We start from the raw sequence: 71,491 nt of genomic DNA on the forward strand, positions 1-71,491 counted from the left end.
AAAAGTTATTACTAAGATTTTGGTTATACTGGGTGACTTGGAGTAGAAGTTGTCCCCCTGCAATGATGAGCTCACAGAGCCCTTTCTGAAACTACCATCTGCTGTTGGAAAAGACAAGAGAAGTAGGCATTCCCTTGAATGCTTTTTGGAATCACAGGCGTAGTCAGTGTAAAGTATGTGATTTCTGACATCCTAGATTGCCTCAGTTTCTTCTCCTGAGTCTCAGAAATCTTGGAATAGAACCATTAAATAGAAGGAGATGACATCGCTGGGAAAGAAGATAGTAGAAGAAACAGGATGCTTATGATAATAGCTGGAGACAGTCTCCATGAGAATACTAGCATGACTTCTTTTCTCTGAACAGCCAGTTAAAAGGTGATCCTCCTTTCTGAACCAGTAATAAATTGCTATGGCTGCATGTAATGGTGAGTTTTTGAACAATGCAGCACCCAGTTCAGTGCAGTGGAAAACTGTTTTGGAAGTGGGGGGAGAGGAGTCTGGCTAGAAAATTACTTTCCCATTAAATAATGCTACTGATGACTATTTGGTGAGCAGATACAGCTGCCAGAAAGCATTTTTCAGCTTATCTTTCCACAGGAGTGTGGATAGAAGGAGAGAAGTAAAAGGGGACAGAAAAAGAGAGAGATGGAGAAAGGATAAGAGTTTTTTGAGGCTGCTTCTGCTCTTCCAGGATATGTTCTTTGCCCTCCCTAGTGAGTGGTATATGCTGATAACTTGTAATCTTCCTTGAGCACCGTATCTCCATGGGAAGTTAGCAGGTTTATAAAGTTCCTGAGTATGTGGACAACTCCTTGAATGGATGAAAAACATTCCATTGCATTTTAAGGGATGAGATAGACACTACTCAGTGACACTCATGTACACTTGGCTATATTCAGCAAAAGGGTAAGACTGTCCTGTCAAACTATGCAAGTTCCCCTTTTGAAGCTGTGAGCAAATGGTTGTTTCCTCCAGCAGTTCCTGTAACTGCTTGTATGCAGTCAACATTCACAGCAGGTCCTGAGTAGTTACTAGATGGAGTGATGTGTGCTGCATCCCGGTTTTTTGGATATCAGCATCCCATAAATTCACATAAGACTGTGCTAGGATTTCTAATATCAGGGACTGTGTTGGCATATCCAGAAGCAGATGGTTTAGTCTGTGTTGCAATCCTGTATAAAGGACCAGAGTACAGGTCAGGTGATGTTTATATATTGTGTATTTTCAGAAAACATGTAGATAAGGAAACAGTAGCTCTGTCCCAGTACTATACCTAGCTCTAGGAATCTTTCAAGTTTCACATGGAGCATTGAGGTCTGTCTGAAGGAGTCCTGGCTGTGAGACAGCATGTCCTGTTGAATCTTCTGGGCTGGACAGAACAGGAAGGAAGGGCATCTCAGGTATTTTTCATCACCTTAGGCCTGGTTGGATTCTGCCTGTTCAGGTGTAAAAGTCTAACAGTGGTGTCAGCATCAGAAGCTTACCAGCCTCTAGACTGGAGTGAGTGAGACGGACTACTAACACCTTTAGAGCAGTGTCTATGAAGATGGACAGCAGCATTTTGGGTTTATTAGAAGCAGCTGATAACTCTTATCTCAGTGGTAGGCTTGAGTGTACAATACATAAATGATTTGGAGATTTTGGAGGGGTCTGAATATTTGATGCCATGTTTCCAGAAAGTTGAAGAGATAAGTGGATATTGCACTGCATGTTGTGTTCTCAGCAAAGCAAGCATCTCAGCAGGTCAGCGATTTCAGAAATAGTGCAGTCCTGAAAGAACATTTTTTGAACTCCTTTTTGCTGTTGAAGCTGAACACAGTTCCATCTGTCTGAAACTGTACATTGAGAGCTTCACAGAGGCACTTAAAGAAGTTATGTACTTATGCATAAGGAATAAGATGCTGAAGGAATCATATTTCATAAATCTATTAATCTTACCATAAAATGGTTACTTTCTATACACATATTCACTCTAAAAAATGTTCATGGTATACTGATCATCTGAGGAAAAGTCCATACTGATGTATCTTCACCATCTTTCTGAGCTGAACAGTGTGAGTATATGCTTTTGCTATGAAAATCTGTTTACTTGGATACGTTGCCTTGCATCTGCTAATTCCACAAAAAGTGTACAAATTTTCATGTTACCATTTTGTGGCTAAAACACTCTGTAAGTACTGACCCTGATTTAAGAATGTATAGTTTCTGGAAACAATGGAATTGTCTTCAGGGCTCACATGTCAACAGAGATCAGCCGGTTCACACGTGAAGCTTGGCGAGGAAAACGCTGCAGCGGCACCGGTGCCATCCCTGCTCCCTTCCTGCCTCTCCCAGACCGCTGCCTTTAGTCAGCCGAGGTTACCTTGCCTGTCTGCCACTGCTCCACTCTTACCACTTACACACCTGGGTCAGCCAGCCACTCATCCATGGGGAGTGGGCAAAAAGGCACTTGAAACCCTGATCACTGATAGAACAGGGACAGCAGCCTACCCAGATTACTTGATACAACGTGAGCAAATCCAGAGAGAAAGGTAAAGCAAATCAGGTTACATGAGTTGGTACTGTTTGCAGACATGCTGATTCTCATTCCTTTGAGTGAGTCTTTCTCTTCTAGAGATTATTTTAAGGAAGTATTTAAAGTGTATCTCCTGTAGATTTCAAATAAGATACCAGAGGAAAATACTGACTGCAAGTCCGCATCGAATAAGCAACTGAGAATTGTGTTAATCGGGGCTGTGCACAGGCTGGCACTGCACCCTCAGGAAGAAGGCAAATATGGCCAGGGCTTTTTTGGGCTCAAATACGCTGTGAAAACCCTGCCCGCTGTAGGGATGGAAGTGTTCAAAAGCAAGAGTGAAAATCTACATTAGCAGCAGCTCCATCAGAAGTACATGTGCCCAGGTGCCCTGTCTCCACAGATGTTTTGCTCTCATTTTGAGCTGAAAATGTAACTTTTTTTGTTGTAAAAGGTTTTCAGATCTTGTTAAAAATAGCCTAATAGTAGCTTTGGATTTGACTGACAAGCTAGTTGTAACTGTGCCATTTTCACTGTAATAGTCTAGTAATTTTGACCGAAAGAAACAATGATCTCATTCCTTGAGAGGGAGGACAGAGTGACAAAATCTGGAGGTCCCGTGACGACACTGAATCTTTGTTGTCAAAGCGAGCTATGAAATCATCTGCTTTCCTGCCAAATCCCACTGGGGAGTAAGCAGTGTCCTTCACAGAGCACACATTTTGCAGGAGAAGATGAGGGCACAGAAGAACCACGTTCCTGCCCCACGGGAAGTGTGCTGCCCCACACCCTGTGACTTCTGGAATTGATGCAAGTGTGTTTTCCCACCTCTGTCAACAGCCACAGCACTCAAGTGGGCAGAAGCTTCCTAAGGTTCTTTACATACTGTGACTGCATGGCGTAGTGTCACCAATGTGTTTCACGGTTATTTTGGGAATGGGGGAGAATGAGATCTCTGCATCTCTTTCTCAGTCAGGCTCCACTGCCAGCCAGGTAGTCTGTACTTGTTGGAATTCTCCATCCTTGTTCGTGTTTCTTAGAGGTCTTTGGTTGTGAGCTATGTGGGGGATGATAGGAAGTGAGAGGAAAATTTTAATAAAACTTTTTTCGTCATTCATTTGGAATTTTTCTGTTCCTTCAGTACTACATTGTTAAGAACAGTTCTGTCTTTGGAGAGGCCTTCCTCTGTTACCTCTAAAGAAAACTGGAGAACAAAAGGATGCTTTAAAAAAAGCTTGGTAATGTAGATATGATGGTTCCATTCAAGTTCAGCTTGCCTTACATGGAAAAGGAGTTGAACGAAAACGCTTCTTTCAACCATTTCTTCAGGTTTTCAAGTAAGTAGCTACAATGGGTATCCTAAAAACTGAAGTATTTGAAAACACATTTCTGATAGAAATCCTAGTTTTACTCATGCTTTGCAATATGACAACCAATCTGTGTGTCTTTTCCCAAAGTATACCCTAGTTTGCAAAACATCAAAATTACTAAACAGGGGTTTTGAAACTTCCTCTGCAGCTACATACTTTTTTTTCCTGGAGCACTTGTACTGGGCTGTTGTGACCCGAATGTTCTGTGGGCAAAGCTTATGTGCAAGAACTCAAAGGTGTTTCGTGTTATCCAAGTGATCTCAGTGACTGCACCTGTCTTGCGGAGTGTAATTTGAAACAGATTTGAGCTTCAATGAGGTTTGCAGAAGAAGGCATGTTTGAAGTATCAGAAGGGATGTGGCACAGCATGAACAAGAGAAAAAACATATATTGCTTCCATAAAAAATGCTACTGTCTGCAACTGATGAGTAAATTCTTTTGTATTTCTGTCATCAAGGATTGCAGAAGAAACCCACTGGAATATGCAAACCTGTACAGGCCTGAGCATATAACTGACAGAGATGAAGGAAAACCTTTACAGGAGTATGTCAAATTTTATAATTTTCTATATTTATATAATCAAGTTTTCCTCACTTGCCTTTTACTGAAGGTTCAGCTCTAGACAAGAGCAAGAAATAAAAGCATTATTTTACTTTCCTTTCAGGTCTGGTTTTCACAGAATAAACCTTCAAGTTCTGTATGTACAAGCTATCAGCTATCAGCTTCTGCACACTAGATATAAATACTAGTCATTTTTACAGTTTTCTTCTGTTCCCTATAAAAGCTTTAACTTTAAATGCAAATCAGAAAAAAAAATTCAAACCACAAACAAAAACTTTCCTTGAGACAGAAACACTAGTGTTCCTTATTATTTAGGTATTTTTGCATGGTTTCAGGTAGCAGAAGCACTGTCATCGTACATTCACCAGTGCCTCTTCATAAATGAGGCAATTTTAGAATTGGGGTCATTGTTCAGAAGGATCTTTGCCTTCCATGAAGCACCATACTTTCTCAAACAATTGCTATTCCTTGTCTGTCAGACTACAGACTCTTCCAAAACTCTATGGATAGATGTTGAGAGAGCATGATAATTAAGCAATTACTGAAATCAGCTATTTAAACTCGACTATTTTTGAGCAATGTACACCTCTCTTCACTCAAGTTTGTGTTACTACAGCAAGTGCACTGACACTGCCTTACGGGGCAGAGCAGTGGTTTTGGATTTTTCTTAGCAGCGCTGCTCCCAGCGTTGTTTGCACAAATGAAGTAAACAGCAGAGCTGATGTTGAGGGGTGTCTCTCCCGTTCGCTAGTCCTGTTCAGCAGCCTCGTGCGGTGCAAATGGCAGTACAGGAGCAGAGAGAGGAGCGGCAGGAGGGACAGGTGAGGTGTGGCTCAGCGCGCCCCTGCACCGGGATGCCCGGGACGGCGCCGGGCCACCGCTGCCGCACGCCGAGAATTTGGGGGAAGCTGCCCGACCAGTGCGGACTGCTCCTTGTCACCCGGGGCTTTATGGAGAAAGCCAGTCTCTTCCTACTCTTGCTCATACAGGTGATGAAGCCATTTCTGGAACAAAGAAAGAAAACAACCCAAAAAACCGCGAAACAACAAAACAAAACAAACGCGCCCCAACCTCGGGGAGGGGGCAGAGCCGCGCACGCCGCGGCGGCACCGGAGGGGAGCCCCGTGCCCGGGCTGGAACGGGGCAGTTGGAGCCGAGACGCGCGGGCTCGGCCCGGCTCCCCGCTGCGCTCCGCTTTCCGCGGCGGGGCGGCGCGGCCGCAGGGGCCCCCGCCGCCGCCCGGCTCCCGGCGCTCACTTTTATATTTGCGCGCCCTTTCCCTGCTCCGTGACGTGTCCCGCCGCGCGCCCAACCCGCGGCGCGCTCTGGTCAGGACAATGGGAGCGCCTGGGCCAATCGGCGCGGCGCTCGGCTTGGCGGCGGCCAATGGGCGCGGGGCTGTGCAGAGAGTAATGTTACCAGCGCCGCGAGTGTGAGGAGGCTGCGTATCGATCCCGCGCTCAGCCATTGCGGTGCACCGGGCTGCACAGCGACCCAGCCAGCGCTGGGGCCGGGCGGGCGGCCGCGGGAGCGTCTCTGGGGCTCGGGGCCGAGCGAGGGCTGCGTGCCGACTCTGTCTGACACGGGTGAGTACGCGCCGGGGGCCGCTGGGCCGGCCGGGCGCGCTCGCCCGCTCGCCCGCCCGCTCGCAGCCGGGCGGTGAGCCTGTGGTGGCCGTCGTGCCGCCGCCGCTGCATGACCGCGGAGCGCGGGGCAGCGCCGGCTCGGACGCCCGTACACAAAGGCGAGCGGGGCTGTGCCCGGGAGACCCTTTCCCGGGCGGCGAGCCCCTCGGCCGGGGCGGGGCGGGGGCGGCGGGCGACTTCGGGAGAGCGGGGCGGCGGGAGGCAGGGAGCGAGGTGGGGAGGGAGAGACGGGCGATGGGAGCCGGGCGAGCGGCCGGGGGTCGCCCGCCGCGGGGGGCGAGGGCCGCGCCGTGCCCCGCTGTAAGCCGCTTACACGGTAGCTCGCCGTAGCCATCGCCGCGGCGGCGGGGCAGGCGGCGGGGCGGCGTGTGCGCCAGGGTAGCGGCGCGCTCACACAAAGGGAAGGGAAGGGAGGAAGGAGCCATGTTCTCTGCGCGGCGGCGGCGGCAGCGGACGACGCCACAGCGGCCATTCCGCGCCGCCTGGGCTGCGCTGCCACCGCCGCCCCCGCGGGCGGGGGTTCGGCGCACAAAATGGAAGGAGGCTCGGCGGCGGGTGACCTCCTCCGCCAGGAGCCTGCGCCATGGCGGCCGCTCCCGCCGACACCGCCGCTGCGGCGGCGCGGCCGGCAGGGAGGGAGGGAGCGCAGGCCGGGCTGCCTCGCCTCATGGCGGCCGGAGCGGGCAGGGCTGGCCGCGGGGACGGGGGCGGCGGCGGGAGAACGCTTTGTCCCGCCAGGGCCGGGGGTCGCCGCCGGCGGGCAGCTGCACCCCGGTGGGTGTCCGGCTCCTGGGCATGTGCTCGCCGCTGCGAGCCCTCGCCTGAACGCGGAATAAAACTTAAACACGTTCTCCCTAATAACGGGACTAGTTTTTTGCTGTGTTGTTTTTTTTTCTTTTTTTTTTCTTTTTTTTTTTTTTCCTTCCACCCCCAGCAGAACTCTTGAGAGACTTCAGAAGTTTTCCTCTGCCCCCCTCACAGGGGAAGCGTCCAAAATGGCGGGAAGGAGGCGGCTTTTAAACGGCGGCCCCGGGGTCGCGGTGCGAGCCCTGCCCGCAGCCTCAGGCGCTGCCCCGGCCCGGCCCCATGGCGGGCAGCAGCGTCCTGCTTCTTCAGCCCTCTTGTTTACTTGGTAGAAACTTCAAACCGGACGTGTTTAGTCACAGAGCAGAAATCTGTTTCTGTCTATCCGCCAAACCGATAGGAAATACAGCTTCTGTGGCAATACGGCACCGCCTGCCCTTTTTTTTATCCCCTCACTTTTTATTTTTTATCCTTATTTTAATTCGTGCTGAAAAGCAGAGCTTGTCAGGATGCAAGTGACTTTTTTCCAGGGAGCTATGAAGAAATACTCCAAATGTCTGACTTGGGCGTCAGAGTCCCAGGAAGGTATTTTTCAGTCCCTGAAAGTGTCACATCGTGCTCTTGCTGAGCACAGGTCTGCTGGCTGTACATAAATGTTGTGCTTTGCCCTGCGTAGGTTATAACGTATTTGACCAAGTGAACTATTTCATTCCCATATTTCAAGATATACCTGCAAAGAGTAGAGTAGACTTTTGCAGTACACATAAAGATTGGTCATAACATATGGTGTAGAAAATAATAAAAAATATATTTTGTAAATGAGCACCTAGGGCCTACAGGGAAGAGGTGGAAACATGGGCTGTGAAAAGAAAGAAATCAGTAATCCAGAAGGCCACTGAGACAGGATACTTGGGTACTTGTTCCCTCCTTTCAATAGTGTTTATTCTTCGCAACATAATGATTAATACACTGGTAATAATCATGGTAGGCAGTCTCCACTGCAGTACTTGCCTTACTTCAGATTGCTTGGAAGAGCAGTTCTTGTTTGCAGGGAACCATAACTGCACATTTTGAAGGCCCTTCGAGATTTCAGGTTGCATACATCCAGGTCACCTCAGACAGGGATGACAGAAATCTTCAGCACATTTTCCAGAATGTTTTTCTCACTGTATGAGTTCAGAATACTGCTCCAGCAGGTCTTGTTTGGCGTGACCCTTGGTTGTGACTTCCTGCCTTGGTTTGTTGCAAATACAAGTTTTAAAGGTATCTCATTTGCTTCATTACAGAAAATCAGCAAAAATGGGTAAAGGTGATCCTAAGAAGCCGAGAGGTAAAATGTCTTCGTACGCCTTCTTTGTGCAAACCTGTCGGGAGGAGCACAAGAAGAAACATCCAGATGCGTCAGTGAACTTCTCAGAGTTCTCAAAAAAATGCTCAGAACGATGGAAGGTAGGAATAGCTGCTTAAAAAAAAAAGCCACAAAACCTTAAATGACTGTTGTTTTTTTTAATACCATTCAAGATTGTAAATTATTTCCTTAAAAGCTCAGGTTTTGGGTAAGTATGAAGTGTAGTTGTAAAGTGACTGTAACTATCCATTGGCCTCATCTCACCTTTAGCTCCCCCAGCTGAAATTTTGGAATGGGCTTTGGTATGTTTTTAAATCTTAAAACACTGTTTTGATCCTTATGTGTCCCTTCTAAGGTACTCTGTGATTCTAATTGCCTTCCAGACTATGTCTTCTAAGGAGAAAGGGAAGTTTGAAGATATGGCAAAGGCTGACAAGCTTCGTTATGAAAAAGAAATGAAAAACTATGTACCACCTAAGGGAGAAACAAAAAAGAAGTTCAAGGATCCAAATGCACCGAAGAGGCCTCCGTAAGTAGATTCCTAGCTTTAGGTTGTTTGGGACCATCACTCTGGTGTGTATCTATAAAATGGTAATTTTATCCAGGAGCTTCAGAAATATACATGAGTATATGGTCTTCCTCACCAGTGGTGTAAAGATAGGTTGAAATTTTAGTTCTGAGTGCTAAGCTTTTATTTTCAGGTAGATGGTCCTACTGTCAAAGTTGGAGTAATGGCAGCCTTTAAAAGTAGATGGAAAAATAGACTAGGTGTGATCCTGACTGATTTTTCTAATTTCTGTTTAGAGGGTCATTCCAGTGTAATATGGCAGTAAAGTACTGCTGGCCCTGCTCTCATCACCTGTTGGCTTGAGCAGAATTTTTGGTTGGCAGTCAATTTAAAATTGGAGACTTTTGCCCAGAACAGGTTTCAGTGTTGATCTTCCTCAAAACCAACTTGGGAAATTAAAACTTTAGCTGCAACATAATGACAACTGGCTTCAAATTCATCTACTAGACACCAGTACCTTATTGTGTGTGTATGTGTGTGTTTTAAACTAAGCTAATGCTGAAGGGGGCAAGGGAAGTTCCTTTACAAGCTGATGTTCTTGCTTGGGCTGGTGCTGTGGTCTTGAAATCCTGCTTTTCTAACAAATATTGCAGCCTCCCACCTCTAACAGTTCTGAAATAACATTTTCTGCCCTAGTATCATGGACTTAGTTTAATTTCTAAAGCTTTTCTCTCTGTCTGGTGTATAAAATCTGCCTGTCTGGGGATCCTGCCAAAAATGGGACCAGATGTGCAGCATTACTTAAGAGAAAAGGGTGCATTGAGTTTGCAAAGTGGCTTGTTCAGTTCTGATACCTTCCATTGTAATCAACGTCTGTCTTATTTTTAGGTGCTTTTTCCAAAATGCTCTTAAGGGACAGCAGCAAAGGTCCCAAAGTTGCTGCTGTAGTGAATCTAAAATTTAAAAATCTTCTCTTATTTTTCCTCTGTAGTTCGGCTTTTTTCTTGTTTTGCTCTGAGTTTCGTCCAAAAATCAAAGGAGAACATCCCGGTCTGTCCATTGGAGATGTGGCAAAGAAGCTGGGAGAGATGTGGAACAACACCGCTGCAGACGACAAACAGCCTTATGAAAAGAAGGCTGCCAAGCTGAAGGAGAAATACGAAAAGGTAACACTGACATTTAGGGACATGCTTTGGGGAGCCCAAGCCTCAGTTTAGACACTTTTTTCCTTATTGTGTACCCTGATACCCGATGTTGCAAGTTATAGTATGCTAATGACATAATTCATTAGCTTTGTTGAAAAGGGTTGTGTGCAGGGGCAGATGATTGATTGGCATAACACTAAATTGGAGTCCTTTACCTTGAACTATTTGCATTTGTCTGTAATTTTGGGCTGTCACTGCTGCTTGAATAAATACTGTGGGTTCTGTATCGTTACTAAATCCATAGGTCACAGCAGAATTTGAGTTGAGTTGGGAGCAGTAAGTAATGCTGGTAAGAAATGAATTGGTTCTCCCTGATTTTGGAGATACTGGTGAGCATCCTTGAATATTTGGATAATTGGTACACATAGCTGATTTTTAAAATATACTCCTGGGAAAATGACAAAACACAAAGGAGATGCTAGTTTTAGGCATGTGTTTTTCCTGGACCTACTTTGTGTCCATGTCCTTTCTAGTAATGAATTTGGTTAATTATGCATATGAAGCAGCTTGTCATACAATTTTTTAAATTATTAAGGCTAAGCCCTGCCATCATAATTGGAGTTGTAGAATTCTTGTGCACACAGGACTGTGCTATGCGTGGTTTATTTCTAGAGGCAGATTCCCATCCCAATGTGTGGAAGCCAAGGGAAGAGGAGGGATGCACATTGACATTCCCTGACAATGCTTCACAAGGGGTCAGCAACCACCTATAGCTGGCATACAGCACCTATGTCCATTGTGTGCTGTCACCTTCCTCTGGTATTTCCCTACTGGCAAACAAATCCAAGTTCAACATTTTTGCACTGTAGTGTGCAAGGTGGAACCTTGGAGCCCTGTTGATATGCCAGAGAGGAGTTGCAGATCTAGGAGCTTTTCCACATACAGCATCACAATAATTGCCTGTATACAGCCAAGGCAACTCAGACATTTTTTAAATGATAGAATTATTAGTCTTTATTTGCAGATATTATTTTAGTTTTCAGTAGTAATGTCTTTATTTCTTAGACTTACATGTGGGGTTTAAGGGGTAGTAATCTTCGCTATTTCACTGCTTGGCCTTTGACTTAGTGGGTATCATAACTTCTCAAAATTTCCTGCTAAGTTGAAGAGAGTCCAAGAGAACAGTAAGATCAGTGGTGTAGTGTTTATTAGGTGGGGAATATTTGAAGATTTGGACCATCTGTGTGAATGTGTGTGTCTGTAGCTGGTGTGTGTAAGCTTTGTAGATCAGTTCTCCTACCTAATAGTTTCACTGTTTTGGCATAAAGTTGGGAAATCTTAACTGCTTTTATGGCTGTGCCTTCAAGGTATGGTTTTAACTTTCCTGTAACAAGAATTGAATTTTGTGCATTTCAAATGACTGGAATAAATTTATTGCATGCAGAAGGTGGCAGTGTCTACCCTTTAATCAAGTTCTTATACCTTTTATTTTGTAAACTTCTGTTAGGCAGAGTTCAGTCTAACTGCTCTTTGCTGAGGCATAGCATTGCAGCTGTTAGGCTGGGTCATTCTGGTGTCTTCTGGGTGGCTAATCCCAGGTTTGTGCTGCAAACGAGGGTTTCCTGTGCATTTCTTTAGGCATTGTAGAAGGTAGGGCTAGAAAGGGAACTTAAGAGGTCTCCCTTCCTCATTTCCTTATGGGATAGTGGGCTCAGCTGTGCCTTTACCATCAGAGGTAGCAGTTTTTCCAGCCTGTTCCCAGAAGCCCAGCAATGGAGATTCCTTAGCAGCCATAAGCAGTGTGCAGCAGCATGCCAGTGTCATTTCTGTGTTAGAGGGTTCCCGTTTCCTTGGCTTTAGTTCACCTCAGAGCTGAAGCCACAGCTCCCTCCTGGTCCTGCCCCAGTGCAGAAAGGGCAGGTACCTGGGTGATGCTTTCACAAGTGCTCTGTGGAGGTTGCTCAGACCTCGTGGCTGGTTAAATCTTTGAGACTGTTCCTGCTTTTCTTCAAGGATATCGCTGCATACCGGGCCAAAGGGAAGGTTGATGGAGGCAAGAAAGTAGTTGCCAAGGCTGAGAAGAGCAAGAAGAAGAAGGAAGAGGAGGAGGATGAGGACGAAGATGAAGAGGATGAAGATGATGAAGAGGAGGAGGAAGAGGAGGATGAAGATGATGATGATGATGAATAAGTCTCTTTTAGAGCAATTTCTTTCTTGTCTATAAAGCATTTAACCCCCCTGTACACAACTCACTCCTTTTAAAGAAAAAAAAAATTGAAATGTAAGGCTGTGTAAGATTTGTTTTTAAACTGTACAGTGTCTCTTTTTTTGTATAGTTAACACACTACCGAATGTGTCTTTAGATAGCCCTGTCCTTAGTGGTATTTCAATGGCCACTAACCTTGCCTGGTACAGTGTGGGGGTTGTAAATTGGCATGGGAGTTATAAAGCAGGTTCTTGTTGGTGCACAGCACAAATTTAGTTCTATTTGGGGATGTAGTTCATTTCTCATCTTCAGTTGTCTCTGATGCATCATAAAAATAATTGTTGTTCTGTTAACTGAATACCACTCTGTAATTGCAAAAAGGAAGAAAAAAAGTTGCAGCTGTTTTGTTGACATTCTGAATGCTTCTAAGTAAATACAATTTTTTTTATTAGTATTGTTGTCCTTTTAATAGGTGCCCTTGAGAATCATACTTTTTCTTTTCTCTCTTTTTTTTTTTCTTTTGAGGGGAACTCATCTTTTGCTTTATTGAATGCCCGTATGGGATCACGGGAGTATTACAGTTTTCATCTTTCATATAACCAGCTGATAAACAAAGCTTTGATCTGCATACCCTGAATTATCATGATAGGGTAATAAAAGAAATATATAGGCATATGATGAAAATCTTCCATAACTGGAAACGACAAAATTCAATCTCAGCAAATGGATACTTGTTCAGATTTTTGTGAAATGTAATATTCTATTGCGTTGCATGAGTTTACCAGTCTTGGAGAGTTGAGAAGTATAGAGTTCAATTTTACAGAAACTAAATACTTTGGGGGGTGGGGAGGGAATGTTAAATTTTGTCCTAGAAGGACCCATAGGAAGAGTGTATGTCCATCCGGTGTAGAGAAATTTACACGTGTGACTCTGTTACCATGTAATGGAAGTTATATTTGTAAATCTCTGAACACCTGGGAGTGATGAGCGTACCTAAAATGTGTAAAGTTAAAAGCATGAAATGACCATATTATTTTTTGGTGACAGGTCTGGTGATGGCCACGGGCTTTATACCATGAGACTCCTGGTAGCAAAGGGCCCACAAGAAATGATTTTTCTTTCTAAGATTTCTATAAATGGTACCATTATTATTTGTTAAATCTATGTAAATTCATATTTGTATTCTTGAAATTCTAGTTTTAGCCCTTTAAACAAAGTTGTATATTGTCTCAAATTGAAAATGAGATAAGATGTATTTTTCCTGTTAGGTTTTATACCGCACTCTTGATGTTTGCCCATTTTTAAGTTAAATATAGTTGTATGGAAAAGTACATTTTATTAAATTTTGCATTAAAAAGTTAAATGTTTATGGTATACCAACAATGTCTAATTTGGTCAAATACAGTTCTCTTCCAAAACCAAAGCTAAGGGGTTTTTTGCATATTTAGTAAAACTTCAAGTGCTGGCAGCTGTAACTATTTTCACATATACCTGCTTACCAGTTTGGGGGACAATTCGGCAATTTTGTGGTTACAAAATTATGGTTCTCTTAAGTGCCAGTGTTTAAAAACAAACAAAAAAAGCATTCTTGTAATTTTACACGCTTTTGTGATGGAGTATTGTTTTGTTATACAATTTTGACTTTCAGATTCTTATTTCAATTTGCATTTATGTATAACTTCAGGAGAAATATTGAACATCTGAAATCCTGGATGATACTAATAAACTAATAATTGCAGAGGTTTTAAATACTTAGTTAAATGGCTCACTTAATACCGTAAGGATTTGGGGCTTTTTGTGTGTGTTGGTGTTCTCAGATATGTACATCCCTGCTTTCTGTTTCAAGCAGAAGAATGATGCTGTTTGCAAGGTCTCGATATGGAAAGGGTAGGACAGACAGACTTTTTTTTTGTCTCCTTAAACTGGATATTACACATTCAAATGCTCGTAACTGATGACAAATAAATTTTCTGTGCTGAAGGGTTTTTTTGTTTCCCCAGGTCATCAGAGGAAAGTAGACACATTTCTTGTTCTTGGAACAAGCATACTTAATGAGATCCCCATAATTTTGTGCCTTTGTTCTCGGTGCCTGATGTTGACAGAAGTAACCTAGAGGATTCAGCTGAACTTTAAAGATGAGTAGCGAGCGCTTCCCTGAATCCAGGCTGGGCCTTTGCCTTGCCTTTGACTTTAGCACATTGGTAACACAGAGCGTGCTCGAGGCTGGAGAGGGTAGGTAATGTCATTGTCAGTGCTGATTACTGAGGAAAAGAACCCCCTGTATCACTGCAGAGGCCAGTGCTGGGTGGGAGATGCTCCAAAGCTTGCCCAGCTCTCGAGTGGCCGTGGTTTTCTCAGAGCACTCAGCAGGTGCCTGTAATTCTGCTGAGCTGGCACATGGGTATTGGGACTGAAGCCTTTGACTGTGACTGCTTTAAAACTGTTCTGAGACAGTGGAAGTGTTCTTCGGTGAAGGGGAATGCCATAGGGAGATTAATTGCCCGTTTTAAGGAAGAGCTGCTGAGGATTGTTGCTGGATGGGACCTCTCTGTTCTGCAGCTGTGCTTCCCTGCAAGCTCCAGTGGTTAAATAATCTTGGTCAAAACTGAGCCTCTTCGCTGATAGGTCAGACTTGGCCACTCCAAGATTCCTTGGTCGGAGGTCACTTACTGCTGACTCTTCAGCCTGAACCTGCCTCCTCTTGATCTTTAGAAGCGGGTGCTTGCTGTAGAAGAGGGATAATGAGCGGTGAAATTGCAACTGTTTAGGTGGTGGCTCCCTACAGGGGAACTGACAGCATTGACATCACTATCAAAAAGGGCTTTAACCTTCATGTAAATGCTTGTTGCAGAGGTCAAGAAAAGGCTTTTCTTTTTTTAAACAACAAAAAATTGATTGGTCTGGAGAGAACTTGAATGTTAATATGTGGGAGTTCTGATAACTTGAATGCCAAATGAAGCCAGACTGGTGTTTATGGTTGTTTATCTCGAGTTGGTCCTGAAAGGAGCTGCAGTTGCAGCCACCTAGATAGGCTAGATATGCTCTGTAATTTTAAGCTGGTTTAACTAAATGTATGGACAGTGTTCATCCATCCCGCCAAGCTTTCAGTGATCACACCAGCTCTAGCAAAAAGCTGAAGTTGTTTAACAAAATGTTTCTGTCCAGGCAAACGGGCCTCTGGAAACCTTAACTAAGGAGTGTGAAGTGGCTGATTTCTGCAGCTTAATTAGAGCACTGCTGACACAGCCCCTTTACAGCTGCTTTTATCTGTGTAACCAGCCCATCCTGAAAGAAAAGGCTGAGTAACAGCTGGATCTAGGCTTGCTGGAAAGTGGGTGACTCCTCCAGAAGAGGAGTCAGGTGGACTGCAGCCACAGCATTAGGTTCTCTGGATGGGGGACAAGCCGAGCTTGGAAAAAACCTCTCCTAATTCTTGCTAGCCTAAGGGTTAGACCTGCTGGTTAGAATAAACATTCCCATTCTGCCTCCCAGCTATGCCTGACAGCAGATTAAAGGAATAAAGGCAATGTGCTGCATTGGGTTGTAATGAGTTACTCAATACAGAGTCTGTAATGGAGACCTGGCAAAATACACAGATAGTGTTTAATAGAAGAGACGATTAATTTTCACCATTTCCAGGCTGTGCCAGTGGCAGCTGACCAGCTACAGGCTTTTAGGATTCAAATGTACCAATCATTTTGTTAATAACAGTAAAATGCCAAATATTTTCAAGCATTCCTCCATTATATTCTTTAGCTTACGAGTCTGTACTTGTCTGCAGATCACATCTTTTTGGGGCGCTTTAGCAGAAAATAACTGTGTGACATTTTCCTTTGGCAGGCTGCAGCAGACATTATTTTAGCACCTGAAATACATTCAGAGACATTTTACAAACATGCTAAGTCCAATGGAGTGCCTAAATGTGGGTGTGTATCGATAAACTTTTCCCCAGACTTAGCTACTGGATTGCATTCTACATCTGAAAAGCACTTTGAGGTGGCCTTAATTTAGCCTAGAATAGATCCACTTCAAATTAACACCAGCCTTTATTTCAAAACAATGTACTTGCAGGCAAGCTGTCAGACTCTATTCTAATGTTTAAATTAAAAAAAAAAAGCAGGTAAAGTAAATCCCTGAGATTTTTATCATTTTGCTGAAGTTGTCTTGTATTTTTATTTTGTAAATGTTGTGTGTGCCCTGGCTTTTCTTTTGACAGTACTTCAAGCTGAAAAACAAAGATGGATTTTTTTTTCCCCCAGTGAATTTATTATGAAGAATGAAGGTCAGATTCCTCTTACGGCTGCTTTGTGCTGTTGAAAAATACAGTGTGGCTTCTGCTTCAAGAGCACCTAATTTTGAAATCCATCTTGCTGAAGCAATTGCTATTAGAGGTGACCCACAAGAGAGACGAGCTTCCCTTTTGCCACTCTGTGATGGAATAAAAGACTTGAGTGATAAATTAGCTTAGTCTACCTGCTTGCCACATCAGAAGCTCATCAGAAGCTCCTTCCCTGCAGCAGGAGTGCTCGAGATCAAGCTAGGCAGCAAGAGGCAGAACAGCAAGGAGGACAGACAGACAAATGCAGGGGTTTTTTTTAACTACACCTTTTAAAATTTTGCGTCTATTGTTAAAAAGTGTTTGACTTAAATGACGGCCATTTGGCACAGAGGAAGTTTATCCACGTGCTTCCAGCAGCCTTTCACCTATTAAGGCAGCAAAAGCTCAATTCATGTATTTCTGACCTCCCAAAAGTTCCTCAGCAAAAACAGGAAGGACCAAGCGCTACAGCTTGAATGCCTGGAAAGGACCCATCTCCCTGCACATCTTACAGCAGCAAGAGGTCACCATGTAAATGCTTTTTCCAAGAAGCCATTCAAAAAATCAGGCTTATGGAGGGGAAGCCGAGGACGTGTGCTGCTGTGTTTGGCAGGGGCATTTGTTACCAAGGATAAAAACAGTTTTGAAGAAATGTCTGGGATGACATTCCTGACCCCTCCTGCTCCTTCCCAAACTGAAATGTAGGAAAACAATGAAAATAATATCTTTATGTGAAAAAGTCTCCCTTGCCAAAATGCTGGGGTTAACCACACTCTTCCTCATCCCATCCCAGGGGAAAAATGCACATCCCCTGAACACTGTCCAGCAGCACTACAGATGGCGTGGGGGGCATTGATGCCAGCTGGGGGGATCAGTCCCAGCAGCTCTCTCCTTGCTGCCAGTTCAGTCTTGGTGTTGGGAAGACACTGGGTGTGAAAATTCCTGGGAAGAGCATCAGGTCATGCCAGGGCACTGGGGGGGTCAGTCCCAGCAGCTCTCTCCTTTGCTGCCAGTTCACTCTTGGTGTTGGGGAGACACTGGGTGTGAAAATTCCTGGGAAGAGCATCAGGTCATGCCAGGGCTGGGTGCCTCATGCCTGTAATTGAAACGCAGGTGCAGAGGGAGCATGGGGCAGTGGGCTGCCAGTAGGGACAGCAGGAACCAGCCCTCTGAAAACTCAGCCACACACTTAAAATCAAGGTGCTCTTTAAAACAACTCTCAAATTTGTGTGGTGGTGATTCCTAGAAGAGAGAACTTTCTTGCAAGACGTGCGCTGGTAAATGATGGAATAACAGTGACTCATATTTTATTATCAGACTTGACTGTAGCCGCGCTTACGCTCGCTTCAGATTTGTTGACACACATCTCTCCTGACGCCTGCCAATAAGGACGATGCTGTGAAGCAGCACTGTAATGTAAAACTGGTACGGGAAATGCAGGTGAGGGCTGATCACAGCCTGAGCCCCTCCGCACAAGAGCAGCTTTGGGAAGAGAGGGATTGGTTTTGCAATACCAGCCACCGATGGAAAGTGCTGGTGGGTTTCTGCTCCAGGGCGCTGAGAGGCTCGGCACCCACGTGGGTTGTCAGGGCGTTTCGCAGGACTAATCCCTCAGAACCTGCCTGAGACTGATGTCTGGTCCCAGAGTCACAGCCCGGGATGTTTAAGTGGCTCCCAGTGAGAGGCTGACGGTGAACGAGACCCCACGTTGCACCAGCCCTGCTGTATCTGAGTCTCCTTCCAACACTGTTTCCTTTGAGGTGGAAGAAGGAAGTGATCTATTTTTGGGGAGCATTCGCACCAGATGTTCGGTGATGGCAACACTGTCTCTATCACTGCATGCTCTGCTTCCGCACAGGAGCCCCCGGGCTCTGCCTGCCTCTGCCGCCGGTGACCCTGTCCCTTCCTCCTGCCCTGCCTGACCTCCACTGCTGCCAGCCCTGCTCCAGGAGGAAGGAGTGAGTTCACCTCCCCCAGCTGCTGGGGGCTGGATCTGCGTCCTCCAGGTAGGACAGGAGCGTTTTCCTGCTGCCCCACCACTGCCTGGCAATCGATGCCAGTCCTGTGGGGCCAGAGGTGCCCAGGGACACCCCCAGTTACTGGGAGCAGCACTTGTCTGCCACAGACCCCGGTGCAGAGGGATAAACCATAATGTTGCTGCTGTCACAGGGTGCAACATTCTCAGGATGTGCTGCTGCCTGGGATCGATGTCCCTGGTCTGCTGGCCTCGACACTCGTCTTTGAATCCCCTGTTCCTTCTGACGTGGGTTTTTCTTTCCATCTGAATCATTCAGTATGACTTTGGAGCACAATGGAGCTGTGATTTTTTTCGAAGCCGCCAGCCTGCAGGAAACAGAAGGTCTCTGAATAAAAGGGAGGCTCTTGTTACAACTTCCCTCTTATTTACTGTTCCCAGTAGCAGAGAAGTAAAAAGACAATGAATGAAATGGAGGATTAATCACGCGTAGCACTGAAATATAAACAAGGAGACAGAGCGTTCCAGAGCGCTGTTCCGAGCAGTGGCTCGTGCCCACAGCGTGCAGAAATCTCTCATCACTGAGATTTCATGAAAGAGGCCAAAAGGCAGAGGAGGCTCCACAGGTGGTTTTTCAAAGGCAAACTTGCAAACTGAGTCTTTTCCATGGACTTTGTTCGGTGCTCGCAAAACTTGAGTTCAAGTTGATATCCCCTGTGCTTAATCACTCACTGGTCCATGACTTTTGCAGAGGCAACTCCCTATTTTCCTATTTTTCTCTGTTCGGTGCTCACAAAACTTGAGTTCAAGTTGATATCCCCTGTGCTTAATCACTCACTGGTCCATGACTTTTGCAGAGGCAACTCCCTATTTTCCTATTTTTCTGCATTAATTTTAAAACAATAAAAGTCCAGGACAACTCTTTTGTCCCACTGAAGACTTTTAAAAACACTTCAGAGAGAACCTACTGTGCTGCACAGTGTGTAGCTCTGCTCCTATAAGGGGTGTGTCGTCTTTAGCCTTGCTCCCTTTTCCACTTGCTTTGGTTGCCAAACACCGAAGGATTACTAATCATGTTCCTTATTTATTTTTTTTAATCAGAGATTTACCTGTATTTGATTTCCAGCTATAGACTATGAGCGTTCACACCAGCCTTTGCAAAGGTGTTGAGCTCCTCAAGTTAATTGGTAATAAATTAACCTTGGGAGGTTGTTTGTGTGAAGCAGATTACGTGCATGCAGCTTTGTGGAGGTTTTTAGTGAAGCAAAACATAGGAAAGAAAGGTGGAAACAGGGATACATGACACAATTCAGATTGCCTGGAATGCCTGTAATAAACAGTTGTTTTGTGCATCTGAATATCTGCATCTGTCAGGTAAGTGCTGTTGATTTTTTTGGCATTGGGATGATGCATTTAATGTCAGGGTTGAGGCAAAGCGGAGTGCATAATTGTAAAACTGATGGGGAAGCTGCTCCCCATCCTTATTCAAAAGCTCCAACAAACCTCTTAACTGTTCATTTTACAGTTCTCTTTAGAAAACATATAAGAAAAACCTCAGGAAAGTTTATTTGGGGCACCTGCAATAATAAAATTGAAGTGGCCCAAGCCTGAAAATCACACCATGCGTCTCCAAGTGAGTATAAAAATCCGGAGCATGGGATATATTTAAGCTAAAAACCAAAACCAACCCATGCTACTTAACTAATCCTTGCTGTAACCTTCTGCCCAGACTTTGCCTGGGACTGGGAGCCTGGAGCAGGCACTGGGCAGGCAGGAGCCCTGCCAAAGGCTCCTCCTGGCCTTGTCTCCCTGTCCTCCCGGGGGCTTTCCAGCTTGCACTTTGTTTCACTTTCTCTTTCTGCTGTGCAGGGCTGTGCTGGAAGGGTTGCAACATCCTCTTTCAATTATTTACACTGTTTGCATTGAAATCGTAACAAAATATATATTCTTTTTAATATTAGGATTTTTTTTTTTTTAATATTACTAAAGCCGTGCTGGTGGTGCATTAAATTAGTTGGTGATACTCTTTTAAAAGCCCTTTCTAAATACTTTTTAAGAGGGGAATTGCATTAACTTCTCAGCTGCAGCTTCCCTGTTTACACACAGCAAAAGGCACTGCCAGCCTGAACCTGCCAGGTCAGGAGCAGAAGGGTGACCCCTGCAGCTCCCACCACCCTGATCCCCTGGCACCTGCAGCCTCCAGCTGACTTGATTTGCCAGTGGTTCCCTGCTGGGGAAGAGGAGGTGGGGAAGAGCTGCCTGGAGTCTTTGGTCATGATATGAGTGCTTCCCAGACAGGTGCTTCTTTGCTTGCCTTTGGTTGTACCTATTTTAGGGTAATTAATAATAGAGAGCTCCTGAGCAACCCAAATTTAGACACTCTGGAAATCCAGATTAAAAAATCTGGGGAGAGTTTATGGTTTTTTTCCTTTCTGCCCACTACAGCAGAGGCTGGAGGATCTCAAGTCAGAATGGGGGGTTGCCACTGTGCCCTGCTCTGGTTGCAACCTCCAGGCTTGGAAGCTCTACCACTTCCCTGGAAAACCTGTCCCAATGCTTGAAAAGATGCTAATAAATGTTTTGCTGCAGTTTTTTGTTTTTCTCTTTCCCCATAACTTTCAAGTTTCAGCACACTACCAGCAGAAACTTGATGAATCTTCACGATAAGAAGACTCCCAAAATTTATAGGGCTTTGCTGGCTTTTGGTCTTGGTTTTGACTACTTCAGCAAATCACTCGGAATTTTATAAAATTATTATTCTTCAACAGATTGAAAGAAATAGATTATATATCGTTACAAGGTTTGAGGGTCTGTCCCTGCCAGGGTTCTTGCAGGCTTTAGTCTCTCTGCCAAGGCTTGTGGGTGCAGGAGCCACGGCCAGGAGCCTTAAACCTCAACCCCCAAAGCTAAGGGGAATTTCTAAAAGGGAAGGTGTGTGCTCCGTGTCTTACCCTGCGAGGGTGAGAGGGAGCACAGGGAGAGGGGTGCAGGTCCTGCCCCCTGACCCAGAACCTTGTGCCTCACTCCTTCTGTGTCCCCCGGGGTGCTGCAAGTAAAAGGAGCTGCACGAGGTGGTGACAAGTCCCCAGCATTCCGGGTATTTGATCCGAGGAAATCACCAGTCAGCCAGGAAATGTCAAGATTACGTCACATGCATAATCTTTTAAAGCCCTGAAAAGGAGCTTGTTAAAATCTGTGTCTCTGCAGTGTGATCCCAGTTCATTTCATTTTTGCTTTGCTCTTCCACTTTACGGGAACAGGCAGGCAAATCCTCCTTTTCCCTCCCTTTGACTTGTTGGCTATGGCCTTGCCACTCACTGGGGCAGGGCGAGCAAGCCCTTACTGTGCTGGGCCCCCAAAGGGAAGATGTGGTGATGCCCAGGGCCTGTGGGGATACAGCTACAGCCCAGCCTGTCCACACTGGAAAAGGAGGGAGAGGACGTGGGAGTGGAGCTCCATCCCTTCCCCTGGTGCTTGCTCGTGTTCCGGGTGGGCGCCCTGGGCAGCCCAACAGCGCTGCAGGGAGGTGCCAAAACTTCACAGAGCAAAACTGCACCTCGTTATTCCACTGATCCTGCAAAACTATTAAGGAGCATGCAGTAGAGTATGTGACACACACATGTTTAATTTCTTTTACAGTTTCTGTTTTGATATACGCTCAATGTGTTTTTATAAAACAAAGATTTATTGGAACCTGGAATTTTATGACTTTAAGATTTGCTTGTGTCCAGATTGTGAGTTTCTCCTTTTAGAAGAGGAGGGGAAAGTTTAAAAGAGCCCATCTGCCCGTGGCACTTACGAAACCCTAGGCCAAGGATGACACCTTTTCCCTTAACTTCTACTATAATGTCAAACAAAAATTTACCATCAAATATTATGCCTTCCATATGCAATGCCCTGCTGTAGATTTAGATCACAGCAATGGTGTTTGGCTTCTCTCTTTCAAGTTTTTATCTGTGCCATAAGGAAGTCAGGACTCACTGTAGGGTCCAAGGAGGAGCAGCAAGGCAGGAAAAACCCAAACCATACATAATTAATGACAATGTGCCTTCACTTGTGCTCTTGATTTTTCTCATAAAAGCACAGCAATGCCCTTACTGCCTGCAAGGCTGAGGAAAGCAGTGTATTTTTAAAACACAGTGCCAGTGTCAGACAGCTCCAAGTGCTCTGGTAGGAAACAACCAGCATCCAAGGAAGCAGAGCCTGAGTCCAGTTCTCCGGTTACCACGACATAAGTAAACAAACAAGTTTATCACAAGTAATGAGGGCATTGTGCCAGTTTCAGTTAAAATAATGAAATAAATAAAAAAGAAATCAACCCCAAACCAACAAATCATTACAGCATGAGGAAAGTCCTGAATGAAATTGATTGTTTGTGCCAACACCAGAAATATATCTTGTCATAAACTCGGGCCTCCACATCTGCTTCAGCACCAGCGGATTCTTTATAAACAGCCTCTTTAATTTTATCTAACAGCCTGTTAGCAGACATGGAGTCCAAAAATACATCTCCTTTTCTTCCTCGCACTATCCTGAGCTTGGCAGGGCACCAAACATGAGGTTCAGCTCGTAATTCAAAAAAGCCCTTCTTTAAGCATTGACTGAGCTTGATTTAATAAAAATCCTGTCCAGCTTCCTCCGGGCAGCCCTAATGGGATGCAGAGCCTGGTGCTTCTCAGGGGCTGCTCCAGACCTGCTGTGTGTTGGCCAGTGAGATTTTTTTGTGGTGAAACAATATTGCTCTGTGGTGCAGTTGGGGAACCGGCTGGTGTTCTCCAGAATGTCTCCCCCGAGGGGTGCACAGCTTCACTTTCAGCTATGCCACCCTCTGAAAATGGAAGTGAGCAGGCAGCACCATAAAAACAGCAGAGCCACAGCAGGGGATGTCCTGGTGCCCCTGGTAGCCCCGGGGATGCTCCAGTGTTGCTGGTACGCAGCCCCCCTCCCACTGGCCCTGCCTTCCTCAGGGGAAGGAGAGAAAAGCATCAAAGACCCTAAAGTGATTTCCAAACCCCGAGTTCTCCTGGGGAGAGACCTATCCATTGTGTCTCCAGTGTGGCACTGCCAAGCACTTGTAGGTGCTCCTGAAGGAAAGATTGGGCATTCACTGAAATATAGGGGGTGTTGCACTGGGACTGGTTCCCAGAGGGCAGCCCCGACACCAGAAGCAGGACAACCACATTCACACTTCCTGACGCTGGTGTTCCCAAGAACAACACTGATTCTCTGGCTGCTGATTGCCTAGGAAAGCTGGAAGGGACATTGGCTGACTTTTAATGCCAGGACAAGAGTGGCTGACGTCACCTCAGAAGATGAAATACATTCCTGCTGCGAGGACTGCACCAAATTACAGACCCAGATTTCCCAAGAAATTAGTGTGAGAAACACTGTACAACACCACATTCACTGCAACACAGGAACTCATTAGCTGGATAGTTGAAAATGTTAATAATTATCCCATTTGACAAACCAAGGTATGTATTTCAAGCCTCAAAGTTTGCTGTGCTAAAGAAATATTAATGGCCTGCCATGTCATGATGTCCAGGGGAAAAGGATGTTTTGTAGTTTCTGCTCATGGCTCAGTTGTTTATTTAAATTACTTGGAAACTAAACCAGCAACAAACATAACCACTGCTGTTGTGAGGTGTGGTTAACAATAAGTAGATTTTATTTAGCATGACATCAAAGGATGAAATGGAGTGAAATAAAGGAAAGGAAAGTTTCTTGAGTGGTCGACGAGCCAGATCCCAATGCCAAGACATGGAGGAGGATCAACAGAAATCCTGCAGAGCCCATCCTGTCACTTGGTCATGCTGACAGATGCAAATAAATGAGCAGCACAGGTGTCAATGACAGGGAAATACTACATTTGGCAAAGGATGCTGCAGGTCTGTAGTGATGGAGGGGCTCTGTTGGCTGGCCTGGGGAATGCTGGTGGCACCCTGGGGTTTTTCATCACCTCCTGGGAGGGATTTTCTGACAGGTCCTTGTGGTTGTGCCAGGAAGGCTTGAGGGCCTTGTGCTGCTTGGCTGCCAATTCTCAGCAGCACCTGACCCAACAACAGGGAGGGATCTGGGATTTGCTGGGGGGCTTGTGGTCCCTCCAGTCAGGTGCCAAATTCAACTTTACAAAGAGCACAAGCATTCATCCAGTGATACCTTACTGATCTGAACATGGCTGATGCCTTTCAGCTGAATTTCAGCTGAATATTAAAGAGAAACAGATCAAAGGCAGACGATTGAACAGGAAAAGTGGGTTTAGCTGCCCAGCTGTGAGCTGCAGTGCCCTAATCCTTCCCCTTATGTGCTACAACAGGGTGTAATTCAATCCTAAATTACTGAAAATCTCAATGTTTTGTAAATCACATATCAGAAGGTATTTTATTTATACAAGCATCTACTCATTAGGAGTATCAAAATACTGGCAATACTGTGCACGCTCTGCAGGAGTTCTTGTCAGAACTGCATTTCACAGCTCAGATGGCCCCAGCTGAGAGGTACACATGGGTCTTCCTGGCATCTCTTTTTTTGTCCAGTCCTATCACTGGTGGGGTCAAATGGAAAAGCCACAGAGGCCTAGAGGGTTACGGTGGGCAGGGGAGCGGTACATGGGCAAGCACAGGCACTTCTACTCAAGTGGTGGCTCTGCCATCTTTAGAGACTTACCAAAGCTGGCTTGATGGATCTCTGGGAAACCCAATCCCTCTCCAAAGTCCCTTCAGCCTTGCTTGCTCTCCCTGGAGCTTGCAGGTAGTGACAGTCATGCTCCAAGCATTCTGTGCAGGCTGCTCCTAAAAGCTTCTAAAATCTTTCTCCCAGTGAAGGCTGGAGGAGCTGATGCTGCAGTAGGAAGGAAGAGAAGTAGGAGGCTTGAAAAGGTCACACCAAGGCTGCAATTTCCAAATGAGTGTGAATGAACTGGATGCCTTAACACCCTCCAACTTAAACACTCAGTCTTGGCTGTTAATGGAGTATGCTGTAAAACTGCATTTTCTTTACCTATTCAAGGAGAATTAGAGGGACACACCTCTTAATGTTAAGCAGGAGAAAGCTTTTTGGCCATGAAGGCTGTTCTTCCACACAGGAAGGTTGCTGGCAGAAAATGACAGCTTGTGGACAAACAGAGTCCGAGTGGCTGCAACAGCAAAAGAGTAGAGAAATAACCAGTCTGAGGTGTCCATAACAGAGTCAGAGTGGCTGCAACAGCAAAAGAGTAGAGGAAGGAAAATGCAGCCTCTGTAAATAGAGAAATAACCAGTCTGAGGTGTCCATATGTTTCATGGACTCACTTCCCTCCTTTTCTAGCATTTTGCTGAGCACTATAGCAATATTCAAGCCATTATTACATTAAGAAGTCTTTCAGCTTTTCTGCCTGAAAAAACAGTCATCACTTGTAAATTGAAGGCATCACTCTCTTATCTGGTCTGCAGCCAGAAGGGCTGGAAGCAATAGAAGAAGTGTGAACTTTCTCCTTCATCTCAGAGAACATTAACTTCAAAGCCAAGCCATAAACTTTCGGATGTAATGACTATTTGTCCAAAAGAGAAACACATCAGCTTGATCAATGAGTGAAAGGTATAAAACACAGAGGTTACATTTGCTAAACACTTGGGAAAAATGTGTGGTTATGCTTGGGTGTGTGGAGAGGGGAGTTGTTACTGAGTTCTTTGGGCAGGCAGGCCCAAGGGGCAGTGTGAGGATTGTTGTGGGTGGTTGTAGGTCCAGCACCGAGTGGTTTCTGTCCCAGAGGAGGCTGGGCTGCCATGTCAGGGTGTGCTCCAGGGCGCCCTTGAGTGCAGACCTTCATCACCGAGTGGGGACCTTGTCACTGTGTTGGCAGCCACACTGCTCTGCTTTTCCAATAAACCATGGCAGAGAGCATCTCTCCTTTCAGCTGCTCAAACAAAGCATTCAGGACCACCAGCACTTCCTCCTGTGTCCTTGCTCCAGCTGTGTGAATGCTGACTGGAGAAAACCCCCCTGTGGGTGCACTGCTGTCCCCTGGGCATTGCTGAGCTCCAGGGCACAGGGTCCAGCAGCACCAACACAGCCAGGCAGGTGCACTCGGAGATTTCAGACACCCTTGGTAAGGTTTCCCACATCCTTCTTCCTAGTTTTTAAACATGCTTTCCATTTTTCTGATGAAAGCTCCATGGAAATAGAGAGTAACAATGTCTTTTTGTTTCCATGGCTTTAGAGGGACAAAAAATTTATATTATGTGACTTTTTTTTCAGAGGATAACCATTACCCTTCCTGATAACATCCTTTCTCCCCTCACCCGTTAGGGCTTCCAGGTGAAGTCTGGACTCCATTCTCTCCCTGGGCAGTGGGTGTGTGATGTTTGTGCATGGTACAGGTGCTCAGAGAGGGCACTTTTAGTGCTAATCAACTCTTTGGTGAAAGTGTTTTTAGAAGGAGTAATTGTGAGGACTTGCTGCTGGGCACCGGCTTCTGCTTGTTGGGGCTCCAGGGCTGGGTAGTGAGATCCAGACCTGTGCAATTCCTGTCTGAGGATGGAGAGGAGGAAGTGCTGGAGTTTGAAGAGGGATTTTGAAAGGTCTGTAACATCTTCTGCCAACATCTTTTTTGGATCAGCCCTGCGTGAACAAGTGAGAGTCTGGAAGAACCGTGTCATCCTTGAGGACAGCTGGGCTTGCTGGGGGGCAGCTCCATTTGGGATGGGAGGCAGAGGGTTGATGCCACTGCTGGGGGGGAAAAGAGATGATGGTGGGGTTGCTGGCTCCACAGGCTTCAACAGCATCCTGCTTTCCCCCTGTGCTGTGCTTGCCTGTCCCCTAGATCCTTGTGAGGCCAAAATGTCTCTATAGGGAACCAGAGAGCAAACCTGAGCCCTTCTTGCTCACCACACATTTTTGTGTCCCCAGATCCCTGCTGGAGTGAATGGAGCTGGTGGGGTCTATTCAGGTTCCTCACCATACAGGTGGTATTGGGAGGACATGGTGGCTCAGCTCTTGAAATTTCTACCTGCCCCTAGATGTGTCCTGGCCTCCAGAAGGTGAGCTATCTTCTCCAGGCTGTCCCCTCTACTGTCCTGAATTCCAAATTCCAAACTCCCAGCATCCTGGGGAACAAGCCATGGGGATGGCCATGAAATGCTGGAGGTGGGGGTGTTGGTGGGGATTGAGATGACATTCTGGAAATGTAAAGAACAATTGCATACTGAATCCATCTGGTCACCCTCCTCCTCGTGGCATATCACCTGCCCCACCTTGGTCCCAGTGGACACTCCAGGGACAAGGGCAGGTAACAGTGGGTAGAGGTGGGGCAAGAGGACCAACAGGAGGGCAGTTAAGTCGTTTGTTTTAAGGGGCAGCTGGCTTTACCCAGGTAAAACCAGTGCAATGCCAGCAAGCTCCACACTCAGCAGATCCCCAAAGGTATTGGTGAAGCAGTGCTCAGCCTCCCTTGCAACACCTCTGCTTGAGGGAGGCAGCTGGATGCTGGGCTCCTTTTCCACTGTGGAGCTGTACCTGTGCTTTGTAGGTGTGTTGTGTATTTAGGTCTGTCTTTGCTAAGGGATCCACTGTAGCAATGCCTTTTATGTCCTGGAGTTCCATTTTCTACCTCCACTGGATGATGTCCTGGGCTTCAAAGCATACGGGGAGCAGTAACCTCTTTTATTGCACGGTCATAAAGCAATGGCCCTTCCCTGCTCCTGAATATGAATAATAAATAGAATGTATGAATAAGAAATAGTAGTGATATTGTTATATTTTTACATGGAGGCCTGCCAGATGCTCTTTTTGAGTATGAGACTCAAGATTTAGTCTGAGAAAAAGGAAGCAGAAAACAGGAATCCTGACAGTTTTGTACCTGGCTGTGCAGCTGTGCTGAGAGGTGCCCTGCAGATCAAAGGGAACCCGCTCCCGTTCTCCCCAGGTGCTGCAATGCTTCCCCTATCAGAGCAGATACTGGTTATCAGGCAGCAGTGCTATAAGCAGCACAAATGTGCACTTTGCTCTCCAGAGGTTATGGCAGCCAGAAGGATGCCAGATTAGATTTAGGAAAGCACATATGGACGTATTGCCTTCTTCAGCCTTGCACCATCCCTTAAAATCCTCCGTTGCTCTGGAGGAAGACAGAAAGCACGGCTGTGGACAATCACAGCTGTAGAAGCATAATTGCAATTGCTGTCTCAGAGCTGCTTAGTGCTTCTGATAATCTTTGGGACCTGCAGTGAGTCACTACAGGATGAAGGGAGAGCATTTTGGGGCAGGGATACAGCATAGGGACAACTCCATAGAAGTATTAAAAGAAACCACCTCCAGTTTACATTTCACTGAGGGGAAAGATGCTCTGAGGCAGCACCAGCACAAGTTCAGACTGAAGCCCAGACTTCCTGCTTTGGGATTCCAGGTATTCGGAGAGTGTCTCTGACACCAAGTCCTACACCGTGTCTTCCCCTGAAGGCTGAGATGCCAGCATAGCTCATCTCTCAACCCGGTCACTGGCCAGAACTACAGCTCCAGTCCACTGACAGCAAATCCCACCAGTTCACCTCACATGTGCACAGGGGTGTTTAGCTTCTGGGGAGGTAAACAGGAAGGTGACAGGAGTGAAGTCTCATATCAGTGTTGGGATCTCCTCCTTTCTTTAAGTGCTTCAGCAAAACCTCCCTCTAAGCCCCATACACTGCGTAACACATGGCACATCTGTTTCTATTTCCAGGGTGATCTCACTAATCACTTTTTAAGAATCCAGCATCCAGGGTTAATCAACACGAGCTGAATTACAGCAAAGGTTCCTACAGCAGTGGAAAAATCCTGTGCAACTCCCTTTCCTCAAGTTATCCTCTTGGATAGTGGGGTTTATCCTCTGCCTGAGTTCTGCCCAAATCCTCATGATCCCTGCAAAGCCAAGGCCTCTTTCCAAAAAGCTTCTGCCTCTCGGGGCCTTTGTCTATTTGACAAGGCAGATCTTCCAATAGTTGATTTTCTGTTTGGCAGTCAAACTAAAGGCTAAAAAAGCATGATACAGGTCAACCCCAAAAACCTCACGGGAATGGAAAGGGAGATTCCCAAGGAAACTGTCCTCAGCCACAAGGCTTATAAAGAGAAATTATCACCCAATCCACTGCCTACAACAGAGCCTCAGAGCACACAGGATGCAAGTTCAAACTCCTTCTGTTTCTCATATGGAAAGTATTTTTAAAAAGCTTTCCTGGAAGCAATATCACACCCAGTGTGCCAGGCAACACCAGAGGCACATGGAGATGGAGCACAAAGAGGCAGGAGTCTGGCTGTGCCTTGCTGTGCCTACACTGCTCAGCACAAAGGCCAGGGCAGAGTGGCAACCCTGGGCTCACAGGCACTGTGCCTAGAGCTTGCTTCCCAAGGAGAACATTTACCTTGGAAACAGCTACTTGGAGTGATCCACACCAAAGGCTCAGAGCTAGCAGAGAGCCCAGCAGACAATGAGCACAAATCCAGGGCTGAAGTCCATCTCTTCTTTGTTGGTGATGTAGCTATGCCTGTCAGATGTGCCTACAATGTCAGACACAGCTCTTCAGCTGACTCTGGGTCCTCATCCTTGATTGTTCCCATGGTGTTGGTCAGCACATGCCTATGCTGTTCCCTGGACCAGATCAAGGAGCTCCCTCCAGCCACCAAGCAGTGCTGCTCTGGACATGGATACTCCTGGAAAAACTTGCAAGAGCCACATGAACAAGCTCTGTCTCATTTCCCCTGGGATGTTCCTCCAGCATGGTCCCACCAGCCTTTCCATCCTCCAGCTCTTCTGAATGCTCTCATGCTTCAATCCATGCCAGGCTATACACCCCATGGAATTCAGCACTGGTGAGTACAGCATCATCTTCCTGGGCATTTTATGCTGGGATAAAAACACACCAAACTTACAAAAATACTGGTTTGCTCTTAGGTCCATAGGCTGAACACACAGGGCCAAGCTAAGCTGGAGTCAAGTCCCATGCAATGCTGCCAAATTCAGCCTCTTTTGTTGGCTGGCCCTGAGCAGCCAACACTGCTCTGGAACAACTGCTCTTGTCCACTACCTACCAGATCCCAGGCCTGCTCTTTGGGGCAGGCAGTTTAGTCCTGCTGGTATTCCTGCTCTATCTGGTCCAACAAACAGTGTAAATAATTCTACTCTGAGCAAGAGGATTAGGAAAGCCCCCTTGCAGGCTGTCCTGTGGTTTGGCCATGCTCTGAAGACACAGCATGTTGGTAAATCCTCACTCCAGCTGAGGTTTCCTTTTGAGATCAGCTTCAAAAATAAAAAGTAAAAAGAACCTCAAACCAACAAAGCAAGCCACTTTTATGTTTCTAATTTTTGGGGTTAATTCTGATGAATGGTTGCACACCAATTGGCAGATAGCTTCTGTCAACCAGGAACTGCTTTTCAGTGAGTAATCTGTTTTTCAGACATCATTGGCTCTACTTGTACCCCCTTCCCACTGCCACAGGAGAGGGAAGGGATACTGCAGGAACTGCTTCACATATGATCCTTGCTGCCCTGGCTCTCATGTAGCCACCAAATGGTCTCACCCTCTGCCTGCTCTTCTGCTTGGAGATATTAAGGACCTTCAGCAGTTACCATGTCTCACTCTGGGTAGCTTCTTCTTCCTCAGCTGCACCTCTCCCAGTGCTGTCAGAATGGCCATGGCGACTCTGTCAAGACTTGCTCACCTAATTTCCATATTGAGGATTTCTAGCTACTATAAGTGGCATTTCTATGTCCTCCTTTCAGGACACACATCTTTATGAGCCCATCAGGTTATGCCATCTGCTGTCTGTTGGAATGTAAACACCTTCTTAGGGACAGGTACATGCACAACAATGGTAATGTTTGTTACCAGGACATGGCTGTGGGGCTCCACAGGTGGCGCAGCTGACAATGGCCACAAGCCATTGTCACAGCATCATAGAATGGCTGGAGTTGGAAGGGACCTTAAAGATCATTTAGTTCCAACCCCCTATCATGGGCATAGATGCCAGCCACTAGATCAGGCTGCTCACAGACCTGGGGTATCCTCTGAGGACAAACCACTTGGCCCTGAGTTTTTGCCACCTCCATCACCATACATGCCAGCATCTCCCAGAGCCCACTGGAGCCAGGACAGGCTGGTTAAAGGGTGGCTGGGGAGCTTGCAGGGTGAGAACAGCCAGTGGGAGTGACAGCCACATGTTTGTGGGGCTTATTTTAAAGTTGATTGATTTATTTTAGTAGGACTTTCCCACAGTGTAGCTGGCAGTGGCAGCCAGCAGACATGGCAGTGTCCAGGCTCTGGTGACAGACTGACAAGGAAACTCTGGGGCTGGCAACAGGCTCCTGGTACCCTTTGGGGACCACCTGATTAGCCCTGCTTTGGGTGACCTTGCTGCAGCAGAGGATTTAGCCTAGGTGATCTCCAGAGGTGCCTTTCAACCTCAGCCTTTCAGTGAGACTTATTTAAACCTCTGAATAAAGCACAGATTGGACATTCAGGTGTATATATTCAAGTATTCCATAAATTCTCAACTCAATACAGGAAATTTGGCTTTCAAGTCCAACAGCACATTGAATCTTTACCAGGCTGTAAGGCCAGAGTTTCATGAGAGTTTTAACAACCTAACAAACCAGGGAAGTACAAAACATGCCATGCAACTCAGATGTTTCTATGCAACAACCATATGATCCAAAGTTTCTCAAACAAAACCATTTGCTGTCAAGACAGAGTGGAGCCAAATCAGTGTGATTCAAGGTTTTAGAGTCAATTTTGTAAAATGTCAGAAGGAGTTACTTAGTGCCACCCAGTGTTGGCAGCTAGAAAAAGGAAGGTTAAATATGGTTACAACTGGGTGTAGCCCAGTGAAACAGGAAAAAAAAAACAGCTCTTGCTTTCTTTATCAGGGGTGAGTAATGTCACAGAAGCCGGGTAGCACCAGCATTCAGGGATAGGTGTCCCAGAGCTGAAATGAAGTTTAGCCATCTTGTTAAAAAAACACCCCAAACCCTCTACTTTTTATATTCACTTTTCAAAGCAGGTAATCAGTTTGAGATGCAGATGGTCTTTTTTGTCACAAGACTCCCTCCCCTAGTCTGATATCTGTCTAGTGAGAAAGTTGCACTGACTTTTCTGGTCAGAGGTTCAGGAATTTAGATGAGACACAACTATATAAAATGTGTCTCTTTCCTAGAATAAAAAGAGTACAGTTAAACACGACTCTTTCCCCCCTTCCTGCCTTTGTCTCAGGTGCTGCATATGACTTGTCTTTTCCTTGAAGTCTTTAAAATTCCACAGGATCTCATGTATATCAGGCATAGAAATACTCTCCCAGTTATCATCTTCAGATGGCTGAAGAATTGCATGTCTGCTTTTGCCCTTCCATGGACTGCAGAAAATCACAGAATGGTTTGGGTTGGGAGGAGCTTTAAAGACCATCCAGTTCCAACTCTCCTGCCATGAGCAGGGTCACCTTCCACTAGACCAGATTGCTCAAAGCCCCATCCAGCCTGGCCTGCAACATCTCCATATAAAATTAGAGTATCATGGTCCCATTTAACAGATGTGGAAAGTGAGATGCAAGCAGGCATTCCCATCCTCATCACAGCCCCATCCCAGGAGAGCTGGGCCTGGCCAAGATGGGATGAAGGAGATTTGGAGGCAAGAACCCAAGTGGGCAAGAGAGGAAGGGGAAAGTAAGGCCTGAAGATGCCCCAAAACCACCAGGTGCTGGCAGGGTGAGGGCATCCCAGGGTTGTGGCTTCACTGTAGTGGCAGAGAAACCCTCCTTCTACCATTTTGGTCTCATTCACTCTGCTCTGAAGTATTCTCATTGCCCAGAGGGAAAATTAAGACAACAGAGGTTTGAGTGGTTCTCTGCTGGTTCTTTATTTCATCCCTAGAAGATGAGGGCCAAGGGGAGACTGACACAGGAGTTTATCTCAGACTGATACAACAAAAAAGCAACAGTGAAGGGTGGCTGCCCTCTGAAACAACCTCACTTCCATGAGCTGCCATGCTGGTGATCCATGCTTCTGGGTGTAAGGACAGGCATTTTTACCTTTTTCTCCTACTCATGAAGCCATCTATCTCCCAGTCACACAGCTTATCCCTTGGATTTGTGCTTGCTGACGAGTCTCCTTTCTCACTTACCTTTCGCTGACTGCTGGGAAACAGGCCAGGCAGTATGGCCACAGGTCATGAGTCAAAAACTCCTCTTCTGGGCCCAACACACTTGGGGTGTTTTTTTCTTTTCTCACCAGTCCCATGAGGCTCCTGGAGGATCTGGGTGCTGGGCTAGCTAGTTTTTGTTGGAACTAATTGCATCTGCATTTCTCACTAGGGCCCTACGTATCCTAAGTGCTCTCCATGCTCTCCACAGCTATGAGAACTTCAGTCTTCCTCACACAGAGCTCACAGTTTAAAACCCAAGGTGGGAAATCACTAATTCATGTGATGGCTGCTCAGCCTTTGCCTCAGAAATTCATCAAAAAGATAATTTTCTCTAAGAGGGCCACAGGACACAGTGTGTACAGAAAAAGTTGGTAGAGGAAGGAGACCAGACAAATACAGCATTCTTGGAGAAAAAAAAAAGAAAGAAAGAAAAAGAAAGAAAAAAAATTAGTATCTGTGTATGTCCCTTCAGTTAGGAAGGTTTACAAAGCAGCTTCACAATGAGAAACAGTGCCTGCTCCAGAAGTTTTACAGTCCCAGCAATCAGGATGAAATAGCAGGAGGGGGAAAGGCAGAAGCAGGAGACCTGTGATTCCCTGCCTTACACGGAGCAACTGTGCTCAGTTTGCAGGTCCAAGGCATTTTTAAGCCTATAAATAAACTGGGGACGTTAATGAAGGCATTAATCCCCGCTGGCCGCCGTCCCAGCTATTTTCAGCGGAGGTTACCTTGCCTCTCCCAGCAGAAGTAGGTCTCGAGGGGAGGGTCGGGATGCCGTGTGCCCGCGGCCACCGCCCTGGGCGGGAGGACACTGCCACCGTCCTTGGCAGCCCACCAGGAGGAGGTGTCCCAAGGGCCAGCCCTCCTGGCTCCCAGCCTGCCGGGAAAACAGACGTCAGAGAATAAACAACGAGGAAAGGCAGAGTGCTGCCGGCTGCAGAGGGAGGCTGGTGGCTGCTCCTGCCTGCACCCCTTACGGCACAGATGCCTTCTTCATCTCCCACAAGGAGATACCCCCGATGGAGACCCTCTGCTCCTCTGCGGCTGCTGGGAGCCTGCTCCCCCACTTCTGCCTTTCCAAGGGCAGAATTTGGCAGAGGGGGAGCGTGGGAGAGGCCAGGCCATCCCGGCATGCTGGTCTAGGGCAGGGAATGGCCAGGTGCAGGTCCCTGCGGAGAACGAGACATCCTGCCCCGAGACAGCTTCCTGCCCCTCAGCATAGTCAGTGCTTTCCCCACACCCAGAGAGGGAGAAGAGCTCCCTTTCTCTTCCACCCAGGAGGAGCAGGAATGTCATGCACATGGATGGTAAAAGCGGCTTTTTTTCCTTCCTGCCGTGAGGAGAGAAGCCCCAGGACAGCATTTGCTTGGGAAAAGAGCAGCCCAGCATTTGCCCTCAGTGCTCACTCGGCACCCAGAGCTGTTTGCCTGTGGGCAGTGTAGCCCTGAGGTTCATCTTACAAAGGTACCTCTTACAAATGCTTGCCTCATCTTACAAAGTATACCATGCTTTTGTTTATTTTACTATTTCTTTCACAATATGCCAGGAAGAAATTTATTCCTAACAGTAAATGAGGTTCACACTCACTGAAAACTGATGCCTTTGAAAACCACGTCTACACACTGCTTTCCTTTGACTTGCCCCCTCAGGTATCCAAGCTGGTCACATACCACCATGCAGGGTTAGAGAAAGTAATGTTCCTGTACCACCAGAAAACACTGGCCAACATTTTCTTTTCTATTCTGCAATGAGCTCAAGATGTTGAGATGTTTGCCAAATAATATTACAAAAGAATTGTTCACATGCTGGTCCCAGGTGACATTTGGCTACTGTAGCTATTAGGACTTATTCTCCCAAAGCATTCAGTGGCACAGGACTTTTCCCCCAGTCTTCTCAGAAAATACACACTGTTTTCTGTTCTTTGTGTTGCTTAGTAATGTTTCCTGAATTCTCAATATCTATAGTGGTCTGACTGCCAGTTGCTCATAATGTACCATCTAGAAAGAACTAAGAGAAATTTGGATGTTTTTCTTACCTCCTTACAATGATATTTTGGGGCCAGAGGCAGCAATTTCTCTGTGGAAGACCCACTTCACTTGATGTAGCTTGCAGCTCACAAACAGCACAACTGTTCACTCTCAGGAACTGCTAAGAAATGCATTTCATTTACTTGAGTTTTGCTATTGTGTCTCAACTATATTCAATGGACAATCTGAAGACTTTACTTATGCTACAGCTTCCCTGCTGCAGTTCTGGCTGGCCTCTTTTAGGGATCATGCAGGATGTGACCATTTGAAGGTCTCTGGAGTGGCTTGTGCATGGCAAAGTTTGGTCCTGCCTACAGCCACTTTGGCAAGCAGACACACACCTGGGTCCTGCACTGTGCACTGGCTCTGTGAAGCAGGGCTATGGACTCCTATGTCAGTGGCAATCTGTGACACCAACCCCAGTGACAATTGACAGGAAATTTCTTTCCTACTTTAATGAGTCTACGCAGTGTTAAGCCATTTTTTGCAAAGCTGTCACAAAGGCTCCTGACTGATCCCTACTGCCTGTAACCAGTACTTTGGGAAGCCCATCAGCCCCATCGCCCTCTTGAGATTGCTCTTCCAAACCTGCTGATGAAGGGCAACAGGGAGCAGGCACTGCAGGGATTCTTTGGCTCCACAGAAGTGTCTGTTGGTCACACCCCAGCAGCTTTGGCAGACTTGGTGCAGTTGTTATTAACTCCTAATCTCTGCTTGTGGACTTTTCTGGGCAGTTGCTAGGATGAGAATTTTCTTTATCAATGGAATTTCATCAGTTGGGTTTGCTTGACATCCACTAGCTTGTCAAATTCAGAGATACAGCCATCTAAATCTTATTGGTATAAACTGCAGCAACATCACTCTCAGGAGGAAAGTAGGGGGGAAATATCCCCTCAAAGGTATTCTGTGTCTGGAGAAATTGCACGCCCAATAAGAAATCAAGATTGCAACTGCAATCTTGCGAAAGACACACAGAGGTACTCCAGACAGACTTAACATTCACCTTGACAAAGTAATCAGCTTGTCAAGCAAAGGAAGTCATTTTGACCAGAGTGGTCATGGAAGGTAACTAATATTCTCCACCTGCAGCATCAGTCAAATAAGGATTTAAAATATTACAAGAGAGGAAATCTGAAATGTTAGAGAAGAAAACATACACAGGAGTGAAAACACCAGCATGTGATGGCCAAAAATGTAAAATAAATGCTAGAAATGTTTCATATTGACCAAATAAATAATAACCTGAAATGAAGTGGTTTAGGCTTGTTTCATATGGTAAAGATATAGGCTAGCCTGGCCTCAGGCTAGTATTTTGCTTTCCCTAGAACTAAACAAAAGGCATCTGTTTATCTTGTCTATGAAAATGTCCTTGTCAGATGTCAGCTGAGCTCTCTCTGGGCAGGTCACCTATCTCCTCCCAGCTTCAGAGGAGACCCGTAAACCACTGCCCCCCAAACACCATATATCTGTGCATCCTGAGCAGTTATCCCTTCTCTTTCCTGAGCTGCCCAAGTTGTCTCAGAAGGCATAGACCTTCCCTATGCCTGGAAAATCCTGCTAGAGAAAAATGTCGTTGTTGGTAATAGTGATAATGGAAGACATCCCTGCAGCCCCCTGAACCCTCACAGGGTTACATTAAAAGTGCCTTTCATGGCAATACCAGGTACAAGAATTCCTTTTTGCTGACCCTGCTGCTCACCAGTCCTTCTGGTGGCTTCTGCAGGCACAGTCCTTCCTGGCACCAGCAGGAAAGTGCCAAGGACCAGCACCCAGAATGACCCAGTCATAAAATCCAGTGAAAACTTGTTTCTGCTTAGAAATAATCACCAGACAAAGAAAAGACCCAGCTCAGAGAATTCCCTGCTTGGCATACCAAAGATGAGGTGATGCACTGCAACTCAGAGGTAGAAGGGAGCAGCTAAAGCAGGAGTAGGCATTGCTGCCAAAGATTGGCTTCAGACTAAAGCCAGTGTTTCCACATTTCCACAAAGATGGAGGGAAGGGTAACAGTGTCTCAGAAGGGCAATAGCTGGAGTGAGGTGGAGCTGAGCCCTGCACCAAGGCTTGAGTGAACCATACATGCAACCTCTGACTGACAGCATTGATGTCTCCAGGGAAACCTAAGGACTCACGTTGATCTGCACATTTAGGAGAGCAAGAAAAGTAGTGATTATCAGATCAGTCATAGAAATGTAAAAATCTATCTTGTTAATGTTGACAATTAACTCTTACATTTGCCTGGGGAAAGGGGTCCTGGTGCCTTTCCTCTGGGATGCTCAGGTATGTGGCAGTGGAAGCCTATTTTTGCCTTCTGTAGGACCAGGACAACGCTGTGCTGGCAGGCAGGAAAATTATGTAGCTCTCTGGACCCAAGTGATGGCTGAGCAGAACACAGGAACACTGGAAATGCCCTCAGCTACACAAAAGTGATATTCCATCGTGCTGCTGAGGCAGCAGAGCCTGCTCCTGCTGCTGCTCTGAGCAGGCTGCATTCACTGGTTTGGGTTTCTCAGAGTGCTGTGATGGTTGTGAGATTCAGTCTCTAATTAGGTCCCTGTAGTGGTGAGATTGCTTCCTTTATAACCACTCAGTGGGAACTGGTACTTTATCCTCTCTACTCAAATTTTTATGTCTTTCACCCTCATTTTCTCTCCAGTGCCCAGAGTCTCCAGTCCACTGGATGACAGCTGCAAAAGCCTCTGACATTCACTTTAAGGACGATTCTTTTCAGCTGCTTCACATTTCCTTTTGACAAGCTCTTCCAGTGATATTTACTGCAGCTAATGAATTAACTCACAGCTGGACCACTTGCTAGCCTTTTCAGTCCAGAGCTGTTTTAAATCTTGATTAGCTGTTATGATTTGTAAATCTCACAGAACTGCTAAGTCCAAGCTTTCCTGTCTCACACTGTGATCAGGAGACTGTTCCCAGTCATGCAGAGCAGCAGTACACAGGCATTAGGCATTCAGGGGGACTCTACCTCTTCAGCAGGTAGCAAAACAGTGCATTATCCACCGGAAACAGTTCAATTCACAAGGAAAGTTATTTGGATAACTCATAGTGTGCCGGTTTTGCATGGCCTGGTTTTTGGTAGCAGGGGAGCCACAGAGGTGGCTTCTGTGAGAAGCTGCTGAAAGCTTCCACCATGTCCAGCAGAGCCAATGGCTGATGGCTGTGGAGATGGACATGCCACTGGTCAAGCCTGGGCTAATTAGGAAGGTTGGTAACACCTCTGTGATAACAGATTTAAGAAGAAAATCAAAACAAAGTGAGGTGTGTGTGCAGCATTAATTCCAGCTAGAGAAGAGGAGGAGGTGACAATGTGTGAGGGAAACAACATGGAGACACCATGGTCAGTGGAGAAGGAGGGGATGAGGTACTCCAGTGCCAGAGCTGAGATTCCTCTGCAAGCTGTAGAGAAGGCATGGTGAGGCAGCTGTTCCTCTGTAGCCCATGAGGATCCATGGGGAATGCAGAGATCCACCCGTGGCCCGTGGGGGAAGTGCCCATGCTGGAGTGGATAGATGCCTGGAGGAGGCTGTGATCCAGTGGGAGACTCTATGGAGAGAGGGGGCCCTGCTTCCAGGCTGGACCGGCCTGTCCTTGGAGGACTGCACCCTGTGGCAGAGTGACCCACAGTGCAGCAGTTTTGGGGGGACTGTGTGCCCATGGGAGGGACTCACAGTGCAGCAGTTTTGGGGGAACTGCTGCTTGTGAGATTGGAAACACACTGGAGAAGTTTGTGGAGAACTGTCTCCTGTGGGAAGGGACCCCATGGTCTCCCTGAGCAGTGGAAGAAAATCTCGGGTGGTGAACTGATCAAATCCCCATGCCCTGTCTTCCTGCGCTGTCAGTGAAAAGGAGGGAGGGGGTTGGGGAAGAAAAGGTGTTTTAAGGGATTATTCTACTTCTCATTATCCTCCTCTGACTTTGTTAGTAATAAATTCACTTTGCACTTCAATGCTGAGTCTCTTGCCCTTGGAGTGTTTTCTTCCAGTCCTTATCTCAACTCATGAACCTTTCATTACAGTTTTCTCTCTTCTGCCCAGGAGTGGCAGGGGAGGATGAGTGAACAGCTTTTGTGGGTGCTTGGTGTTTGGCACTGTCAAGCCACAATAGATTTTGGTGGAGAATGCAGGCACTGACAAGGACTTTGAGATAAGAATATTAATTCAGAGAAATGCTGGACAAAACAATTATTAAACTGTGTTATCAAGTAGAATGATAGTGGGGAATTTGCATTGTAGTGAAGGAATTGTAGTGAAGGGTCTAGGGGTGGATTTTGTGTAGTTTGTCCATTTTTGTTCTGTATTGTGATGATGTTATTTTTGGATCTGGTGTGGGGAACTTTTTTTTCCATCTCTTTCTGTTTAGTTTAGTTGTTTTTGTTGTTCTAAGTAAAGATTGTATGTTGGATGTGGACAATTTTTTACTGCAGACTTCCACAGTTGTTGCCAATCCTTATAAGCTGTTTGATACTGTTAATATAATTAGCCAGTACCGCTGTTATTCTGTGGAATTCATGGAATTTGTCATCATCCTAGTGCAAGACAAAAAACCTTTAGGTGAGGAGCTATTAAAATGTGCCCTGAGGCACCCAGTTCCTGGGCGGAAGGGTATGTGGAGGGATTTGGGCAGGTTCCTAGGGTGGTTATCATCTCCCATTGCCTGGAACTTTACTCCTGAGCAGGCAAACACCCCTAACACACTGGCCCCTGGACTGCTAGAAGGGAACCATTACACGTGCTGAAGCCCTGCTTCCCAGAGGTGTCTGAGTTCGCTTGCTGATGGGAAGTCGCGACTGACTTTTCCCTTTGCTTATGCACATGCAGGTTCTCACTTATTTCTTTTCTTTCACTGTAATAAAACTGCCTTATCTCACCCACTGGTTGCTCTCCGTCTTATTGTCTCTCCTGTCCCATTGGCTTAGTGGGCACCTAGCATGCAGCCAGGGTCAACCCACTACAGAGAGCTGGAAAAGAGAAGGCCTTAATATTTATGTGTGAAAAAATATGCAACACAGTGTAGACAACATTTCACAACATCTTGCACAAGTGATATTACACAAATGCACCTTTCTCCACATTATTTTGCAGATCCTCTTTTCTGTTTCTAACTTCTGAGCACATCCTGAGCAATGAACAACAGCCCAACATTTCAAATTAGGATCCTTACTTGAGTTCCTAAATACAATTAGTCTGATTTGTATAGATTCTGCCCTCTCAAGTCCCAAGACACTTACAGGGTCAGCAAATCAGGACCTTTGTATTTTGGCAACTAACTGCATTTAGGAATCTAAATTTTCAGTGACTTGAATTCCAACTCTAAAATTCTGGCCTGGAAGTAAGCATCAAACTGGAATTTGTAGCCCAGGGGCTGGGAATACACCAGTCATTGCCTAAGTTCAGGATGAAAAGTCAACACACATGGAGACTTTTCACTTATCAGAAGACTTACAGCAAAACAGGAAGTTATTAATATCAGAGCCTGAACTGACTTGAGAGTCAGACAATATCAAACAGAAGGTGTCTCCCCTTTTTCCTGTTTATCTCTTGCTAGCTCAGAAGACAGGGGAGATGAAGAGGCAAAGAGTTTCATAATTTGGTGCTACAAGGCAGTGAAATTGAACCGACAGGCTGTACATCATTACACAAAGTATATGGCATCACTTTCCTCAAGTCTTTAAAGCTTTTCCTGTACTTTTAAACAAACAGGGAAGCTATTTTGAAATGATGGGGTGGAACATGACAAAATAATGCAGTGCAATGGCATGCAGGAGTTTAGACAAAATGAAACTACAGGGGAGGGTAATATGCTGCCTTGTTATAGTTATCTTAGGAAAACACTGGAACTAAAGAACTTTCTCTTGAGAAAGTGTCATTTGATTTTTAAATAACACAGGTCATTAGGACTACAGTTTCACATTGTGTCTGCATGATGGTTTATCAAAGCAAGATCAAGTTACTGGCAGGGTCCTGGGAGGAAGCTCCAGGGTAAAGAAAAAATACTGTACAGAGCAGATTACCACCACACAGCGCAGAAATGAGCAAAACTTTCGGAACTCATGGCCCAGCCTCATCACACACCAGACTGCATTCAGCTCTCTGTTTTCACTGCTGCCTAACACAGTATTTTCTTTCAAACAAGGACGATTAAAAAAACTGCCCTTTCTAAAAGGGAACTGGACACAGTCCCTCCTTGAAAGACAAGATCAAGCAGGAAGCCCTCCACTGAGAACTAGCAAGGTCAAAAATGGAGTGCCAACCTGTTGGGATGTAGGGTCATTGGCTGTCTGAGCTCTTCTCTATTTTGTCAGCCACTGTGGAGTGAGAGGGCCAGGGAGCTGCCTCCCTGGCCTCCATGTTTGTGGAGAATTTATTAAAAGACTCATGCTGAGCACAAAAATATTGGCACTGAGCAGGCAAAAGGCAAACCCCAAGTGTTGGGGTGCAAGAATATTTATTTGTTTTGACTTATGATTGGGCAGGTCATACTTCCTAGTGTAACCTGGCTGTTCTCTAGAACACAAAACACTTTAAGTAGGTGTCAAATCCCTGGGAAAGGTTTCCTTTCTTTTGGAGAAACAGGAGATTTCATGTGAGGATTCATTCACTGGGTGCTTTCACTTTTTCAGTCATCTAGAGATTTGGTCCTCTTTTTTTTCCATCCTATCTTGCTGAGCCACTCACAGCCAGATGAAATAAATTCCTAGAAGGAGATCACTTCCACAGAGCCTTACACCTCTCAATTTACACTGAAAAAAACCTGCTTATACATGTAGAAGATTAAAAAAATAGAAGTGCATCTTCTTTTCTGTCCTTAATAAGGTTTCAGCTGCAAACACAAGGCAAGAGCCACATTTTCTTTCCACTGAGGTTGCCGATGTCAAACAAAAACATCACAAATTTCATTGCTGCTTAAAGGAGATCTGCTGTACATGACTTGCAGGAACCACTACCTCTGACAAGATTTGTTAACTACAGTACTGATGTACACAGTGTAATCCTCAGGGGAAGGCCCAGCAGTCAGCTGTCCTCCCAGAATGGCCTCTTTTCCCCACTCAGGCCACTTTAGGAGTGCTGGGTAAGGAGGGGTACAGCAGGCAGCTTCCAGGCTCCCAGATAGATCCTTTTGTGATCCCCATAGCTCATGGAGGAAGAGAGGAAGAACCGTATCAGATGAAATGGAGCTAGGCAAGACAAAAGAGTGGTTACTAGCAAATGAAAAAGAATTCTATAAATAACGATATGAATAGTTTTCATGTTTAAGCAAGAAATGTAAGAGGTATGAAATGAAGCAGAATTAAGAAAAAGCATTCTGCAGAGTGAATTAGAGAGATTTACAGCACAATATCAGCTCCCTGTGCAGCTCAGGTCAAACATTGCTTTGCATTTGAAAGTCAGCTACACGGATTACTCAGAAGGATCGCCTTTGCTGTCCATCGCCTATGGTAAAAAGGTAATGCAGACCAAACCACTTCAGGGCCTGATATGACTCTCTCTCATACTGTAGCTGAATTCCTCACAGGTATTAATCTCACACACATCAGGAGTGTGGAAACACATTCTTCCTTGGAGAATGAGAGACAAAAGGCAGAAAGATGGGACCACCTTACTCAAGGGAGTCACTGGCAAGGCAGAAACCTGAATGTAGATCATCCGAGCTCCAAGCTAGCATCTGAACTTCTAGACACACCCTCTTCTCCCTCAAAATGTGAGAAAAGAAGAAATAAAACCAAAACCATACCACAGTGGTTTGAGTCATTTGAGAGTCCTGGCTGCAACCTCCCACACAGCAATCACCGCACAATCTTGGCTGCTTTCAGCATTGCCATCTTACCTTTCCCTCTCAGGCTTTCTCTTGTGTTCTGGCATAAACTGGGAGCTGCCTGAGGCAGAAGCTGTTTAAGCTTCCCCATTATTTTGCATGTAACATGAAGTATCATGGGGTGTCTCACAGGTTTTGACTCTAAATTGAGTTTTTGAGAGAGAGTCAAATTACTTAATGTCACTTGAGTCTGCCTCCTGAAGCTTTTCCACACCTAGGAGCAGCTGGCAGAAGCAGTGGAAGTGAGCAAGAGCCATCTGTGCACACTGCTCAGGTTTTACTACTTCTGCTCACCCTGAGATTTTTGTTATCAGGGAAACTATTTAGGCTGCAGGAAATAGCTCTTGAGGGCAACAAGGATCTGGCTAGTGAGTCTGTCCTTAGGCCAGGCAAGCCTAAAAGATGTGCAAACAGCAGCAGCTGCTTTGTAGGAACGAGGCCCTGCAAATTTTTTAATGCACATTGATGTCTGAAGTGTTGCTGTGAAGGATTTATGCAATAGATATGTGACTGTGTTCCTGTTCCACTCCTAACTATTCCTGTGTGTCTCCTCTCTCACTGACCTTCAAGGCTTTCCTCAGAATACAGTGATACATACTGTTCCTGAGGAGTCTTGGGAGAGAATGTAGAGGGCATAGATTTGCTTCAAAGCAGATCTTCAAACATCTGTTTGTACTTAAGAGCAGGAAAATTCAGCACGCTACAGCACATAGCTGCCTGTAGCTTCAAGGCAAACGCAAATGCTACGAGGTATTAAAGACTCATAAACATAAACAAGATAGCCTGGAGCAGCTTATCAGTTAGGTGGTAATGGGTGGGAAAGGCTCATTGTATATTTAAGGCCGAGGCATTTTCCCACTGATTTTTGCCATGTTAGTAATGGGCCAGGGAGAGGAAAACTCTCATGTAATTTAGCCAGGAAATACTGCTCAGGTCAGTCAGTCCTGACTCTCTCCTGCTGTGGTTCCTGCTGGCTGCTGCATGGGGGTGCAAGGACAGTCTCTGGCCAGACACCCTCTGAGTCAGGAGGGGAAAGACACAACTGCTCATGCCAGCTCCATTCCTGACAGCCAGGCCACCACTCCAGCAGGTTACCCCTGTAGCAGAACAGAGATTACACTGAAGGAGAAGGGACTTCCCCAGCAGCAGAGCCTTGCTTGCTGGCCATGCAGGAACATCAGGGGAAGGCTCTGGCCCTAGATTATTGTCTGGGTGGAAAACAAATAAGCAGATGAAGACACTGTCACCTGCTACTGTTTGACATCAGTCTGTGACCACAGGGAAGAGTGGCCATGAGACACTTTTACCACTACCTGAGAGATAGATAACATGATTAATCTGATAGAAGCTGGTGGTGTTTCAGTCCCCTCCACACTGTCTAGGTGAATGAGAAGAAATTTTAGCTGGCTTGAAGTCTCTACATAATATTGTATTAGCATCAGATGACTGCTACTTCTGGTGTAAAGGAGGGGACAGGAACATGGGGCAGGATCTGTTAGGACTTGAGGCACTGAAGCAGAGCTGTTCTAGGTTGGGCATAAGCCATTACAATAGACAACATCTGGGTATGTCTAGTTCACAGTCTTCTGTTTAGTCTAATCCCACCTCCTTGGAGATTTCAACTCAAATGCCATTTGGAGCAGCTTTGCCCTGGACATATGCTGTCTTCTGCCAGCTCCACTGCAGGGACTGCAATCTTTGCCAGCAGAGCAGTAAAAGCAGCTGGGTAGGTCCTCTTCAGTCGCCTCACCATCGCTTGTTAGAGCTCATTTGTCAGAGCCCTAAATCACAACACAAACACTAGAAATCAACCCAAAATGGATAGGGCTAGACCACAAGACCCGAAAATTCTCTAAAAATGTGCAATCTAGTTCAATAAATAGTGCCTTCCTTGGGACAGATAACTTGGGTTCTCCAAGCAAAACAGTGTCAACAAGAAAAGCATTTTACACCAATATTTTTGGCAGTATAGAAACATCCCTGTATATTACAGTACTTACTACAAGGGCAGAAGATTCCAATGTAGATCCACATTCACTTTTACATTTCTAGAGTTGAAGGCGGGGGGGTTTCAGTCATGTTGAGCTAATGTGACTGAGCCAGCAGGAATTAAAGCTATGCTCTTTCCTGCCTGTTGAGACATGGTGAAAGAAAGCAGCTACTTTAAATCAAAGGGTCCAGATTCAGGGAGGTACTCCAGCTAGAAATCAGAAGCCAGTTTACAGATACTTTGATAACTTGGGCTTTTATTGTTCCACAGGCCCCCAAGATCAGTTGGTGAGGGCTGGGTAAGTTTCCTCATATGGTATTTGAAGGCAAAGACAATCTACATTTGCTTCCCACAGGCAAGCCCAGGCAGCTACAGCATGTTATAAAAAGAGGAGATTAAAAGCAAGTTTTGTAGCACTACTGTATGAAAAGATACAATCGGTTCTACCATTAGGAGTTAGGATTGAAAATCTGATGTAGGCACCTTTGAATCACTAGTTTTGTCAAGAATATCCCATGCTTTGTCCTGTCTTGAAAACTGAATTGTTTAGCTATTAAAAGAGATTAATGTAATCTCTGTGTCTATGAAATTGGATTTTTAAGCTGTTTGCTTACTGTGCTATCTCCATGCAGTGAACGAGACCTCTGCTGCTTTTCATGTTGCTATAATTACAGGTCCCACCTTGTCTGAGCCCAGCATGTGCTGGCATTGCCAGCAGGACAAAGTGCCTGGCAGGCTGCAGGAGGAGGCACGTAGATGGCAGGGAGAGGGAAGCCTCTGTTCCACAGAGGCCACCGGTGATGTACCGTGCTGCTTTGGACCCCTCAGTGTGAGCAGACCCAGTCAGAGGGGTACTGAGACAGCTGGGGCAGAGCTACGAGCTAGGAGCAGAGGCTGAGCGAATTGGGTGGGTTTAGTGCAGAGACAGGGAGATGGAGGGGTGATTCAACAGGACCCTATTGCAAATCACACCTCCCTCAGGAGGAGACTGACAGACCCCAATCCATCCTGCAAGCAGCAGATGGACAAATGGGGGGCAACAAACCCAGGCTGGAGCTTGGGAGAAGAGAATGGACATTAGCAGAAAACATGTCCCAGAGAGGGACACTCTGCATTCTCCATCATTGGAGGGTTTCAAGACTTGGCTAGACAATGCCAAAGCTGACTTGATGTAATGTGATAGTGCTGTGCTAAGTAGGAGCCTGGATGACCTTGGGTCTTCACAGGACTCTTCCAACCAACACTTTTGTGCTTCTTTTCTTTTCCTAGTGAAGGAAATGAACACTCTTCAGCTCCATGGATACATGTTTTTTTATGCCAAGTAAGGAGCTGGTCCTGCAGTCTTCTTTCCAAGAAGCTAGCAGTAGAGGTTAAGAAATCCTAGCCCCTCTCCACCCATCCTTCTCCCACAAGCAGCAGTGTGTTTTGCCCACCTCCAGTCTCCACTTTGCTGCAGAAACATGGCTTGTGGTCCTGTGAGCATGATCTAGCCATGAGTGTTGACAGTCCAATTGCTTCACTCAGAACTAAACAGTAGAAGAAGAGATATCCCAGGGCAGGAGGCAATTGTTGATGGGAATTCTGCTTGTCATCAACTAACCCAGACCATGTCTCCTTGCAGCAGGTTCTGTTCACTTGAGGATCCTGGCACAGTTACTTTATGGCTGCTTCCACTCATGCACACCACAGACACTTCAGCAGGCTCCTTTTCTGCTAACAGAGGGATCATGAAGCATCCTCTGGTCGCCTGAAGCAATTTCTCTCTCTAGCCAGAGATCTGAAACTCCATGCAACTCCAACCTTTACAATGGTTGCCATCCCCTGTATGTCTTCTGCCAACTTCCCTCTCTCTTGGGAAAAGGGGATCTATTTGCTGAGTTTTTATTCACTCACCATGGCAGAGAAGCTTCTGACAAGCCATCTCTCTGCAGTGCTGCAGCCTTACCCTGCTGTCCTGCACAGATATGGGGTAAACAAAGACCCAAACAAAACAGTTTTAAAATTGTCATTTTTTCCTTTTTGCAGCAGATGAAAATCTAACTTGCTTTCTCTTTCCCAGAAGTAATCTTGATGGCAGTAGCTTGAGAAGAGCCCCAGCAGTAGCAAGGTCCTTGTTAATGACTGATTGCTCCAGGGCAGGGGCTGATTTGGTGCTCTGATACAGGGAGAAGGGCAGAAGAGAAAGAAGTGAAATGAGCGGGTGCCTGTAGTTGTTATGCTTCTCCTGATGTATCTGGCAGGGACTGCAGAAATGGCTGGGTGACCAATGGGAGCGCTTGTGTAACATGGGGAGCCCCACACTCCAAAACACCACAGGCACAGACCGTGTCATCACCAGCAACAAGCTGTCCAACACTGGTGGAAGGGACAAAGAACCAGCATGTGTCCTCAGCTCTCAGACAGAAAAATAATCTTTTGTATTTCTCTTTCTTTTGGACTTTGTAAACAGTTTGAGACTGTTTATATACAGCTTGTTTTGTCCAGTTGGATACATCTGGGTTACTTGTTCCATCTGTTCTCTTCAGTTTTAGGCACCTCTGAACTAATTGCTGTTTCTTTGACCAAACTTTTGCCCTCTGAGTTCCATAATGCATCAACAGCACACCCATACACAACCCCAGTACCACCCTCAAAGCCTCCCAGGGCTCTGAGATGCCCTCAAGGCCAGATCCAAACCTCAAAGTGAAGACATGGCACAAAAGTGCTGCCTCAGGGCTCCTCTCCACCCATGAGTGTTCTGGCAGCTGAGTGCCTGTGCTAGCCTTTTCACCCCAAACTGTATTCAGCTCATGATGACTTGGTCCCAGCAGCTCTGTTAGTTCTCCACACGTGGCAGACAGCAGCCCTACAACCTCTGCTCACTGTGCCAGGTACTGACAGGGCCAGGCTTTCTGGGGAGCTCTGCAGCAGCAGTATTGTGGTGGCTATGATGAACCTAATTAAAAGAGATTGAATGGAGACAGAAGCAAAGGCAAAGATGGCATCAGTGAAAGTTCCCTCAGAGCTGCACTAGCACCAAACACTAGCACTTTGCTGAAATGTGCTGCCATTAGAAAATACACCTGCATGTACCACATTTTCCAGTTTCAGGGAGATTGGCACAAGGTCTAGGAGAGCTGCTACATGTATGCATGCTCTGGAGCTGGAGGAGTACCTGGTAAGTACTGGGAACTGACAACATTTTATATGTACACACAGCTTTACATGGTCTTTTTGGTATCTGAACATTTGCTGCTTCTTAAAAGACAACCCTGTTCTGATCTACCAACCAAGAGGATCTTGAGTATTGGTTTTAAAGGCACGTGGATAGGCCGGAATGCAGTCATAGAATCATATAATCATTTGGAAAAGAATTATAACAGCATTGGATACCACTGTTAACCCAGCAGGTCCAAGTGCACCAAGTGCACTAAACCATGTCTCTCAGTGCCACAGCTACATGTCTGTTAAATACTTTCAGGAACAGTGACTCCACTACTTCCTTAGGCAGCCTGTTCCAGTGCTTGACAATTCCTTTGGTGAACAAATTTTTCCAAGTATTCGGGGAAAAGATCCTTTTCCCCCTCTGGGACAGGTGTGCTCCATCTGTCACCAGTGGCCCCGCTGTCATGTAAACTGACATTTGATCACAATCCCCCAAATGTTGTGGGTGACACCAGGCTCAGAGACAGGCACTGATCTGTTGTCTCTTCCTATTTCTTTCCTTATCATCCCCTGCAATTGGTAGGATAAGAGAGAACACTGCCTGTGGTCCAGATCCCTTAACCAGTTGTCCCAAAGCTCTGATGTGTCTCCTGATTGCCTTTGGACTTCCTGGTGCAACTTCGTTTCTGCCTACCTGAAAATTAATAGTGGAGAACAATCTGAGGGTAAGAAGCTTTCTCTTCACATCTTTAACCCATGTCCCAGACAGGCAGCAGACCTCCCTCAGAAGTGTTCCAGCCAGCATATTGGGTCTTCTTGTCTCTTCAGAAGGGAGTCTTCCATGGCAATGACCTGTCTCTTTTTCTTCATGGACACAGTTTTGACACATGTTGACTTAACCTTGGTGACAGCTCCATCCAAGATGAGACACTATCCCCATTTCTCAGTTCTGCTAGCAGAGCCTTATAACCATACCTGCTCCTGGCACTACATGATCCTACCTATATCCATCTAATTTTTCTTGCAGTCAACTGCTTTGGAGCATGTATGTCTTGCTCCTTGCTCAAAGTCCAATGCAGCATGATCCTGGTTATGAGCATTTGCTCTCAGGGACCGTAGCATTAACAAAATACCTGGTCATATTATTAATAAAAACCATCCACATATCTATAGAATTATTAGTTAATGCTGCTTTCCCTTTGGCTAGTGTAGCACAGCTAAGTTATAAAGACAGATTTGTATTGGTAAGTCTTCCAGACCAAAGCTTCAGATCATATTTGCCATCAGCAATGTGTTGTTGAGAGTATAAACTGAAAACTCAGTAGTCACCAACCAATAACATTGCCTGAGCACCAGAAAACATGGAAAAGTTCTTGACTCTGGCCTAATAGGGCTGCCACTTAGATGTTTTTGAAATTTAATTCAGCAAATGTCATCATTCCTAATACAAACCATCTTGCGGTGAGCATGCTTTTGAGTGCTCAAAGCAAAGCAGAAAGGAGCACTGGAACCCTGAGGAGTTAGGAATTATTCCCATATTAGGTACTATTTCCACAATGAAATGCACTCCCAGTTTATCCATTTTAATTATGCCAATTTATTGTATTTATGGAGTAGGGGATGTGTGTTTAGATTAAAACCTCATTTTTGTAGGTGCTACCTGAACAAGTCATGATATAGTCCCTGTTCCTGCAGACTCCAATGCAGTGCCACGGTGACCTGGAAGCAGAAGATAAAGGACAGTACCAATGGGGAGAATGTGCAAATTGATGTGCCTAGCAAAAAACCACATTCTTCAGAGCAGGAAAAGATTTGCTTTTCAGGAGAAAACTGTACAATGTGAAAATGCTCATGGTCTATACAGACATCATGTTTTTATTTAAGGATGGGTGAAGTGCTTATGAAATGAGACAAATAAAAAGCCTGAGAAATTTCAGTTTTTTCCATCAAGAGAACAAATATATCAGGTTGTTCCACAGTGACCTGTCAAGCCTAAATTTAAAAGGCAAGAAGAGGACAGTTCAGGCTCTGTACCCATTGCAGCATGCTCTCTGTGTTCCCACTTCCATCAACATCATGATCCTCACCACTGCCATCTCCCCATCCTTGGAAAAAGGGGCTAAGAAATACTACTCACAGACTTCAGATGTGACATTAATCCACCCACTGTCTGCAGTGACTTATGATAGCACCTTGCATTTTCCAAAGAGATTTTGGAATGGAGGAGCCTGAAAGTAATTGTTAATGTGTGGAAGTCTTGCGGAAATGAGTCTGTTTGAAGACAGGGCTGAATTGTGTAGCTAGAAAGCCATGAAGGACTTCAGGATACACCTCCACTGCACCAAGTGAAGGTGGTCTGCAGAGCCCAAGGTGCCCCCAGGGCTAGAATCAGCATAGCCAGGTTGATCAAAGCCTGGCTGAACAAGCTTTGCTCTTTTGCTGCTGTGTAATGCAGTGCCAATGCAGATACACACCCCTTCCTACCCTCACAGCACCCCTGCATGGCACTGCACAGCAGCACACGGTGGTTCCAGCTGGAAACAGCTGCTGTGGGTGTGGTGTGGACACATCTGCAAGTGCTCACATCCCCCTGTCTCTGCTGGGACCTCGGTCACTCCTCACTTCTCTGAGATGACCTCAGGATCTGTTTCACAGGTGCTGGTAGGACCCAAGGGGGCAGGTGGGACACCCAAAATAGCCTTAAATTCAGTGTGGGGGATGGAAAGGCAGCTGAGAGAACAAGCAGTGGTGAGACCAGATGCTGGAATCTGAAGGTATAGGCAGCAGATTATTAATGAAGAGGCTTGTTTAAGTGTCTTGGTAATGTGGCAGTGAGAAACCTTGTTATTACTGCTTTCAGCACAGAGTGCATATACAACATGGTATTGTGAAATCTTGAAATCTTTGTACACAAATACAGTAGGAAAAGAAAAAAAGAAAACCTTGGCCATATTTCTGAATATACTCACTTATTCTGAAAACAATATTACAGCCAGAACAGGCCTGCTATATTCAATTCTCATGCCCAAGTCCTCATACCTGGCTTAATAATCATAATGAACTATGAGGGAAAGGTAAATACTCTTCATTCCACATCTCTGAGGATAATAGTAAGAAGGAAGAGATTTCAAACATTGGTAATGACTTGTAGAGCAGCACATTGCTTAAAACATTGACTATGAGCCAAGAAATACCCCTCAAGGCTGCAATCAAAAACAGTTTTTGGCTCTGTGCTGTGAACAGAAACTTTATTTGATCAACAGAATTATTGCAACAGACTTGCTGTTGAGAGTCTGGAAGCTCATTCCTAATGTGGCACCCCTCACTAAGGCTAAAGCTCCTGCATGGGAAAGCTCTGGGCTCATGAAATGCAGCTCTGGCTCTCAGCTTCAAGTTAATTGTGATGACCACTGAGGAGAGTTGAGTTCTGTGCCTGGCTGGCACAGAAGTTTGTGTAACTTTTCATGAGGAAATAAGAGAGGTCTGAGGCTGGCAAAAATACTCCTCTCTGTTTTTGCAAGTAGCTGTTGATTTGGGAGAATGAAATCAGCTGAACTGTTTCTTGTGAAGAGCTTCAGCCTATTGCCCTCAGCAGCAGCACAAGTACAGGGGCAATCTCTGACCTATAGGCCTTGCCAGGCTAAGAAGAAAACAGATGTGGATTAGCCCCCCTCCTGGCCAGAAAAAAAACACCCACCTGCCAGAGAATATTGGCAGGGAGAAAAGGAAGGAACTGAAAATTTATTTTTAATAGAGTTTCTCAGAAAAATGGCAGACCTGAAATACCAAAGTATTTCAGACTCTTTTATTTTATTTTTTTTTTAATGCAAAGTAGACATTTCAGTTGAAATCTGGAAAACTGAAGGTCTATTACTCCTATAAATATCTGCCATCAGAAATGGGTTTCCTGCTGGCATCACTAAGGAAAAAAGAGTTCTGAGTAGAAAGGGGGTTGTTAATATCAGAAAGTAATTTTCAACAAGAAACAACAATCTCTACTGATCTGAAAAAAACCAAAAAATTATACTGACTGCTCCTGAATACCACACACTCAACCCCATCCAACTAATTGCTCAGGGACCTGTGGATAACTGGCATCTCCATGCTGACAGTTTGGTGATCTGGCAAAAGAGAAGCTTCCACAATCAGGGGAATAAATTTTTTAAAATTTTAGAGGCCCCTGTTCAGCAAAAAGAAGCCAGTAGTGCACAGAGACCTCAGCCTGTGTCAGAGACACAAGATGCAAACCAGACATGAGCTGCCTGGAATTTCAGACTAGCATGCCACAGGAGAGAGTCCTAGAGCCCAGAGAAGCAATTAGGTGCTCACACAAACCATGATCAAGAAGACCAGAACACCAAAAAATGAAGAAAGCTAGAAATAAACAAATTTTGGGGATATGATGTGTGCTGACTGATATCGAAAGACTAAAACAGCTTGCCCAGAAAAGTGGATGTCCATCACTGGAAATGTTAAAAGACAGGTCGGATGATCCAGTGAAAGAATGTCCCTGCCCACAGCAGTGGGGGTGAACTAGATGATCCTTGAAGGTCTTTTCCAACCCAAACAAAGTTATCAATTTTATGATTTCTTACTTCAGCACAGAAAGCGAAAAAATTCCTGGTTCTGACAGTCTGAACTGCCATTATAAACAATGTGCCTTTTCCAAATATTTTTTTCAAACAGAGGAACACTAACATCAAAATTTTTTCACCAAAAAATGGGAAACTCAAAGAGTTTCCAATGAGTTTTAGAGATTGTGACTTACTCAAATCCAGGCATTATGAAAAGAAGGGATAATAAATTGTTATGTTCAAAGATGTACCTTTCCAACAAGAGGGAAGATAGAGTAGCAAAGTACAGAAGTGGGGAAACACTGGGAAAGGGGAAAAGCAAGCATGAGTCCAGTGCTGCCTTCAGGCTTTATGTTTGACAGAAACAAAACAAGACTCCATAGAAAAATAGGATTTTTTTTGTATGGGGGAGATTATATGACTGTTACACCTGATTCCTGCTTCAAAAAACATGCAGTGTCTCCCTTGCTTGGCAATGGCTGCAGGTAGAAGCATCCACAGCAATTTAACACCAGTGAGCCCTGCAGAAAGAGTGGAGAGGATGCCACTGCTGCAGGAACAACTTTGTAAGCAGTCAAAGCCCGTAAGGAAAGGTAGTACCTACTACTGTGAACAAAAAGCTCATTTGTAATTAAAAGCAAATCCCAAGAAGACTGTGTTGCATCAGTTGGAAGCACACATGGATTTAGGGCAAAGTGGGAGATCTCTAAGGCTGACACTTGTGTCTTCTGCCTCAATATGCCCAGAGAGGTGCCTAAACACAATCCTGTGCCATGTGCTCTGGGATGGCCCTGCTTGAGCGGGGAGTTGGACCAGATGCCCCACTGGGGTCCCTTCCAGCCTGACACATCCTGTGATTCTGTGGTACTCAGGAATTAACCCTGAGGTAAGACACAGGCATTTCACACCCCCAATGCTCCCTTGACAGGGTGTTGAGGACCAACAGTGCAGCACTGGTTCCTACTCCTGCCTCTGTCTAACCATGGATCAGTGCCTGGACTCCAGGTCTGTAAGTACAACACTCAGATCAGGTGCAGGCCTGGTCCCTGGCCAGCTCCAGCAGCAGAGCCCTGTGCAGGTATCTCAGAGGCTTGCTCAAAGGCAGTCACTGATGCAGAGGCTCTCCCCATTATCCACAGGAACTCCTGAGACCAGGAGAAGTGCCTGCTGGGCTGACATGGCCCAGTGCATTGCACACTGTCTCTCACAGAGAGACACCACAAGCAGGGCCATGGTTATTTCCACCCCGTCAGGAAATGGGTGTCCCCATGTTCTCCTTACACAGGCTCTGCATGGCTCCCTCCATCTCCAGAGTTCCTGCCTGCCAAGGAGGGAAGGGAGCCTGATGGCAACACTGTGGCTCCCTAGCATGGGTAACATTTGATGGCTCAGGAGAGCTGCGAACAAAAAGCAGGCTTGAAGCAAACAGCCCCATCCCATCCAGCCATGCAACATGACTCAACAGATCCACACAGGCAGGGCCGTGCAGGCTGTGAGCGGAAACCAAACACACAGTGTGCAGTGGCTGGCAAGCTGGGCCTTTTTTTTTTTTTTTTTTTTTTGGTGGAGTCTTATCCTTCTCGTGTATTTAAGCAACGCTTCCAAGAGGAAGAAAGGCTGGAAGAAAATACTGACTTACCATGGGGTGGTGGGGGCCTCTCACTGCAGTGCAGCTAAGAGGGATTTTTCCTGTTTTCCTAAAAATGTATACAAGTGGTGGCTTTGCAACGGGATGGAGAGAGGGAGCCACAGGAGCAGGGAGAAGGCTGGGACAGGCAGGATACCCTGTGGCAGACAGAAGCTCCTCAGCTTGTGTAACTTGCCGGGGTAGAGAATTGCTCTGACAAGTTACACAGGCTTCTACAGCAGCTATGAATTTGATCCTATAAAAAACAAGTATCAACAACTTAATCACATGCCTGGGTCACATGGAAGCAAGGACAACACTCAGTAGCAAATGTTGACTTTTTTTCTTTTTTTTTTCCAGTGTGTTTGTTTTTTAACATAAAGTGGGAGTGAGGAGAGAAATTTGGGTGGGGCTTTCTACTATTCACAGGGAGGAAATAGAACGTGTTTGCAACAGCTCCTGCTTTGTTTTGCTCTCCCTCAAGAGCACGGGGCTCTCTCCAGACTCTTCCAGGCTGGTAATGCCGCAGTTTTTCCAGGACTCCCAGGTTGTTCTGCAGCCCAGAGGAGCCCTCACGCTGTCTCACTGGGACTCATCGACCGAGCCGAGCTGGCGTGGGCTGAGGGCAGGAGCTTTGGCTGAGTGCCTGGCACAGCCGTGAGCCGCTGGCAGCAGTGCTTGGCAGCGCTGTCTTTGGAAAAAGATGACGGTATCCAGAGTGGGCGATGTCAGGATCGCGGCCCGGGGAGGGCCGCGGGGAGCCAGGCCGTGCAGGGCAGCTGCGGCCCGCGAACCTGAGTCATGGCGCTGCAGCGGGCCTGCCTGCAGCGCTGCAGCGCTGCGGAGCTGCCTGCAGCCCGGAGCACAGGCCTGGCCAGGCGGCAAGCTGCTGAGGGGCTGCCATCGAGACCTGCCTCTTCAGCAGCGCTGAGAAAGAAATGTTGGCTGGCACTGTGCGCCGCAGGCAGCCCTCCCTGGGGACAGGCCTCTCACCCGCAGCTCTGACAGACCCCGCTCGCCGCCTGGCCAGATTTTGCTGGTCACTGCGGGGTATTTTTTTTTTCCAGAGACACATGTCTAGATCATCTTGTGTACAAGCATCTCAAAGTGAAACAGTTTGTTTTAACTCACAGAAACCTCTGGGTTTCATACTGTTTTGTCTCCACCTCCCTTCAGAGACCCCAGAGACTCAAATCAACCAACAAACCACCTTTTTTTTTCTTTTTTTTTTTTTTTTTTCTTTACAGTTTTCAAATGAAAACCCTGTCTTTTTTTTACCTACTTCTGTCGTGCAGTATCCAGGTACAGATCTACAGGTCTCACACTTGTGGCCGGTTTCCACCACTCCCGTCCACATTGGGCATAAATTTTTGCAACAGGCCAAAGTCACGGCAGCTCAGTCAATGGTTTGCCTGCTCCATCCAGCACAGGGAGTGCAGCAAACCAGCCCTCCCAAAGCTTTGCTCGCTCACACCATCAGGGCTTTGTATAGGTGCAGCTATTTCAGCAAAGTTTTACTGATGAATCTTGTGTGCACACGTGTAAAACAGCTCAAGTGTGCCTACCTGAAGCTGGGAGAGCTGTGTGGAGCCAGGCTTCTGCCTCCTCACACAGCTCAGCCAGCAACCAGCTGTGGGGCACGCTTGGCTCAGTTCTTTCCTTTTAACTCCTCTGGTACAATTAAAGCAGCATAGACTCAAATGTGGCTGCAGTGATGCTGCTATAAAAATACAGGAAGGGAAACTAGATTTAACAGAGCATGACCCTTCATACTTGCATAACTGTTCACACTGGTACTTCTACCAGCATCAATATCCTTGTGAAAATGTAAATTATATCCCCAGCCGAAAGTCCTGCACAGGCACAGACACTGTGGGCAGATAAGACCCATGTACTACTCAGTGGGAACAGTTTGTGTCTTGCAAAGTATTCTTCTGGTTTAGAGGAGCCAGAAATATAAAGGAGAATATTTGCTTTTCTTTTAAAAATAGCTTGTTCTAAGGAATGTCTTTTTCAACTATGAGAGAATACAACATGGAAGGAATACAGGACCTAATAACCCACCTGGAAATACTTTGTATGGAAAAGTAGTTTAGCCAATTTGGGGATTGAGCCAAAGAATTATCAGACTGGCCTTGCTTGATATGATTTGGGTTTGTGGCAGCTTTTACAGCCCAGCAGGATTTCCCAAAGCTGAGGTGCTTTTAAGCTGCCTGTGTATGTGCCTGGCCCTTTTTGCAGTCCTGGCTTTTGGCCAAAGTGATTTCTGTTTGTGAGGGAGTGAAGAAGTGAGGATCATTACAACTTGGAAGGAGTTCAGTTCTTGCTGGATGAGAGCTATGGAGACATAGAATGGGACAAAACAAGTATAGAAATGTACCACAAAGTGGGAGCTGATAAGGAGATGGTATGCTCCTGCAAATTTCAGCTATTTAGGACATGGTTTGCAGGCTGTGGGACAACTCTTATGCAGAATTAGGGAAACCTGGATGCAGGACAATAAGAGGTTTCCAGTAGGATCTGTGTGTATCTCCTGCTCTGAGGCAATTGCACATCAGCAGGTCTGTACTCTGACCATGGAGGGGTGGCTTCTCCACAGCTGTGATTCTGCTCCTCATCCTGCATGGTGATGAGTGACCATACACTCATACACACCATAGGAACAGCAGCACAGTGTTAAAAATTGTGAATTTTCAGAAGTCAACAGCAGAGCCTCTGCTGCACTCTCTTCAAGAGGAGGGAACAGCAGTTCAGTGAAAAGTAAAGATGGGCCACTCCATAACCTTCCTTGTCCGCCCAAGTATTTTTTCAAGGTACAAAAGGACTTCTAATGAAACTATCCCACTGCCTGAAGGACAGAACAAATCAACTCTGACATTCATTAGGCACCCCAGGTAGCATTTCTAAATGAAAATTTATGGGTATTTTAGGAATTGTCTTTTGGGATGAGGGGAAAGAGAGGAGGAAAGAAGAGAGGGTAAGTTCCATGGAAAGCTGCTATTCTTCATTGTATCTAAAATAGAACTTCTTGGAAGTTTACCAACCAGGCATTTTTGTGTGGAAAACACTAACTGTGCAGACTGGGCATTGTCCAAGTTAAAATACATACCAGTACTGGATGGGAATAGTGTTAGGGGTCAATATGTGTTGACTCTGAAATACCTGCCAAAGAGTCCCTGCTATGGCAAGACTTGGGACCTCACAGCAGCTGTTATTTTTCTACAGCATGCTATAGGTCTGGCTTTGGGTCTCCAACTGCGCATCCTCAGGGTTTCAGGGAGGTGTCAGTGAGTTCTGGAGTGTAGTTTGTGCTTTACAGTCAGTGCAGATTCAGTCAGTTCATTAACTGGAGTCCCAGGAGTTTGTTTGATTTTCCTTTTCTGAGTTTGACACCTGCATTTGGAGAGATGACACATGCCCAGCACTGCACTTGCAGCAAGGGAGTGGGAGGGATGTTGGAGTGTGGTTTTTCAGGACTGTGTTTTTTCAGGACAGTTTTTTCAGTAAAAGGACTGTTTTGTTCAGTCCAAGTGTCTTTTTTTAAAGACTAAATCCATGTGTAGCATGAATCAAGGCACAGAAGGAGCAGAAAACAAGCTGGGAAACTGGACATTCCCTGGAGTGTGATGGAATTTGCTAGAATTTAAGGATTTTTACATTGATATGTACTAGGGCTTATGTTTCACATAATATTGATGCTTGCCACGAGTCTTTGGGTATTGGATGAGGACAGGGAATGGGAGCACAGTTTTCAGCTTGGGAGGTTTCCTCCTCCCACTGAAAAGACCCAGACTTAACCTTGCTGTACCATTGATCTCATGCATGGTAAGGAGAATTTTGAGGTTTTTGCCTAGCCCTCTTCAAACTCTTCCTCTTTTTTCCATGCTTGCCATGATAGTATTGGAGTACCCACCTTTTCCATCTGCTTCTCTGCAAACACCTGCCCATGCAATTCCTCTGTGCTTCACCTCGTGCTGAACATGGTGCTGTTCCTGGTGAGTCAAATCCAACGAGGCATCAAGATGATTTGACTTGCGCCTAGGCAAAGCATGGTGCTGGAACTCTTTTTTGATTCTGCACCATGGGGAAACCTTTTATCCAAATGGGTTTGTGTTTCCCTGCCCCAGCTGTCCCCAGTCTCACATTGTTGCCCTTAGAGGTACACACTTTGTGTATCTCATCAAGCAAGGCTTTGCCACCTGGGGCTGCTCTGAGAATACCTGATTTTTTCACTGTAATTTGGAGGGAGAAACCTGTGTTCATATTCTTGCCTGAGGCACAGCATAGCTCTTGAGCAGGACTTGTATTTCTGGTTTCTTCACAATACCAACTCTATCAGCCAGACGAAAGCTGAACTCCACTTTTACCAACAAGGGTCACAACAAGCTTGGCTAGAGCTTTGTGCCAGTTAGTTGGGACTACACAGAACACAGCCACTTGGTTCAAGCAGTGTCTCTCTCATGAACACATAGAGCACCTCAGTATCCTCTTGCTTCTCTACTTTCATGTTCCAGTTGCTCAGAAATGGGACAGGATGCAGTGGAGCCAGCATATGTATGTATGTGTGAGTATGTACCTGTGTATGAAAGGTGTGATCAGCATGGTTCTTGCTTTTGGATAGTGTAAAGCTAGCATCCTTGCTGGTGGGAGAGCAAAGGCACAGCAGAGCTGATCCCACATGGTGTCATCTCTGATGGGGCAGGAGAACTGCTAAGAGTTATATTCTTAGCAGATCAAAGCTGCATTCCCTGGTGGAAGCCAAGTGAAAGCTTATTTGCCTGTTTGGCAGCCTGTAATTTAGATAGGGATAAGCTCGAGACTAACCCAGAAGCTAATGAGAGGGAGGAGACTGGGAATGTAGTGAAAAATGCCCTGAGAAGAGAGGCAGATAACTCAGAGGAGCCAAGCCTGTCTCTCTGTCCAAGTACTGAAGTACTGAAGCTTGCAAGGACAAGGGAATCATGTGGTCTGTGCTGGAGCACAGGCACCTCTCCTGCAGAGAGGGCAGATGCTGCACTAGGTCAGGATGTCTTGTGGAGAGAAGCTGAGTGCTGGGAGAAGGATGGGAGATTTTCAAGGAGCAGTACAACCCATAGCTCTGAGAGGCAGGGTCTGGCATGACAGTGTGAGCAGACAGGGGTTTTAGTTGCTCTGGAAGAGCTAGAACATAGCAGCTGAGCAGAAAAGTTAAACTAAGTGTTTTTTATCCACTGAGAAAGTACTGGAAGGTAGTGGCTGACACTTGGGAATAGGTTAAGTGAGCCAGAGAGCAGCAGTGATAAGAGGGTGGAGGTGTTATTGATGCACTCCCTCAAGGCTGGGCATGTGCTCCCTTGTGTTTGTGTGTCTAAACTTGAAGAGTTGATTCTCTCTTCTATTTTTTTTTTTAAGGCTGGCAAGTTATGGTAGTGTAAGCAGATCTGTGTCAATGTTGTGGTGATGGCAAAGGAGTTTTTTGAGAAATGGGGAGTAGGAAAGGTTTGTGAAGTGGCCTGTGCATTTCTGAGGTGTGAGGATAAGTTAGAGGTGGCTGGGAACAGGTGTTACGGTTTTTGGATCCCTGAGTGGGTAAAACATTGGGAAGATATCAGTAGGGTCTTAAAACATTCTTGGCAGGTAGCTCTGGGTGAAGGAGGCATCTGTATGAGGTGGTCTGGCAACATCTCTGCAGGGGCAGGGATGACCAAGCAACCCAAGCTTGGTGTGAGGCGAGGCATAACAGGATAATGGGCAGATGGTCTGGCATGTGCCTACACAACCCCCAAACCAGCCAACTCTGTACTCCTCAAGGGACTTTAACTCGAATGAGGATTATTTACTAAGACCACTTTTTTCCCCCCCTTTTTAAAAGGAAAAATCAGTGTTTCATCAAAAGACAGTGTAAAGCAAATGAAAAAAATAGAGTCACAGTGCCAGGAAGTACAGATCAAACCCACATCCCATGAGAACTAACCTGCTTGTAGATTTACATCAAAAAATATTAATCCATTTATTGCCCATTAAAAATTCCCTTTGTCTCTTCTCAGTTGTGGTACATGCTTGCAATCTTAAAGATGACACTGTCGGTCCTTAAAGCAATATTTGACATCAATTTACTCATTAACTTTCAAATGCAGGACACTGAAAACCTTTCCTAAGGGCATCTTTGTGTTCTGTTTGAGAGAGTTACTGTTGTTTTCCCACCTCCCCTGTAGGGTTGTTTACAATACCATCTCTCCCTTTTAATCCTCTTTTCCTTTCATGTCTAACAAACAGTGTTAAACAGAACACGGGGGAAAAAGCAGATCTCACACATTATAATTATCTATAGCTAACTGAAGAAATGCTTCACAACTAGAGGTCTCATTTTGTAAATTATTGCTCAAGAAGCTTTTTCCTATGTTTTTCCATATAAAACCTCTGTTCTTTCAAGCTTGAGGTTTGCATGTATAGTAAGTCAGATAAAGGGTTTCTGAGTTGATGTGCACTCTGTGCAGAGACTGAGCTGCCACAAACAGGATTTTTCTTATGAGATCCTGTGCAAGGGATATCTTGAGATGTACACACAAGAATGTGGGCAGTACCAAGATGTTAAGCCATGACAGAAAACATTACATTTCAAAACTGGCTGCTGCTTCTGCTGGTTATTTTTAGAGTTTCCCTTAATTTCTCTAGCTCTTTTTCCCCTGTCTCTGAGCACTTTAAGACTGTGAATATATTTAGAGTAACAATTTTTCTGTGGGGAGGTGTGGGACTCCACATTACACAGATCTGAGAGGCTATCGTTTGATGAGCACTTCTTTCAGCAGCAGCACCAATATAAGCATCCCCTGATTTCCCCTTCCCCTCTCCCACCACTCACTCACCCCTCAGCTGTGCCAGTTTCTGTACTGTGTGGGAAACATATCACAGAACACATCCAGGTTAAAAATAGCTGGAAAAGACAGAGAGAAAGAGAGAGAGAAATGAATTCCAGAACCTGGACTAATATCCTATATGTACACCAAAGCTGATACAACAGAACCTTTTAAGCTCAGATTCCATCTGTCTGTCCAGCTCCATCAATAATTTGTACCTGATTTCACATAGGACTGAAAGGTAGAAATTTCAACAGCTACTGATTTCCTCTCCAGATTTTGTGCAAACTGATTGCTGTGTGAGGGGCAGGGACCTCAGCTAAAGAAAGGCAGCCAGCAGTCACCTGGCTAGTGAGTATGTGCATGCTGGCTGGCCATGTATGCATTAGCCAGCATATATGGACCTGACTGCAGCCCAGGAAAGGGTCTTAGAGCAAATAAAGAGGGAAAAGTGGGGCTCATTGCAGCCATTTTATTTTAGGAGGAGGAGAGAAGGGAGGCAAGTATGAAGCAGTGGTCAGAGACCCCCAGGAAATCAAGAGTCATTAGTTCCACTGCTCACAAAGCAATTTGTTTCAAAAAGGCCTGAAATTCTATAAAATAAGACCTCTTCTGCACGTGAGCCTGTAAATCAAGTGAGCCTGTAAATCATACAATTTGGGAGGAAGCTGAGAGCTCAGCCTCACATTCCTGTTTAGACTTCAGCAACCACTTCTGCTTTTAGCACTCTGAACACCAGTGGAAACCACGGATACTGATTTCTTTCCCATACTCAAATGCCACTTAAAGCCCTTGTTTCTTCTGAACAACTCTTTTAAGCACTTGCTTCATTTCTGTTCCTACCTGCCTCCTTTCCAATCTACTACAGCTTGCCAAGAGCTGTGCTCCCTTCTCTTCTTTAGTATCCTTCATGCTTCCCCTCCAATAGGTGACCTCAAATTTGGTACAGGGCAGTACACAAAATATTCAGTGAATAGTATCTGAAAATGATGAGTATTTTGGTGCAAACAAAAGTTGGCTCTTCCTGCCCACTGCTTCTGAGGGAAAAGAGACCTTGCGTCTCCTCACTGCTTTTGCTGATCTGCAGAGGGGACAGGGTGGGATGGGAGCTACAGGTGGAACAGTAGCCATGAGACATCCTGTGAGCCACAGCTGTGGTCCATGGTCAGAAAGGCTCTTTATGTTCCTGTTCTGAGGTGTTTTTTCAGTGTCTGGTTGTACATGCAGGATGCAAGTGGAGCTGTGTGGCTGCTCATAGGGGACTGTGTCTTCGGCAGGGGAGCTTTCATCTGATAGAAACCGCCTCTATTCCTACCATTTGTGGTCTTCCCCAGTAAGAGAAATTATCATTGCCATGGGCAGGTCTTGGGTTTCTCCATGTGGGAAACCGGAGGTTTTGGGCAGTTGGGGATTTTCCTGGTGTGGGAAATCCCTGGGTGGCAATAATCCAGTGAATTGGGCTGTGTGCCATCCCTGCTGCAGACACCCAGGAACATTACTGGGAGTTGCACCCAGCGTGATCTGTTTGCAGATACTCCAGTCTCACCACATGTCTGGAGTTGAGGTCTGATGGGAAAGGCCTGAGAAGGCTCCCAGGGAATCTGCCTGCGTTAACTCCCTTGTCATTGCATACCTCTGGGTCTGCTCCAGTCTGCACACTGGGGGAGCAGCTAGAGCTCAGCTCAGCTCCTGCAAGAGAAGCATCTTCATAGGCTTTCCTAGCACTGATTCCACTTCCAGAACTAGTTCCTGTAGGGAATGTTCTTTCCCCAAATGGAAGAATGTAGCCATTTTGCAAGGTACTACGGGGGACCTGTAAAGGAGATCTAAAGCAGAAGCCAGGACTGCCTTGCTGGAAGGGTGTGCTGGAAGGTCCCATCTTCTCTCCTCATCAAACACAGGAGCAGGGGAGGTGCTGGTGAATCTTTACCAACATGGAGCAGCCTCATGCAGAGTGGAGTAGCCCTTACATTGCCGTGAGTGATGTTAGGATCTTGCTTTATTCTTGGGTAACTACAGAATTTGGGGAAGTGGTGGCAGTGGGATAATGATCAGAAAGCTGGCAGAAATTGTGTAATTGGTGTATCAGAGGTCTTTTTACTCTCCTCCAGTCACATTTTAACAGTACCCATTTTATTCTACGTGTCAGTAAACAACAAAATTGTTACTGATAAAACTTGCCTTGAGCAACAAGACACATGTGAACAATAAAGCACTGAGCCACATTTTCAGAAGTGTGTGTGCAGAAATGTCTATTGTACAATGTATAAGCAGCATGTGGTCTGGATGTGGCAAGCAGCAACGGGAGAGGAAAAGGGGAACAGATGGAACCTGTACTTGAGTGACAAGAACGGACGTAGGCTCAGATCAAATTTTGTACTGTGCAGAGGCTGAGCTTTTGAAAAGCCTTAAATAACAACCACATTTTAAGGAGGACTGCACTAATGGGGCATGCAGATAAGCACACCAAATGGTGCAACTGCAGAGCACACAGCACTGCAGACAGTGATATATACAGAGCGTATGAAAAGTTTGCTCTGACACGCCAGCCATGCGTACAATCAAAGGTGTGCACATTTTAGAAACATCAGCCTCCCTGAAACCTCAATGACTTAGCAATAAAACATCAGGAAATGATAAGTCAGGGTCAGAAAGGTTTGAGAATTCCACACAGCTGAAATAAAGATTGAGCAAGAGGAATTAGCATCAAGAAATCAGATTCAGATGTTTAAAGCTGGTTGTCTGAACCAAGTTAATATAATGCACCATGTGTCACTTCAAAACGCTCGGATCGTGCAGCTGGGAAGCCCTTCCCATGATTGTGAAATGCAGCAGTTCACTGTATCTCAGAAGGCTGGGATGGACATGTCTGCCTGGACACGAGCAGGCTATAAATGATGAATTGGGATTACAGCCTTTAATATCCCAGTCCAGTTTTACCAGTTCCCTAAACCACTAGCACAGAAAACAAGCCCTGCAGCAAGGCCTTATGAAGATTCTACCTTCACATATTCTGGACTTGCTTTCTGTCTCCATTCATCTCCCCATGCACTGAAAATGCTCATGCTCTTTTTTCCAACTGTGAAGCACTGATGATCCCACCCTTTGTTCTTTTACTTTCACCCTATTTAAAAGAATCCCTATTCAGCTACCCAGTCAAGGAAAATTATCCTCTCTGTCCATTCTACCAAGTCTAGAGTTCACGGCTCTAGAAAGGAATGGTTTTAATCTGTCAGTACTATGGGACAATCACATTTTCACTCATCCTCACACTTGCATAGAAGGAAGCCCTTATCTGTATGAATGCAGACCAGCACAACCACCACCTATGTGGGACACTGTAAGTTTGCAAAACTTGCTCAATTTCACTGCTAGTTTTTTAGTCTCAGATGGATTTATATCAACTTACAGATACACATGTATTGTGTATGCTCCTTCAGCCCATCAAAGTAATCTAAGAATCCAGCACTGCTCACCTGAAATCCATACCCTGCAGGAAATGAGAATTCCATAGGTATGAGGGTTTTGCAGAATGGCAACTTGTTTGTTTTGTGGATTTGTGAAATTATATAGCTGGTGGGAGTGGCTCTTTCCTAGAAAAAGGTGACACACTCATCAGTCCTTGGGTGAGAAACTGATTAACTGGAGATCAGAATAAATTCTGTACTCTTCCATGCACTGTTTGTGGTGACCAGTTCTGGACTGGGGTGATGGTGTACACACAGAAATATTTGACAATACAGGTATTAGGCTCTCATATCATAGATTTTTTTCTACTGTTCTATTCACATAGAACATTTTCATAGCAGCTGGACATGTATTATACAGCTATGGGCTAACTCTCTGGTACAATTCTAGTGAAGCCAAAGACAAATGTGACACTGTGATTTATGTTGTGAACAAAACAGACCAGGGAGTGTTCTCTTCCCCATTAGCAAGTGGCACAGCAGAACTTTTATACATGGCAAGCTCCTCTCCCACAGCCACCTCCAAATAAAATAGGGTGGTCAGCCTAAGGAACAGCATCTCAGAGAGGGCTCACAGGCAGCAGGCAGAGCTGTGCCAAGGGATGCTGGAACCTGGGCCCTCTCCTGGGGCAGATACAACCAAGACAAAGCCATTTCTTTCATTTCCAGCATTTGCTGATTTCAGAAGACTCTGTGTAAAATTCAGCATCTTCTGTCACTTGAAGCTGAAGTGCACAGCCTGAGTTTTACACCCAGGCTATGGGAAGTTGGTTGGGGTTTGCTCTGTTGCTGACAGCTTGAAATTTCCATTTGCAGCTCCTTCCTGTTTCCTTTTCAGACATGCATCATACAAACCCAGAGAGGCTGCACAAATGTACCAAAACGGTGAGAAGAGAGGACATTCCTTACCACAATGAAGTTTTTAGTATGCCTACTCAACACTGAAGCAGCAGAAGCAGACCTGGGCAGGCAAGTCCCATACCCACATCCTGCAGATACATACACCTTTGTGCTGGTGGCTACCTGAAGTACACATCCACAGCTCCCATCCCACCTGGGATGCCACATGGCACACTCAGGCATCAGAATTTAGGGACTGGGAAGTATGCTGGGGCTTTTTAAAAAATTTTATTTTTATTTAAAACTTGCAGCACTGCTGCTGCCTCATAAAGAGTTGTGTCATTCACTGCTAACTGTGAAAGGGACAGTGTGCATGCTGGGGAGGCGTACATCCCCTGTGTCCCCAGCATGGGATGGGACCTCTAGGAAGGATCACTTGGATAGATATATATACCAGACACATCCCTCATTTCATGTGTAGGCCACATGGGAAGGCAGGACTTGCTGCCTGGAGCCCATACATGCCCACAAGCCCTCCAGTCCTGAGATCCCCTGGCCACATGGCACTTCACTGTGTCTGGGGAACTCCTAGCCTTACAGCACCTCACCATGCCTGGCAGGGAGAGCTGATGGAGTCCATGGCACTGCCCCACCTTGCTGCAGCCATGCACAAGAGCTTTGGCTGTTTCCAGTGTCACTTTGCTTCACCCCATCAGCACAGAGAGTGATGACGTATCTAAAACAAGGGAGGAATTTTAGCCCCCTTTTCTTTCCCTTTGCCCCACCCATATTGCACCTGCCATTAGAATGACCAAAATTATCCAGTGACATCATTCATCACCCATAGAAAAGCACAAACCACTCAAATTCCCTGTGGAAATTTCCTGAGGAAACAGGCTTTCTAGGCTCTCAATGCTTAGAAAAATTCCTTGACCAGTTACTTCTCTCCCAGACATTTTATCAGGAACTGAAGCTCATTGAATCAGTGATTCACTCCCCACTCAGCACTGGCTGACTGCATTTTGCGTGCCTTGGGATAAGAATCATGTTATTCTTTGCTCGGGTCCAGGACACCTCTGATATGTCCTAGAATATCTCTAGCTTGTTACAATTAAGATTATTCCAAATTTAATGGGAGAGGCATTTTCGTGCACTGCCTTTTTTATAGGGGAGTTCAGCAGGGTCCACCCAAACCACCAGATCAACAACACAAAGAAATCACAAAACACCTTAGTATGGTGCTTTCCTTGCCTGTGTTTGTATAAAGCTTGTTTACAGCCAGCAGGCCAGGATAAAAAGGTCATTTATGGTATGTGCTGTGGCACTGCTCGCCTGAATTTTAGGAGTCAGCAACTTCGATAAACTCTCGAGGCAGCTTGCAGACAGAGTTAAGAATGTCTTTTCCGCCTACTGCAGGAAGCTGGTCAGTGTATCAAAGATCAAAGTTGCTCACACCAAAGCAAGAAGGTTACATACAAGCAAAAAGGTAACTACAAATGCTCAGGTTTGGATGCGGGATTTGCACGTATTGGTCTTTAAATTTGACCATAAACCATTTGAAGCAATTAAAAAAACCCAAACGTTGCAGCACCACCCAGATTACTCACAGGCTAATCCTCCTGTTGCAGGGATAACAAGATGTTATCAACATGTTTGATATGACTTTGAGGAGATAAGTTTATTGATAACCGTATTAGAGACTTATTTAGAGAATGTAATGACCTTAAGTGGCTGTGCTTTAAAAGGACTAACAAAAGAGTATGTGGCCTGAAATGGGCATATATTGCAGGGAAATCACTTCCCTCTGCTACACATACAACATCTGCAGAACAGGAAAATATTTATCAGGAACTGAAGCTCATTGAATCAGTTAATTGTAAAAAAAAAAAACAAAACCAAACCAAAACAACAACAAAAAAAACCCCCACATAAGATATTTTTTAAATATATCTCAAAAAATCAGAAAGGTAGTCAGGATCTTTTCAGAAGTTGTTCCTGAAATAAGTGTTCCTGGGATAAAACACAGCTAGGAATGACTGTTGAGGAACTTTTGGTCAGCTCTAGCAGTTTTAATGAAAACCTGACTGCTGCTGCAGTCACTGCTGCAGGACAGCACTGGGAGGAAAGACTGCAGAGGGATTCAAGCTAGCATGTCTGCCCTCTCTCCTTCTCTCTTCTCTGCTCCACTACAGAATAAGAAATCAGAGAAAAGACAAGCCTGATTTTTAAATTTTATTGGTAGCTCTAGTGGGGCCTTGCACACAAACATGATTCAGGATCATTTTGGGTTGATTTCCTTTCAATTCTGCATCCCTGCTCTGTTCTGGTTTACTATTCTGCAGCTCCCTGTACAAACAGGATCTTTCCTCAACAATGTTCTGCCACATCATCTTCCTTCCTTTGTATACAGGCTGCTCCTGCCTGTTACATACCATGTGGCTTCCTAAGGCACCTCATTTCTCAATGCTAGCAAAAACAGGAACCAAAAGCAAAGCAGCAATAAACGCTAAATTCTCACCGCAGTTAAAAATGAAATCTTGAAAGTTTCCGATTCAAGATGACTTTTCTGTTAACGGATTATTTTTCTAGTTTAGTGCTCTGCAGTCTACGTGCAAATGAGGTGCTTGTAGTATTTATCAGATTCAAAGGCCTCTCCAGCAAGGTTTGCATCGCTGACCCACGCTTTTCCTCCTTTTTTATTGGTGTTGAAAAGTGAACCCAGCTGAGCAGAGTACACATTGCTTCACTGTTCACCTCTTTTCTGCCATCTTGCAAGGCTTTGCTGTCTGATTTTTGCTCCAGGGAGGTTCAATAGCATGTGTACAGGGACAAGAGAAAACCACAAGCTGCAGTACATATTGCACAAATGCTGTTATTGTTCTGAGGCCTGAAGAAACAAGGAAGGAAGCTTGAGGCTGGTGGTTTGGCAGGTGTGAGGCCTTTTTCACACAGACATCTGTTTCAAGTGGTAGCTCTGGGCTCGAGGATGAGCAGGGAATGTCTGTCACTGCCACCCCTTGTGTCACAGCACAAGGGGCTTTGGGCTCCCGATGAAGCGATGTCAGCTCCTTGCTCAATCTGTGCTTCGAGACTCTGCTGTCTTGTATTTGTGGGGCAGGGCTGCAGAGTGAGGTGATTCCTCCCTGCAAACTGCCTGAGACAGAGATGCTGCTGCTGCTGCTGCCATGCCAGCACACTCAAAATGGATGGGGTTAGATTACAAAATGGGTGAGCAGCAACATGTGCACAAGCTCAATAAGCCTAACAAGCACCATGCAAGGACCTGATGAAAACTGTTTGTATGCTACCACGTACCCCACATCAAAGTGAACTTTTCTAATCCCACTAGGTTATTTCTAGTGTTTTGGGCAATCCTACTAGTGATCCCATTACAGTTTTGAATAGACTGCTTCATTTGGCAGGATGTTACAGCACACTCTCTGTGGTGCCTTGCACCATATTTGAAGGAATTCATTACTGTTTGATGGTTAATTATCTATGCAATAATATCTGGGATTCCACCTTAGAAATAATCTGGAAAGAAACTGCAGTTTTTAGGGCTGGATTCTGCTCTACTAAACACATTTGTAGGGAGGAAAAAAAGGGTTCACATAATATCCTCCCCGGCAGGGATTCTTTGGGACAAGTTAGTTTTGAGCCACATTGTTATTTTAAATGACAATAGGTTCTTTCTCCTGTAGTTCATGGCCGGCTTTAATGAACATTTAGCAACTTAATTATCTTTAAGACTGCTACTCCTCTGTTACAGATTGCTGACATTGGTCAGAGAATTCAGAAGTTGCTGGGGGAAGGGCAGATATGCAGAAAAGCAGAGACTGAGATATATGTATACAGCTGCCCTCATTTCCATAAGAAATCAAGCTGAAGCAATTTCAAGGTGAGGGACTGTGGTTAATCCCTCCCAACACACTCATTAATACATCTCATAACAAGTCTCCTTGTCCACTGACAAGGAGAGTCAATCAAGCACCACTTTAGTCTGGGCAGGAGAAAGGCTACAGTTTCATAGGGGCTGCTGGGTTTTATGGCTTCTTCAGAGGTCTTCAGCTGTGCTGTGCTGTGCTGTGCTGATGTGCCTTTATTCAGAACTGAGCAAGGGGTAGGTGAAGTGATGGGAGAACTCAGCTGCTGTCTTTGCTTCATGCTGCAAATGGCAGAGTAAAAGCTGCTGATGTCAACATCAGAATGGGCAAAATCCTGGCAAAATGAAGGGCTAGGTAGCATTTTGACATTCTTGAAAACGGAGGCAGAATTCCTGATGTGAAACATCCTTCTGCCATGCTTAACATGATCTCTAGGACCACCATGTGCTCTGTGGTGGTCACATGTGAGGAGCACCACTGGAGCACTTGTAGAAATCTAATAAACTTCAGAGTTGGACTACAAGAAAAAACTTTTTTGTCCTGAGGATTAAAGGAAAAATAAGAAAAGCAAGCCACACACAAGGAAGCCTGATGTTCCAGCTTTGGTATTATAATTTTTTTTTTTATTTTTCCTATCTGACAAATATCAGCATGACAGCAAACAGAACCCTCCTAGTTCACATGGCGGCACAGCTTAACTGTGCTGGTAAGTGGTGAATTGGCTCTTTGCTCTAGCATGCCCCTAAATAGTACCATTAACATGTGGTTATAGTCAGAGAGCACATTTGGTAGGAAATGACACCTTGTTACTTCCCAGATTATCTGCTCTCTATGGGGTAAATATTTTAAACAGCGTGCCGGGTTTTAGCAGCAACATCCCTATTAAAGTAAATGGGATCTGAGTGAGGGTAAATCCAAGCACGCAGTGCTGGGACAGTACACCTATAAATCTTCTGTGCCTTACGCTCTGTGCTTTATTCGCTGACAAAGGACAAGTGTTTGCTGCCTTTGGAAGGTTCCTAAAGCACAAAGGGAGGGTGTGTGCTCGGCATTACTTCCTGTAGCTCTGGCTGCTGCTACAGCACGACAGCCCGAAGCAGGAAGGACACAGGGATTCCGCAGCTCGGCAGCGCAGGCTGCAGCCACGCCAACGGGAGGAATGTGCCTCTCAAGGGCCGAGGAGCTCAGTCCACCCTGGGCTGCAGTTACACGGTGGTAAAGTTAGTTTTGAAACAGCATCTACCTTTAAGCCAGGAAGTATTTTAGGCAACAGATATCTTACAGGCTTCTTCAAACTTACTGAGAATGTATTAAGCAATTTTTGTGTAAATTTTGTCTTCTCATATCAATCCCATCACACTAGTGATGATAAGTGCCCCAGTTTATGTAACAGCAAAGGCTGGGAAAGGCTCTTTCCTTAGGGTAGCTACCTTAAAACAAATAACTGGAGTTTGAAAAAAAGAGCCTGCTCTCGCCAGTAGGCATTGTTTCATGGTTTAATACAATAAATGAAGCCTACATGTGCACGGTATGTCTGGCAGCGTTCTTTGTTACTTCACTAGATGGCGTGTGGTGGTGCCTGGCGGGGGGGAGGGAAGGGAGAAGAATTAATTCAGTGTGTAACTGGGTGCACCGCACTCCTGCCTCTGATGTGCCTTTAACAATGTGGATCTATGAGTTAATGTTTCAAGAGTGAGAACTGAATTTCCAGCTGAAACTTTTGCCAGAAGAGTGCCCTTAAA

At 45.6% G+C, this 71,491-nt stretch overlaps 1 protein-coding gene and 1 long non-coding RNA gene across 2 annotated transcripts; both read left to right on the top strand.

The window, feature by feature from the left end:
- The first annotated feature begins 5,836 nt into the window (after nucleotides 1-5,836).
- Nucleotides 5,837-13,852, top strand: HMGB1 (high mobility group box 1). Its single transcript, XM_039718335.1, has 5 exons — nucleotides 5,837-6,032; nucleotides 8,183-8,345; nucleotides 8,628-8,773; nucleotides 9,744-9,918; nucleotides 11,911-13,852. The coding sequence occupies exons 2-5, from the start codon at nucleotides 8,196-8,198 to the stop codon at nucleotides 12,085-12,087; spliced, it is 648 nt and encodes a 215-aa protein (XP_039574269.1). The 5' UTR covers nucleotides 5,837-6,032; nucleotides 8,183-8,195; the 3' UTR covers nucleotides 12,088-13,852.
- Nucleotides 13,853-19,397: 5,545 nt separating this feature from the next.
- LOC120506671 lies at nucleotides 19,398-31,260 on the top strand. Its single transcript, XR_005628570.1, has 5 exons — nucleotides 19,398-19,770; nucleotides 19,922-20,029; nucleotides 27,283-27,413; nucleotides 29,087-30,213; nucleotides 30,296-31,260. It is a non-coding gene; the product is annotated as an uncharacterized LOC120506671 (long non-coding RNA).
- The last annotated feature ends 40,231 nt before the right edge of the window (nucleotides 31,261-71,491 follow it).

This window comes from Passer montanus, unplaced genomic scaffold (genome assembly GCF_014805655.1).
Source record: "Passer montanus isolate IOZ18808 unplaced genomic scaffold, ASM1480565v1 scaffold4, whole genome shotgun sequence".
NCBI classification, from domain to species: Eukaryota; Metazoa; Chordata; class Aves; order Passeriformes; family Passeridae; genus Passer; species Passer montanus.

Coding starts and splice junctions, on each gene's coding strand:
- HMGB1 (XM_039718335.1), top strand. CDS start 8,196: ATGGGTAAAGGTGATCCTAAGAAGCCGAGAGGTAAAATGTCTTCGTAC. Junction 8,346..8,627: donor AATGCTCAGAACGATGGAAG/GTAGGAATAGCT, acceptor ATTGCCTTCCAG/ACTATGTCTTCTAAGGAGAA. Junction 9,919..11,910: donor TGAAGGAGAAATACGAAAAG/GTAACACTGACA, acceptor CTTTTCTTCAAG/GATATCGCTGCATACCGGGC.